At 36.6% G+C, this 72,089-nt stretch overlaps 2 protein-coding genes across 2 annotated transcripts; both read left to right on the top strand.

Moving 5' to 3' along the window:
• The first annotated feature begins 18,956 nt into the window (after positions 1-18,956).
• On the top strand, positions 18,957-21,446 carry LOC143555899 (uncharacterized). The gene is made up of 2 exons (XM_077045369.1): positions 18,957-19,063; positions 19,360-21,446. The coding sequence occupies exon 2, from the start codon at positions 19,362-19,364 to the stop codon at positions 21,294-21,296; it is 1,935 nt and encodes a 644-aa protein (XP_076901484.1). The 5' UTR covers positions 18,957-19,063; positions 19,360-19,361; the 3' UTR covers positions 21,297-21,446.
• A 19,056-nt stretch (positions 21,447-40,502) lies between these two features.
• LOC143555897 (uncharacterized) lies at positions 40,503-40,955 on the top strand. Its single transcript, XM_077045367.1, has one exon. It carries the CDS (start codon positions 40,503-40,505, stop codon positions 40,953-40,955), a length of 453 nt encoding a protein of 150 aa, XP_076901482.1.
• The last annotated feature ends 31,134 nt before the right edge of the window (positions 40,956-72,089 follow it).

Genomic DNA, 72,089 nt, shown 5'->3' on the forward strand with positions numbered 1-72,089 from the left:
ATTTTTGAAGGTGAGACATAGTCTCAGAATAGTGTGTGCATCGTGTACAATAATATAATAATAAATAAATAAAGCAGTTCTAAGCTAGAGAAATCAAAACAAATAGAGCATACGTATAAGAAGCAAGCATAGGGACCCTAATCATGTGGCTAGGTCATTTTTCCTAGAACCTTCGGCTCTGATACCAATCTGTCACACCCCGACCGACGGAACGTCAGGGCGCGATCTAGATTTCTCATAGCTCAGAAAGTACTATTGGTGACAACAAACAATTATTCATTTAATAATCAAATTCTGTACACATAACAAATACTCATAAAATAACCCTAACATGATATCACAAAATATTGCAATTAGATATTTTTCACTAATATCTTAAGGGTCTTGATAACGTTTACTTCACAATGCTAAATCAACCAAGATGCAAACCTATAACATTTCATAAAATAAAGTTTGTCAATACAAAAGTTGGTGAGCAATTCATAAGTTTGAGCATATAAGTATATAGTAAGAAATGCCACAAAACTTGTATACGAAACGATAAATAAAAGCAATAACTTGGATAAATAGATATCGCTAATAGAATTACGTTAGCGACACCTAGCTATAAGGGGATGCCAGATAGTCTAGGATTTTATAGTTATCGTTAATTGCATTACGTAACGACACCTTGCTACAAAGGGATGCCAAGTAGTCTAGGATTTATAGATCAACCAGCCAAAAGTGATAAACACATAGGCATAGAATCATAGAACATCAAATCGAGCAACTATTCAAGTAAAGTATACAATAGTGTTTGTGGTTTAAGACTCAAGTATAAAGCATTTAGTTTGAATAAGTATGAAATGTCACCCCCAAAATAAAAAGATAGAAAACGGGGTATGAAAATACTTGTCACACCCAAACCTAAGGCGGAAATGTTGGGGTGAACTGATTGCTCACAGCTTTTCAAAGGTTACTATCATGCAATAATAAATGTGACAATATCTATTAAGTTAATTAAATAATCAAAAACATCAAATACAAAATCCATATTAAAAATAAATAAGACAATACAAATATATCAAAGTCTATAATCTTGTTTATTCTCTCTAGCATGCAATCCTAAGTTTTTATTCCAAACCAGCTTGAATATCAAACGATAACCTGCATATGCGTTGAAAATAGAATGGTTTTGTCAACAAAAGGTTGAGTGAGCAACTCACCAGTTTAAATGTTCATTTAGAAAATAAGTATTTGCAACAAGTCATATGAGTATAATAAATTAACCAAATAAGCAAGTATAACTGAGATGTTGAGAAGCACAAAGCTATAACGACTAGCGTATGATCATACGAGACTGAGATTATGTTGGACCTCTCCAAATGCGGAAGCATAGAAAGCAAGTAAGCAAGTAAAGTATAAGTTGTTAACACATAAGACAAAGTTGCAGTTTTGCGTATAAGTATATATGAAAAAAGTACAATTTACGCATATGTCCCCAAAATGTGAGAAACAAGTAAAATAAGGGAATGTGGTACTCACCTTAACAGACGAGCAAAAACGAATAGGATAATAATAAGAATGCGGGTGATTGATCAAGCTCTTCGATAAACACTGGCAAGATGTCCTAGTTACGGATAATGGAGGAACATAAGAATAATTTAAATAACAAAACTAAGATTAGAAAAAGTTTCGGGATTAGATGATAGAGTGCATTCTAACATAAGTTTAATATTAATAGATTATATTTTATTATCACTTTTATTTATCAAAGGTTTATAGAAAATAACATATTTTAATTTTTATAAAATTATAAATAAAATACATAACTTAAATAATTATAAATTTTGGAAACATTATATAACTTAATAAAGATTTATAACAACATAACTTAATAAATATTATTTGTAGTTTTATAAATATATAAAAGTCAGTTTACTTGATTTATATATCTATTAAAACATTAGTTATAATATAATTTATATATATATATACATACGTATATACCTTTAAGCATAATACGAGAACGAAAACGAGAGTTAAACGATATTTACAAAGTCGGTTTTCTTAAAAATAATCTTTATTACTTATTATTATTGTTATTATAAAAGTTAAATAGTTTAAAAAAAACAAAGAAAAATAATCGAACCCGCGACCCCTGCCCCCAAACCTAAAGGAGTTACCCAACTGACCAATCCGTAATATGCAACAAAGGATCAGCCCGTTTAAAAATAAACATACACACGTTTTTAACCCAAATTGATCAAGAACCTAGGAAATCAAATTGATAAAACTGTTTACAATTAATTAAAACTAGTTTAGGGCTTTTGATCCTTGCATAAACGTGATCTAAACCATGTATTTGTTTACCTTGATTGATGACGAGAAGAAGGTTAATCGGACTAGACATGGCTGGCGCAAACAGGTTACGAATGAGCAGTTTGATGACCAAGATAATCTAATTATTTATAAGGTTAGGGTCGGTCAATATGTTAGGGTTGTAAACGCATAATTAATTGGAATATTAACAATGATTTCATGATCAATGGGCTATCAAGAGCGTCGGTTAGGTTAAAGATAGAAAAACGAGTCAACAAGGTGTAATTAACTTAATTAATTCGTCGGTGAGGTCGCAAATCATGTAAGAAATTGATTTCCTAAATCAAAAGTTGATTATAATTGAATTTGGACTTCTAATTGATTGATTGTTTGATTCGGGTGCAAGGAAACATGAATATGGGTCGGGTTTGGTAAGCGGGTATCCAGGTTGATGATCAGGGTTATAATAATATTTACAGATTGGACCCTGGGGTTTAAGTATGGACACAAATGAGGATAAACTATATAGTATGGGCTAAAAGTGTAAAAGCGTTAAAGATATATTTATAAATAATTGAATATTAATAAAATAGTCAATCTAATTCGATAAACGCAAATACTTTAAAAAAAATAACCCGAACATTGAATCGAGTCGGGTATTTAATAAAAATATAAATTTAAAAAAAAACGAGTTGTTACAGCACTCACCTCGATTGACGAATCGAGAAATAATAAATGATCAAAATGTAGAAAGCTTGCGAACGAACGAACGAATCCGACTTGAAAGCTAATTGAAAGCAGAAATAATATATTAATGAACTTGAAGTTTAGTTGTAAGTACATTTGAAACATTGAACGAGAAGGTTCGGTTGTTAATCAGGTTACCGGTTAATTTATTAACGATTAGGAACTCATACTTAATTGATAATTAAAATAAAATAATATTATTTTATTGGGCTTTTAAATAACTAAACCAATATTAAATAAAAACAAGACGGGTTTAAATCAAGAGTTCGGTTTTATGAAAAAATGAATTCATAATAAAGGTTATAATAATATTTTTAGTGATAATGATAGTAATGATAATAATAATTTTAAAAATATGTTATATATATATAAGATAATGATGATAATAATATACAAATATACTACCAATTGAGAATTGTTGTTAAAACTAAAATAGTAATAATAATAATAAATATAATAATATTACTTTTGTTGTTGAATAAAAAAAATTATTAATATATTTATGAATTTTAATAATAATAATTATTATTATTTGTTAGTGCACAGAAATTTGACACTGTGGATATGTTATCCTGGCATATGTCTGGATCAGTTATCCTTAGCATGTATTCCAGATCGTATCAGGATCAAGGATCCTCAATACTTATTACTAATTAACGGTTGTTCTCATGTGTAGTCTTATATTTAGCAGGTATAACGGTTAGAAGACTCAGTCTATCCACTAACTTACAGTCAAGAAGATATTGACGTGTCTGGATCAGATATCCTTCTGAAGAGTTCCAAAGCTATGTCAGGATCATGGATCCTCGGTATTCGGTGTTGTTAACGGTTTTTTCTTATATGAAGGCTGATATTTATCAAGTGTAACGGCTCCAAGACCTGGTCTTCCCCCTATTTCGCAGCCTGAGTGACGGAGCACGTGATCAAAGTGGCTGTTACAAGTATATTCAAGATAAAGGCGGATTTTTAGGAAAAATAGTTAATGGTATTTATTATTAATAACTCAATTGAGTTATAATCTTTGGTATATAATGAGATTATGATCAGCTATGGTTACACACTTATCACCTCTCACACACTTTAGCAGCTCTAATAATTCTCTCCAGCAACATACACACACACATAGCAACTATTGTATTCTGATCATAATCTCCAACACTTGTAATCACCTTTTACTTATCAATATAATCGACGGTGATAGTTTTCACCGTCCGGGGGTTTTTTGTGCCGGAGACCACAATAATCATATACTCGTCGACCAAAGGTTACCTTGTTGATCATTGACTAAAGTGCTTCGACCAAAAGTTATCCTATTAATCCTTGACCAGAGTTATTTTACCAACGATTACCTCGATAAGTATTGACCGAAGTAAGACTATCGTGATTAAGGGTTTTTTCCCTCGTGATCAAACCATTATGTTCACTGATATTACGCTCATACACTTGTCATTATCGCATTAGCACCTTACCTCACATAACAGATTTGGATACTTGATCCTTAGCTGATTTTTGTCCAAAACAATTTGGCGCCCACCGTGGGGCAATTGGTGCTATAATCCAGATTATTCCTATCATTTTCAACCTTTTCATACCCATATCACTATCAATGGCCTCTCATTCAACCTCTGCTTCATCAACCATGCCATCTTCGGTTCCTCTCTCAACAAGGACTTTGCCGCCGATGCCTCTGCCAATCACGGGAGCTCCAAAGACCACCGTGGCTGGAAACAAGACACAAATTCCAGTCCTCCAGAGCTCAAAAACCATTGCTGCCACTTCGATGGTCAAATCTAACAATGATGTTTCAGCTATGTTTTCACAAGTTAAGGCATACATGGAGCAGCAAAACAAAACCAACCAGAGGATCCTACGTGAAATTGAAGATCTCAAGAAAAGAAAGAGGCCAGCAGAGGATCAGACTCCCTTGATGCCTAGGGTGCTGGAATTTTCTACTCCAGGATCCGTGGTTCAACATACTCAAGGATCCTTGATCTTCCAGCAAGGATCATCCATCCTTCAACCAGGGTCTGTGGGTCAGCATACTCAAGGATCCTCGATCTTCCAGCAAGGATCATCCATCCTTCAATCAGGGTCCGTGGGTCAGCATACTCAAGGATCCTCGATCTTCCAGCCAGGATCATCTATCCTCCAACAAGAGTCCATGGTTCAACCAGCTCAAGGATCCTCAATCTTTCAGCAAGGACCATCGATCCTTCAACCAGGATCCTCCGGATTGTATCTTCATGGATCCTTCAACTCCCAACCACTAGGATCCTTCATCCACAATCAAGGATCCTTCTTCAAGGATCAAGGATTCTAAGGGGTTCAACATCAAAGGTCTTCGGAGGTCCATGAAGGAGACATTATCCCCATGCAGACCATAGCTTCTGTAGGACTAACTCCTATCGCAGATTCTTCTTATCCCAACTACACTTCTGGGATGCCAACGTTCAACCAACCAAGAGGTAACGCCTATAATCACATATCCTCAGACACTAACCTTGGCTCTATGCAGGATACAGGTATCAATCAGGCTATGGCTAGGGAACTTCAGAAGCTTAAGGATATGATATCCAGCGTGCCAGGAGTGGTCCGTCCAATTCCTGAAATACCAGAAGGGAGCCACAAGCTGTCCAGATTTGCTCGACCGATATGCGATGCGGAGATCCCGAAACGCTTTCAAACCCCCAACATGAAGGTGTATGATGGGACCACTGATCTGGAAGAACACGTGGCTCAGTATAGGGAAAGTATGGAGATCAACCCAATTCCTGAAAGACTCAAGGAAGCTTGTCTATGCATTGGTTTCGGATCCACACTAACAGGATCTGCACTTAAATGGCTGCTAAGTCTTCCTCCTTATTCTGTCATCTTTTTCACATTTTGTTAACTTGTTCAACAGCCAGTTTTCTTGTAGTAGGAAATTTGAGAAGTTAACTAGTGATTTATATAGAGTTGTCCAACCTTATGATGAATCCTTAAGGGATTTTGTTACAAGGTTTGGCAGGGAAGCTCTAGAAATCCCTAAACTTTACATGGCTACCGCTGTTGAAGCATTCAAGATGGGACTTCAGAAGGGCTCCCCCTTTTATAATGATCTTGTGATGACTCCGTGCAGGAACCTAGATGAAGTAAGAAACAGGGCACTCAGATTCATACGATTGGAAGACGACAAGAGGATCCAGGATTGTCTGGGGGCTCAAACAAAACAGGAATCCCCTGAAAAGAATAAAGGATCCTCATACAGGAACAACAACTCAAAGCCGTACACCAAGTTCAACAATCAAAACGTACGAGCAGTCGAAGAAGGAGATGGTGATGAAGACTATCCCTGCATCTCCGAGTATTGTTTCTCCGTAGATACCCATGGCTTAATTTGTGCCATGAAGGATCTAGGGGAAAAAGCAAGGTGGCCCCGAAAGAACGAGAAGGCTACCGCCTTCAAAGACAAGTCTAAGTGGTGTGCTTTCCACGAAGATTTTGGTCACATGACAGACGAGTGCATTGGCTTAAGGAGGGAAATTGGATACCTCCTGAGCAAGGGTCACTTTAAAGAACTCTTGGGAAAGAAGAAATCCAAGATCCAGGATCCTGAAGATCTTCCACAAAAAGCAACACCACCACCACCAGACGCTCACGTGAAACTTCCTGTCCCATAGAAGAATTCGAGTTGTATGATGAAAGAATACCGCTCATCCCCACTACTCGAATAACTGATGAAAGGATATTCTTCGATTCGAGCATCCAGGATCCTCACCAGGATGAACTGGATGTACGAATGGTCAATTTCATCTCTGGAGGATCCGACATATGTGGAACTTCCTTCTCAGCAGCAAAAAGGCTCGCCAAAGAGATCAAGTTGGACAACGGAGACCGACCAATAGTATCCACCACTTTAACGACAGACAAAAGTATCTTCTTCGATGAGGAAGACAAACTAAACATCCAGGATCCTCACCATGATGGTTTAATTATTACTTTATTTATTGCTAATCACTATGTACGCAGGATCTTAGTGGACGGTGGAAGCTCGATCAACATCATCCAGCATGATGTCCTTAAGAAGATGAACATTCCAGATTCCGAGATCGTCCCTAGAACATCAGTGCTAGTCGGTTTCAGTGGAGAAACCAAGAAGACATTGGGGGACATCAACCTTCCAATTTATATTGAAGAGTTAAATTCATATCAAAAATTCTATGTAATTGATAACCTTTCTTATTGCAATGTCATTTTAGGTAGGCCCTGGATCCATGGGATGAAGGCGGTGGCCTCAACCTACCACCAATGCATCAAACTACCAACTCCTTGGGGAGTAGTAAGGATAGATGGTGACCAAGTGGAGGCCAAGAAATATTACTCTTCATCCATGAAGCCGACAGCTAAACAGACGATAGCATAGCAATTACAGCAAAATCCTAGGAATGTACTGGAAGCTCGAGAGCAGGACCTAAAAAAAGTATCTTTAGATCCTGAAGATCCAGACATGAAGGTGTTCCTAGGATTCTGTATCCCTGACGAGATCGAGGAGGATATAATATCCTTCCTAAACCAACGAAAATCCACGTTTGCCTTCAGACATTCAGACATGACAGGTATTTCTAAGGAGGTAATTACTCATAAATTGGGCCTTGATCATTCTATTAAACCCGTCCATCAGAAGCGAAGGAAATTCGCTCCTGAGAGGAACGCGATCATACAAGAAGAATTTGAAAAACTTCTTAAGGCCGGTATGATCAGAGAGGTTAAGTATCCTCGATGGTTAGCTAATGTGGTTGTAGTTTCAAAAAAGAATGGAAAGTGGAGGGTATGCATTGATTTTACAGATTTAAACAAGGCATGTCCCAAGGATCCTTTCCCGTTACCACATATAGACTCCATGGTGGATGCAACGGCAGGACATGAAATGCTTACCTTTATAGATGCTTCCTCTGGATTTCAACAAATTCAGATGGAACCATCTAATCAAAAGGATACCACATTCATGACTCCTACCGGCATATATTGTTATATTGCTATGCCATTTGGACTAAGAAATGCAGGGGCAACATATCAAAGACTGGTCAACATGATGTTCAAGGATCAGTTAGGCAAAACCATGGAAGTCTATATAGATGACATGGTGGTGAAATCAAAGAAGGCCGAGGATCACCTCAGGGATCTCGAAGAAGCTTTCAATATCCTTGACCGGTACAATATGAAACTGAATCCGTCAAAATGCCACTTTGGTGTTAAGGCTGGAAAGTTTCTGGGATATATGGTGACTAAAAGAGGAATTGAAGCAAGCCCTGAGCATATTGAAGCCATCATCAACCTAAGGTCGCCTGCAAATGCCAAGGATGTCCAAAGGCTCACGGGAAGAATAGCCGCTTTCAACAGATTCATCTCAAGATCCTCCGAGAAATGCAAAGACTTCTACGACATTCTTAGAACGAATAAGAAGTTTGAATGGACAGAAAAGCATGAGGCTGCGCTCAAAGCCTTGAAGGATTACTTATCCTCAGCTCCAGCTCTAATGAAGCCTGTGGATGGAGAATCCTTATATCTGTATCTAGCAGTTTCAGGTAATGCAATAAGTGCCGTCCTCGTCAAGGATCATGAAGGTGAACAACACCCGGTATATTATGTAAGTAAAAGGCTATTAGATGCAGAATCCAGGTATTCTCACCTTGAAAAATTAATCCTTGCTTTGATTATGGCTTCCACTAAATTAAGACATTATTTTGAGACTCATGCTATTATTTTGAGAACTAATTATCCTGTTAAGAATGTGCTTAGAAAACCGGAATTGTCAGGAAGGATGGCCAAGTGGGCTGTGAAGCTGAGTGCATATGACATTCAGTATGAGCCTAGAACAGCTATCAAATCGCAGGCACTAGCAGACTTTGTGGCTGATTTCAGCAGTGACATGCAAAAGGAGGCTGATTTAGAAGTCCAACAACTAGAAGAAGCCAAGGATCCTTGGATCCTCTTCACAGATGGAGCATCCAACGTAAGAGGAACGGGATTGGGCATACTACTGAAATCGCCACAAGGGGACATAATACCCCAGTCCATTGCATGCGCATTTCAAGCCACCAACAATGAGGCAGAGTACGAAGCACTCGTCGCAGGTTTACTTTTAGCAAAAAGCATGAGGATCAGGTATCTTCAAGTTTATATGGATTATTTACTTATAACTAACCACTTTAACGGTTCTTATGCCGTGAAAGGTGAGAAAATGATCAAATATTTAGAAGTTGTGAAGGAATTAGCAAAATCCTTCGAGTTGTTTAGTATTATTCAGGTACCAAGAGAGGAAAATGCTGGGGCGGATGCCTTAGCAAATTTAGCCTCGTCATTGAAAATTCCAGAAGATACAAAGATCCCAATTATCCACGTACTCTCGCCAGCAATAGGAGAGCAAGAAGTTGGGGAGATAACAAGTGACAAACAGATTGTACTTTTGGATCCATTATCCTCAGCCAGCCAAGGATCTTGGATACTCCCAATCAAGAACTACATTCAGACTGGAGAAATTCCAGCCACAGAGAATCCCAAGTCCTTCAAACTCAAGGTATCCCAATATATTTTATTAGATGATATGCTCTACAGAAAATCTCTTGCAGGTCCATACTTGAGGTGCATCGAGGATCCTGAAATCCAAGAAGTACTTAAAGACTTTCACGAAGGAGATTGCGGCAACCACACCGGAGGAAGGGCATTATTCTCCAGGATACTTAGAACTGGGTACTTCTGGCCGACAATGAAGAAGGATGCAGTAGAGTATTCAAAGAAGTGTGATGTCTGCCAAAGGCATGCAAATATCCTTCATCAACCAGCAGAACCAATGTATCCTATATCCTCTTCATGGCCTTTCATGAAATGGGGAATGGACATTGTTGGGAAGCTACCAAAGGCTTCAGGTGGAAAGGTCTTTATGCTTGCCATGACAGACTACTTCTCCAAATGGATTGAAGAAGAAGCATTCGTTCAAGTCCGAGAAAAAGAAGTTATATCCTTTATTAAACGAAATATTATAACTAGATTTGGTATCCCTTCTGAAATTATTTGTGACAATGGTTCCTTGTTTATCGGGAAAAGAACCACTAACTTTTGTGACAGCTGGGGCATCAAGATGATTACCTCTACTCCAGTACATCCTCAAGCTAATGGTCAAGCGGAGTCTAGCAATAAGATAATCATCAACAACTTAAAGAAGAAGCTAGGATCCAAGAAAGGAAAGTGGGCCGAAGAGCTACCGTATGTACATTGGGCCGACAGGACGACACCAAAAAATGCAACAGGCCAAACACCCTTCTCATTAGTGTTTGGGTCAGAAGCAGTTATCCCTACAAAAATGGTGGTTCCAACAGCTAGGACAAGCATCCGTGATCCTGAGGCCAATAGAAATATCCTTCTCGAAGACTTGGATACTGTGAAAGAACTCAGAGACTTAGCCAAAATCAGAATGGCAGCTTATCAACAAAGGGTAGCTGGGGCATACAACAAGAATATCAGGATCAGAATATTTCAAGAAGAAGATTTAGTTTTAAGGAAAGCCTTCCAAAACACAACCAATCCGGTTGCTGGGAAGTTAGCACCCAAATGGGAAGGTCCTTATCTGATCCAGTCGGAGGAAGGAAATGGGGCATATCATTTGCTCACTATGGAAGGCAACAGGTTACCAAGAGCATGGAATGCTATCCACCTCAAGAAGTTTTTTTACTGACCAGGATTAAGTATCCTCTTTGGATCAAGTATCCTTAAAGGATCAATGATCCCAAAATTGGTAATATCTATCTGATTACTTATTCTTTTCAATTTCTTATTATTTTAAGGATAATGTATTCTTAACGATTTGTCTCTTCCAAGTTTTAAGTAACAAATGCAGGTTTCAATAAGAGGTTCAATGTCTAAGAGGTTGGCCACCTCTCCCTCACGCTTAAGGTACATTGCTATTTTCTTTGGCCTAGCCCACGTTTGGGTATGACCCCTGATGGTCATATCCTCTAAGGTTTAAAGGTTTTCACCTTTCTTATAAATAGAGTTTCTACACTCTCGCCTGGGGCGCACGCTATCCAACGTATAGTCCGGGGCAGCGGGACCAGTACACGCTTAGTGGCTGACAATTTCGTTGCTTTCGGCTATATGAAGGATCTACGATTTATGGTAGATGTACCATACCACCGGTTTATAACGTTTTCACGTTATCTCAAGACAAAGGTTTCTAACATTTTCATGTTAGCTAACGTTTTGGCGTTTTCACGTCACTCACGTTTGGGCTAAATCCCGGTTTGGGCGAGTCCCCAGTTAACATCCGTATCCTTGGTCCAGTCCCCAGTTCGGGCTTGTCCCCAGTTTTTAGGCTTGTCCCCAGTTTAACACCAGATTACACGGGCTTGTCCCCAGTTGCACGGGCTTGTCCCCAGTTTATTTTATGGGCTTGTCCCTAGCTTAATGGGTTTAACCCCAGTTAACATTATAAGTTATTTGCAACAGATTTTCTAAGTTCATCATGAAGACAAGGTTTTATGGATTCAAAATCCTTAAATTACTTCTCCAAGGATCATCAAAGGTTCTGTACTTATGGTAACTTAGGTCTAACCAGACCTTACGGTATGATTTCTGTTTATCGGTTTACACTTATTTGATTTCAGTTTATTTCTTTATAGATATAAGGATTCATTATTCCCAATCTATTTTTATAAGGATTTAAGATTCTAGTTTATTTTTGCAAGGATATTTTATCCTAAACTTTTTACTAAAGAATATTTCTCAAAACTTTCAACAAGTATAAATCTATATTAAACAAACTTTCAAAATAACAGACAATCAACAGATAGTTAAAAGATACTATTTATTAAACTTACTTGCAATTACCAAAAATCTTAACCCGGATTTCACCATTCAAAAAATGGACCATCCACCCATGTTAAACAGGTGTTACTAGTTATTCATGATTTGCATGGTGAAGGATATACAGCCGGAAGGAAAGTTCCCATGGAAACTCCATTGATAAGTGACAATTATATCCAACTTGTCAAATATAATATGTTTTTGCAGGAAGTTTGAATTCAAAGGCAAAATGACAGCTGTGATCTTATCACAACCGCCATTTTGGGGGCAATTGTTAGTGCACAGAAATTTGACACTGTGGATATGTTATCCTGGCATATGTCTGGATCAGTTATCCTTAGCATGTATTCCAGATTGTATCAGGATCAAGGATCCTCAATACTTATTACTAATTAACGGTTGTTCTCATGTGTAGTCTTATATTTAGCAGGTATAACGGTTAGAAGACTCAGTCTATCCACTAACTTACAGTCAATAAGATATTGACGTGTCTGAATCAGTTATCCTTCTGAAGAGTTCAAAAGCTATGTCAGTATCATGGATCCTCGGTATTCGGTGCTGTTAACAGTTGTTTCTTATATGAAGGCTGATATTTATCAAGTGTAACGGCTCCAAGACCTGGTCTTCCCCCTATTTCGCAGCCTGAGTGATGGAGCACGTGATCAAAGTGGCTGTTACAAGTATATTCAAGATAAAGGCGGATTTTTAGGAAAAATAGTTAATGGTATTTATTATTAATAACTCAATTGAGTTATATCTTTGTATATAATGAGATTATGATCAGCTAGGGTTACACACTTATCACCTCACACACACTTTAGCAGCTCTCATAATTCTCTCCAGCAACATACACACACACATAGCAACTATTGTATTTCTGATCATAATCTCCAACACTTGTAATCACCTTTTACTTATCAATATAATCGACGTTGATAGTTTTCACCGTCCGGGGGTTTTTTGTGCCGGAGACCACGATAATCATATACTCGTCGATCAAAGATTACCTTGTTGATCATTGACTAAAGTGCTTCGACCAAAGATTATCCTATTAATCCTTGACCGAAGTTATTTTACCAACGATTACCTCGATAAGTTTTGACCGAAGTAAGACTATCGTGATTAAGGGCTTTTTCCCTCGTGATCAAACCATTGTGTTCACTGATATTACGCTCATACACTTGTCATTATCGCATTAGCACCTTACCTCACATAATAGATTTGGATACTTGATCCTTAGCTGATTTTTGTCCAAAACATTATTATAATTATATGTGCCATATTAATGATAATAACTAATACTTATAACATTTTTATAATAATAGTATTAGTGATAAAAATATAACTCGAGTAACGATGACGAACTGTCAACAAGGCCCGACATGGGTTTCGGTTCAACAAAACAAGTGGGTAGTATTAACAATAATAGAATTTAATAATATTACTTAATAATCATAATAATAATGATAATAATAATCATAAAAATAATAATCTACTAATTGTGAAAATAATGATAATAATAATAATAATAATAATAGTTTTGTTAATGATAATAATAAAAATAATAATAATAATAATAATAATAATAATAAACTATCTTAATAATAATAATAATAATAATAATAATAAGTTATAATATTAATAATGATCCCAAAAATACTCTCCAAAATCGGTTCAAAGGGGAATTGAATTTGTGACCTCCCAAACCCGAGTCACAACCACAACCAACTTCACTAGCCATCTATTTGTTAGGAAACCCAAAAGGGAGATTTAAAACAATTAACCCCAAAACTATCATCTTCCCCAAAACATATATCCAAACCTTATACCCAGATCCATTTTCATTACAAAGGTTATGATTATCAAGTTCGATTACAGATTATGAGTTAGATAAAAAGACGATTAAAACTCTAAATCTCATTACCTACAATATGATGTTTGGCCGAGAATATTTGTCGGAGCCGAGCAGGGGTCGTCGGAGACTCTGTTGTCTCCAGAGAGAGAGAGAGACATAGCACGGCCAGAATGGGTACGGGAAAAAAAGGTTTCCGGAAACATGCGAATGACAAGGAAAGGGGATCGGTTGTGGGTGAGGGGGTTACCGGCCCATCGCTCCGGCCGCCGGAGACGACTCCCGGAAAGCCGATGGAGGGAAGGAAAGGGTGGTGGCGTCGGAGTTACGGACCAGGGGAGAGGGTGATACGGCCGGAGATCGAGAACGGGGAGGAGGGGTGGCCGGTGTCGCCGGTCGCTGGAAAAACGGCACCGGAAGTCGAACCAGAGAAAGAGATGGGGGTGGGTGGGTTTAAATGGGTTAGGGTTAGGGTTTGGGTTGTGTGTATATATATATATATATATATATATATATATATATATATATATATATATATATATATATTACATATTTTCAAAACAACCCCTTAAGTTTCAATCAAAGTTTAATATGAGTTTAAAGGTTTTTAAAACTTATAACGACTTTACAAAAATCAGTTTGGACCCCTTATGTTTTTCTTAACGACACTATAATATGACAAACATCGATTTATTGATGATTGAGGTATATAATAATATTATATAATAATTAAATAGGGTTCTAAAAATGTTGAGTCGGGTTTACAAACTCCAATATGAACACGAACTCAAATATAAATATAATACGGTTAAATTGTAAGTTTTAAAATAATAGACAAAATTTCGAAATGTTACACCCGAAAACATAACAAAGAATGGGGCTAGAAACTCACCTGAACTCGGTTACGTTCACCGTTAACAGTTACTTATTTCTTTAGTTGTGCGCGACTAACTGTGTAATAATTACATGTATCAATTAACTATCACTACCCATGTCATATTTCTAGTTTAATTATAAACCTCAATGAACGGGGGTCCGGGGGCAGCGCCCCTGGAAACGAGGTTCTAGGGGCGGCAGCCCCTAGCGGGGTCCAAGGGGCAGAGCCCCTAGTTGGGGTTTATTTTCATTAACTGTCTTAACACATTTTCCATTAGGATTTCATGATAATATTTTATTGTTAATCTCTCAATCCTTTAAGGTATCTTCTATAAATTAATAAAGTTCAAGGGATATTTTGTAATTAAATCATTTTTATCTAAGTCTAGGGACCATTCTACCATTTTATTAAACTTCTAGTTCGTTACCCAGTTCTTAACGAACTGGTTCATAACGAATGAACCCATTCGTTACTTTATAACGAATTGACTATTATAACGAACTGGTCCTTATAACGAATTGGAGCTCATTCGTTTGGCCTAGTTAACGAATTGAACTTCATAGTGAATTGAACCCTTATAACGAACTGGTCAGCATAACGAATGACCCCTCTGTAACGAGTTGGACTTTCTAATTCGTTATCTCCTTCTAACGAATGGCCATAACGAATTGGGGCTAATTCGTCATCTTTTCCTAGCGAATTGGCATAACGAACTAAGGCTAGTTCGTCACTCTTTCTTTAACGAATTAGCACACGAATTAGGCTAGTTCGTTAAGTTTCCGTTAACGAATCACTCTGACGAATTACCTCTAGTTCGTTAACTCTCCGTTAACGAATTAGGGTTAGGTCAGAGAATGTCAGAAACATTCCCTGAACCTCGTACCCACTTTCCGGCGCCGCCTTTGCCGGAAAACCGGGATCTCGCCAGAAAAGCGAGATCTCGCGTATTTCAGCACCATTTTCACCGTTTTTCGTTCCGTTCGATCCAGATCTAAGCTAGGGTGATCCCTAAGCTCATCTTTCGATCGATTTATACCCGATTCCATCCGGATCTCGTGAATTTAACGGTTTAAGGTGTCGGCTCGTCATTTCGCGACTAGATGTAACGGGTTTGGATCTCTACAATATCATACTATCATTACCTCGGGTCGGGATCGGCTCTTCTTCTATTTCGGCTAGAGAGGGAAAGTAGGATGAGAGAGAGCCAAGTGTGTGTTTTGGGTGGTGTATGGAATGGGTGGTAAATGAATGGATTAAGGCATTTAAAGTATTTATATTATGGGTAATGGGCTTAAGCCCATGGTCTTTCCTTTAATAACCCAAATCCATCACCCATATTACTTAACCCAACACAAGCGCAACTCATAACATCAAATATTATTATATTAACCGAACGAAAAATTGGGATGTTACAAAACCCTAGACTTTGGGTTTAGATAACAACAAATTGCCAAAAATCCGGACTAAACCAACCCTTGACGTATCATACACTAGGTTGCAGTATGGTACACCACTCTTCATCCTTGCACGCCTCTAAAAATTTATTTACAAAGCCATTTTACGAGCAACCTTATAGCTGTACCGTACCTCTTAAACACTTTTTCTCCCAATTTGTTCACAATATTGCATCTCTGGACCTCCAGTTTAGCCTAACATAATTCAAAACACGTACTTAGCATCCAAAGACCTGAAGACCAAAACAAAACTGAGTGTACAAATGACTACAAAATGCACAAGTCATCAAAACCGTGCCTTGCAAGTTTTAATACCCGCCACAACACCCAATTAATATGTCAGTAGTTAATATCAACACAAAATAAAAGAAATAAAAACATGTTATTTGGAAACATCACATGTTATTTTCTTAAACTTTGCACCAAGTGTCAGAGTTGGTGCTGGAGTGGTAAAAAAACACTTGATGTTTTAATTGACCAAGGTTTGATTTCAACCCCCGTCATTTCGTTTTAGCGGTACTAGGTGATGATGTGAGACTATGCGAGTATGTGAGGTTCATTAGTTAGATCCTTGAACCAGTGGCGGACCTTCTATGGTTCTACGGGGTCGACCGACCCATGTGAGAAAACTTTTTTTAACGTTGTATATATGTTAAAAATCCTACCGACTTCTGTAAAATTTTGACACCGATCTCTGTGAGACTGGTGAGAACGTAAGACTGGTGACCTGTAGATGTTGCCGAAAGTGTAGTGAAGGTGTAGGTAAAGAGATTGAAGAAGATATGACAATTAAATGGAGAATTAATTTTTTTGATGTATAGTCTTAAATTAATTATGTGATACAGAGTAAAAGATATATTTTTAAACTTTATAGTTATTTATTTTTCTATTCCAATTAATATTAGATTGATATACAAACTTTTAGTTTTTTGCATACTGAATTTAATTTATTCTTATTTATTCTTTTTTGTAACAGATGATAATTTATTTTAGATAAAATGGCAAAACAGGTCCTTTATGTTTTCATGGTTTTTCAATAGTCGTCCTTTAGCAAACTTAACGACAAAAGACGTATTTCATGTTTCAAATTCTATTCACGTTACGTCCTTTAGTACTAACCCAGTTAAATTTTTTCGTTAAATATGGTCATGTACAAAGCATATGAGGGTAAATTCGTCTTTTACTCCTTCAAGGACTATTAGTGTAGATAACTTAAACTATGAGTCAAAATGAAAATATTTAATAACAAATTCTCTCTCTCTCTCTAACCTGCAAATATTTCTCTCTCTGTACACATCACCATCACCAACCACCGTCACCATTTCCGGCCTCCATTCTTTAAAACTGGGAGTACTTGAAGAAAATAGGCATCCAAGAACAAAAACTCCTGTCAATCATCACAAAATGTTTAACAACCTTATCCACAAAACATGAAGTTGCATATGCCATAACTAAGTTTCCACACATATTGACCGGCGGTGGTTAAAAAGGGAGGCGGCCGGCGGTGGTTACATAGGGAGCCGGAGCCGGATGTGATTACATATGGTCACCTTCCATATATGTAACGACAAAACAGAGATGGATGGATTAGGGCTAAAGTTAGGGTTTTTGATTTTGTAAATATGATGAGTATTGTGGATTTGGGGTTTCTAATTTGTGGGTTTTGCAGATGGAGGCGGCCGGCAGTGGGTTGTGGGTGGAGGCGACTGGCGGTGGGTTGTGGGTGGAGGCGACGACAGATGGAGGCGGCCGGCGGTGGGTTGTGGGTGGAGGCGACATCGGATGGAGGCGGCCGGCGGTGGGTTGTGGGTGGAGGCGGCGGCAGATGTTGGGCGACTGTTTTGGATAGATAGGGGGAAGGAGGGAGAGAGATAAGAGAGAGAAAGAGTGTATATATATATATATATATATATATATATATATATATATATATATATATATATATATATATATATATAAAGAGAGAGAGAGAGAGAGAGAAAGAAGATGGATGAAATATCATTAGTTTTTTTAATAAAGGTAAAATTACTAAACTACCCTCATGTGCCTTGCACATGACTGGATTTAACGAGAAAATTTAACTGGGTTATGGTCAAAGGACGCAACGTGAAAGAGTATTTAAGCATAAAGGATGTTTTGTGCCTTTAAGTTTGCTAAAGGACAACTACTGAAAAACCATAAAAACATAAAGGACATGTTTTACCATTTTGTCCTTATTTTAATATTTTTTTATAGAATAAAAGGCTACATGAACATATTATATGACCCGTCCCTGAAAAATTTATTGTATTTATGATGTTTCACGTTTTTTTTTGTTATATAATATTTTGTTTGATTATCATTTTCTTTTATATGATCTCACCCGATTTGATCTGACCAGAACAACCGAATTAGACTGGAAAAAACTTAATATATCGATTTAACTCGACCCGAATAACTGGATCAGAGAGAAAAAAAATTTCAGTAATTGATAGTCAACTAAGTACGACCCAAAAAATTTCCGACCCCTGTAAGAAAATTTTCTGGATCCGCCACTGCCTTAAACTAAACTTTATTTCACCACACTGTCGTGCATTCGGGCGATTGTTCATGGACGTTGGTCTTAAGTGAGAGTTTTTCTTAAATCAAAAGACGAGGGATGTATATCCCCTTATAATAAATTTAACCATTAGCCTATTTAAAATACTAATAAATTTAACCATTAAAACCTATTTAAAGTATTTGTTTAAAACAAAATGAAATTTAATGTAACATATCACCGCCTAGTGACTTTTAACATTACCCGTGTCATTTTCACTGTCTAGGTTCTCTATCAACACTTGGCAATTAACTCGATTATTATTATCTTCTTGGATAAAATTTGTTTTTCCCAATTTTGTCACACCCAATATCATTTTTCCATTATTTGTCGAAGTCTCAAAAGATTTAATAAAACCCACCTACCTTGATAGCGATTAATTCACTCCTGCCTCTAAAGATTCCGCCATCAAACAGGTATTATTTCTTCACTCGCGTTTGTAGGTTTAGGGTTTCGTGTAAAACCCATATGATTATTGCTTCGATTCTGTTGATTTTAAGTGGGTGTGTCAGTGGGTTTCACCTAATAGCAAGCCCTCATCTGTCAATGGCGGTTTCAAAACCCTAAATATCGGTGTTTGATTGATGGGTATTGACTATTGAGAGAGAATCTTTTAAGTTTATTTTATAATTTTATGTTAATTTGGGGTTTTACTGTTTCTTGTTTAAAGATTTTGGGTGAATCTTGATTTGTGTTGTTTAATTATTACCAGAAATGGAAGTATTTGATGCGAACAAGATTGCAGATGAAACCCTAACTGGGGGTTCTTTAATTTCTCAATTAGATGAAGATTCGAATACGATCTTGAAACCGACTATGGAGGAAACAGTTGGTGGTGATGCATTGGGGGTGGGGGTTGTAACAACTACTGTTGTCAAAAAGACGGAGGTTTCGGTTGTTGAGACGGTTCAAAACGATAAAGAAGACGAGGTTATGAAGAGTGTTGAAGAAGGGGTTTTTGGTAAGTTGGATGGTAATGAGGATGTTGATGAGGGTATTGATGTAAATCGCGATCAGAATGGAGCAGCTGTAGATATGGATGTGGATGGTTCTTTGGAAATCGGTTTATCCGTAGAGAAACAGAATAATAATGAAAATGGAAGCAAGATTTCGGATGAGGAAATGGTTGAAAACCGGGAAGATACTGGCGAAAAGTTAGCAGAAAACGAGCAGGAAGAACACGAAGATCACGGTTTCGTTCTTGGGGATTTTGTGTGGGGGAAAATCAAGAGTCACCCATGGTGGCCGGGTCAGATATACGACCCGTCTGATGCATCGGATCACGCAGCAAGATTGAAACACAAAGGTCAAATCTTGGTTGCGCATTTTGGAGACGGGTCGTTTTCTTGGTGCAACCCGTCACAGTTAAAGCCCTTTATCGACCACTTTCAAGAAATGTCAAAACAGAGTGAATCGAAGAAGTTCGTGTATGCGGTTCAAGCGGCTGTTGAGGAAGTTAGTAGGCTTGTGGAGGAGGGTTTGATGTGTAAATGTCAAACGGTCAACCGAGTTGACCATGTTGGTGTGTTAAACAGAGGGGTTAAGGAAGGAGTGCCTGTGCCAAAAGGGAACACGGTTAAGGTCTTGTTGGACCAAATCGAGCCGGCTCATCTTCTTACAACCTTGAAAGATTCGGCTACCATGGACCCCGGTGCAGGACGAGCGGAGCTTGAACTAACTTTGTTGAAAAGCTTCTTGAGTGCGTTTTATAGCCAAAAAGGCGGTCACTTGCTGGTGAAATATCATGATCCGATGTGTATTGAGGGTCTTGAAGACAAGTCAAAAAGTGGGGTTGTTGCTGATTCTGATATTAAAGGCCCTTCGGAAAGCATAGGCAATGGCGGCAATAAGTTGCATCAAAATCGGAAACAAAAGAGTGTGGCCGAGTTGTTGAAAGAAGACGAGCCGGCTAAAACCAAGAAATCGACAACCACCAAAAATGGTGGTTCTGGTAAGAGAAAACTGAAGGAGTTAGTGGTGTCGGTTACCCCCGAAAGCGACCATGAAAGTGGCGATGGCGGCGGCGGTGTTGAAGACGAAACGATGTCGCCTCGCCAAAGGAAGAAAAGCAAGTATCTTTCACCACCTTATTATAGTCCGGTCGGGAGTGGGAGGCTTTCAGCGTTCGGTTCAGGTCCGGGTTCAGGTTTGTTTAAAGAATCCAAACTCGAGCCCAAGCCCGAGCTTGAACCCGAGAAGGTTTCGGAAAAGGCTGCAAAACGTCTTAAAGATTCTTCGTCAAAGAAGAGTAGCGGGAAGAAAACCCGTCAAAACGGAGGGGTAAACAAAGGGTCGGAATCTCAAGAAGAACCAAGTGCAGGTGTGAATGTGAACAAGGTGTTGCACGGGCTGCTGCGTTTGGCTCTTGATCCGACATCTTCTAATGACAAAAACGCCCCTGCGGTTACTGACTTCATTTCATCCTACCGGAGCTCTGTCTTTAAAGAAGGGCCGGGCCACCAAACTGATGGGAAGAAAGATGCTGGAGTCAATGATGGGGGCCTAGAGTTTATAAAGCGGAAGCTCGAGTCAATGATCGGGATCGTGCAGGGGTGTGAAGAGACTGAAATGAGGGCGAATTTGAAGGCAACTCTGGAAGATGGGATAAAAGAGGTTCTTGAGAAGGTTGGTAACATGAAGGGAGAGTGAGTTTAGTTTAATGTTTGTTTTGGTAGTAGTAATCTAGATACAAAGTTTGTTTCGCGTATCGGTAGATCTTGGTTTTTATGTTGTATTGGCATATCAGTTTGTAGGTTGTAGACGAGTTTGGCCTAGTAGTTCTAATACATCATTGATCGTTGAAAATAAAGACCATAAAAGGCATAGGAAGATATAGGACGTGAAACGTGCACCTTATGATGATAGATAATTGCACTCATCTAACTACGTAAAGATACAGGATGTGACATAGATGTGTACAAAAAAACCCGGTTCCGAACCGGAAACTGAACTGGTTCACATCTAAAACCGGTTTCATTCAAACCGAACCGAACAGCCGGTTTGTAAAGTATAGCGGTTTGGCCATTTCACAAATCAAAACGGTTTTTAAACTTTTTTTTCTCTTAAAACCGTTTTAGACATGTTCTAAACTGAATCGGTTTGGATTGGTTCGACAGTGACTTGTTCTATGTTGAAAGAGGTTTCTAAACCGAACCTGTTTGGGACAAACTGGTTTTAACCATGCAAAACCAAACCGGTTTTGTACGTATTGGGCTCGGCGTGAGCCCAAAACACGCCACACCGGGCCACCCCCTTGTTTTTTTTGGTTCGGCTCGCCCTCTTGTTTTCTGGTTTGTTTTGACAATGTTGTGTACATAAAGTTTGTTGGGCACGGTGGTGGGGCCAGACGCCTGTTTTGGCCGTGTTTCCCTACAACCACTACGCACGGTCTAAGTAAATACGCTCATCTACCTACATAATTCAGAACCTACTGGTCTAGTAATATGTGTTGTTTGCTCTTTGAAAATGAGATTGTGGGTTTAAAATCCTTGCATGTGCAAGATTAACGAGATTTTAGGTGGGAAAATGAGATGTTTTAAAGGAACATAAGCTAAGTGACTGTTATAATGGATTAGACGGTTAGTGTATTGAGGGAGGGGGTGCTTTGTGTAGTAGGACATACGTGATACATGTAAGAACACAATTACACATACAACCAATTAGACTATTCAAATCCCAAAACTTACATGCATCCAAATGGTATTTAGCACCTCAAAATACATGTTAAAAAGTGTAACTAAGATATCTTTTGAAAACCAATTAGACTATTCAATTCACAATTTAGCCATTTAATGACTAAACGATCCTAGTTATATTACAGAAAAAAATTAAGCCGGATGTTACAATTCCCCAAGTAAACTAAGGTTTAAGGTTTCGTCTAGCTACATAGAAGATAAATGTAGGAATTTAAGATTTCACTCTTTTGACTTTCACTTGATGCAAATGAAAACGCAAACAATAACAAAGACACGGTTTAGGTTTATCACAAACGGTTCTTCATCAAAAGCTTCGATTTTTGATTGAAATTCATGACAAATAATTAAAAGTTTCAACCAACAAGAAAGAAACCCTAAATCCCATCTTATCATCTTATAGATAGATAGATAGATAGATAGATAGGACCGAATTCAAACAAGAAAAAAGATAATAATAAAAGATGGAAAGCAAAGTGTTTTTTAACACTCAAAGCAAAACCAAATGGTAATGGAATCCTCCACTCTCTATAGACATGTCGGCCTTTAACCCGGCTCACTGTCTCTGCCTAATACCGTGGAACCCAATATCCCCACGGCTCATAGGATGCTAGTCATGCGCACCGCTCCATCAACTCCCCCGCGTCTTCCCATTTCACACACACACACACCCCTCTAAGCACATAAAGGGGCGCATAAAGTCACCCATAGATACTCCTACATCTCCCTGTTCCCCTTAAAAATCCTTCTGCATACAAGATACCTCCACCTTTAAGAATAAAAGACACAACCCAAAGTTTCCGAATGACCCAAATAATAAGCTCATTTCCCTTGACATATTTACCTAATTTTAAGTCGCAAGATTAAGGCCCAATCCCTCAATGATTTCCTATAATCAGCGTATTACCGTATTAGTCCGTCCCAAGTCCACACACCCCAACCATATGAAACTAGAGATGAAAATGAGTCTAATGATAAAAAAAAATATAAGTTAATATAAATATTTACATTCGGTAAACCAAAAAATAAGAAAAAAGCAATAAAAAACATAAATAAAAAGGTAAAAAACATATTAAAAATATAAAACTTTTAGTTTTAAATCTATATTTGTGTTAGATAAATAACAAAATTATCTAGAAAACACTCAATTTAAAAATAAAATTATGAGTTAGATATAAACAAAAATCTTTTGTTTTTTAAAGTTGTATTATAAAAACAATCAAGATATAAAATTCTTTTTTTATATCGCTTACATGAAAAAAAAATGGCGTTTACATATATCCCCTTATTAAGATCATTTATTACATATTTATCCAACATGTAATATTTAATTACATATTTCCCCTCAAACTATATATATACTACATATTTACCTATTTTATTAAAATAAACATTATAAATGACTGTTTTACCCTCAATTCTTATTTGATTTTTTTACAACACAAAACAGTTACATCTAATGTGATAAACATTATAAACCTCAATATGCTCTTATCAATTACTGCAAATATCTATTGAGTAGTTTTTTTCTAAAATTTAAAAGGTCAGAGCTTGAATTTTCTAGAGTCTTTCAACTTTTGCCTCAATTCAAGATATTCTATCTCCTGTGTAGGCATTCGTTCCTCTTCCTCATCTTTCATATTCACCACCTACCTCTCATCATCTTCATAATATTCATATTCATCTAAATCATATTCTGCTATCGTATTATTATATCTTCAAAATTCAAAGGTCTACAAGCCCACAATTAAGGTACAAACAGATCGGATAAAAGAGCACAAAGAACGAACAACATAATTCAATCGAAAAAGGAACTGACGAAAACCCTAATAAAAAAACGAACGAATTACAATCGAAAGAAGAAGTCAAACTTTTACTGTTCCACTCAGATTCGGGATTTAGGGTTTCGATTGGGAGCCGAAAGAAGAGGGTTGTCATTCTCGTTTGGACGTTGGTTGCGATAACGTTTGCGTGGATCGATGAAGAATCGAACACCAAGGAAGTTGTAAAAAAAAAGATGATGATTTAGAAAAACACAATTATCAGTCAATTAATCATCATCATCATCATCATCATCGTACTCAGTATATCCCACCAATAGCAAAGCTATGGTAGGGTCTGAGGAGGGTAAGATGTAGACAGCCTTACCTCTACCCCATAAGGATAGAGAGGCTGCTTCCGGTGAGACCCCCGGCTCGATAGTAGTTTTGCATCAAGCCTTGGACATAAGGCACATAGCACTCAATCAATCATCGGGACACCGGCTGATCGGTGCATGTACCCTTGTCTTTCGGCTATCAACGCCACTACATGATGCCTGATTAACCGTCCGTCACTTTTAACGTTATTTTCACGAGATTAGTAAAATAACGTCAAAATTAGTGCAATTTCACTTTTGCCCACCCGAGGGTTCACACATATATACATCATATGTGCGCACCGCAAGCAGGGCTTTATCAGTCAATTAATCAATATCTATAAAAATCTTGTTAAACAACAACACTATTAGTATGGTCTGGAGATGGCAGAATGTAATCTTTCACAGAGGATGCTTCCAGATGGTCACTTAGCTCCAAAACAATATGTATGAAATTGTATAAACTAAAGAAGGTCCAACACTAAGAAAAAAAATATTATAGGAAATAATAATAACAAAAACTAGTATAAGAAATAAAAAAGTAAAAACAATAATAAATTATGCAATAACAAATAAAAATAAGATATTATTACAATATAGCATATCTAAATCTATACTATATATATAAAGCATGAGTTAGTGACCTTTTAAATTTTAAAAGTTATCAAACTCATTGCTTTATATACAACATATAATACACAAGATATTAAGAGTAATTAAGTCTTAACTGTTACATAACTTTCATTTTTTTCAAAATATACTTACAACTTTTGTCCCTCAACTTCATGTAAAGTTTAATAATAGTTACACATATTCCCCCCAATTCAAAAACTAACTACCCCACGACAATTTAACGTTCATAGCTTTTTCACACGTTAATATTTTTTCAAACAAACTACGACATAAAAACGAGCATTTTTTCACTTTAATTTGAGATTTTCAAAAAATTACGACATAAAAACGAGCATATTTTTCTTTAATTTGAGTATGATATTGCTATAGTTTTTTAGTTTTAAATCATTAGCATATTACGCGTTTACCATTTAGACCCGGGTAACATGTCGAGTCGGGTGAGCTCGGGTCATTTGTAAATGTACATTAAGGTTAGAATGAGTCAATAAAAAAAATGGTTAATTTGGTTCAGGTTCGAGTAGAAAGGGGCTAGGTCAGAATGCTGTCGAGTCGGAACGGGGTTGGGCCAAAACAAGTTGGTTTAAAAAATGATTGTTTATTTCGAATTACTGTATATTTCAGATTTTCCTTTTAATTTTCGTAACATGTCACATAGATACCGTTGTTTTCATGTACCGGGGGCTAATAAACATGTGTCCAACACCACGTAACGCACATAACCTAATCTTGGGAAGCGCTCAACCTAGCGCCCTACTCCATTAAGCCACATGAATTACATGTGTGGTGTTGATTAAGCATGTTTTAATGTCGGTAACGTACATTCTCGTCCGGTTACGCGTGTTCAATCTTCGATTACACGCAACTCGCTTGGCACGAGTTAGGCGCCCAATTTTAGGCTATGTGCGCACTGTCATATGACGTATGTACCAACATGAACTATGTATTCAATGTAGAGTTGCGTGCGCGCCTCGTTGTACTGTGCGGGCACATAGCTAGTAGAACTCAATGTGACATTAGTCAAATTTGAGTCTTGAGTTGTATTAGTTTTTTTTTAAACATTTATTTTGTAAAACCGACACAACATTTATAGAACCTTATTTAATTATTATATAATATTATTATATAATATTATTATATATCTTGATCACCATTAAAATCGATGTTTGCCATATTATAGAGTCGTTAAAAGAAACATCAGGAGTTCAAATGATTACCGTAAAGTCCGTTATGAGTTTCTTTTTACAAACCTTTAGACTTATATTCAACATTGATTAAAACTTGGAGGGCCTTTATGAAAATATGTGATATATATATATATAAATAAACCCTAAACCTAACATGATAAACTACCAGCCGCTCCCTCTCTTCTCTGCCGTTTTCCGGCGACCGGTGGCTCCGGCGAACACTAACCGCACCTCTCCTCTCCTCTCCTCTCCTCCTGGTCTGTCACTCCGACACCGGTCACCCCGATTCCCCTTGTCCGTTCATTTTATTTTTCCGATATAGAGATCCGGCAGCAACAACGAAGTCTGGCCACTTCACCTTTTCCCTCCTCGTTTCCCCGGTAACCCCATCATAGTCGGCTACCCCTTGTTCAGAAAACTTTCTACCGCCGCCATCACCCGTGCGCTGTCGCCGCCGCTGACGTCGGAGCACCGCCGTGGCTTCCGGTGTTCCGTCACCTTTCTCTTTCTCTTCGTCGCTCTCTCTCTCCACGTCTCTCTCTCTCTCACTCTCTCTCCGTCTCTCCCCCTCTCTCTCTCTCTCCCTTCGGTTTCTGTTTTGTGTCCGTCTCCGGCAGGTTCGGTTCGTTTCCCTCCCGGTATAGAGCCACGACTCGGGAACATTTAATAGGTAACATTAATTTGAGGGTTTTGGTATTATTAGTTTTCATATATTTATTTCCAGATTTAAATTGATAATAATTGGTTTGTGTATCGGTTATATTCTTTTATACGAGTTGGAAGGGTATGAAGTTGGTTTGAATTGGGGAAATGATAAACACCCGGGTAACGGATATATATAAATTTCTTATGGGTTTAATTAGCAATTATTGTCTTCTTTCGGTTGGTTTGTTCATAAATTGTTGAACTAGAGGTGTCGGGTTCGAGTCTCCTCCTAAACCGATTTTGTGTTATCGTTGTTAAAAGTCGTATAATTAGTATAAACCTATTTAAATATATAAAACTCATTATTTATAACGATGATTATTATTATTATTATCATTATTATTATAAATATTTAAGTTGCTAATATTATTAATAAAGATCATATTAATATTTATTAAAATCATATTTCTATCACTTATTTATTAACAATAATATTATTATATGTATTTTGTGAATTCGTTTAGAAATTGAACCAACATCGAGTATGATATCATTTTTACTATTATTATTACTATTTTTTTTACCAACAACACTTTAAATTTATACCAAGATTTTTATTCTTTAACTGTTATTATTAATATTATTAATAATAATTTTTGTTATTATTATTATACTATATTAGTATTGTTAGTAATAGTTATTGTTATTATCATTATATATATATATATATATATATATATATATATAAAACATATTTTAAATCATTATTACCATTTCTTCTTTAACATTAATAATATCATGATAAGCTTTATTACCAATTCATTTTTATAAAAACTTAACCCTTGATTTAAAACCCGTCTTGTTTCTATTTAATGTTGGTTTAGTTATTTAAAAGCCCAATAAAATAATATTATTTTACTTTAAATTACCAATTAAGTACGAGTCCCTAATCGTTAACAAACTAACCGGTAACCCGATTAACAACCGAATCTTCTCGTCCAATGTTTCAAATGTAGTTTCAACTAAAGTTCAAGTTCATTAATATATTTTATTTATTCGTTTTCAATTAGCTTTCAAGTCCGATTCGTTCGTTCCGTTTACAAGCTTTCTATATGTCGATCACTTATTAGTTTCTCAATTCTTCAATCGAGATGAGTACATTAATACCCCGTTTTCCATCTTTCGTTTTGGGGTAACATTTCATACTTATCAAACTAAATGCTTTATTTACTTGAATCTTTAAACCCACAAGCGTGATTGTATACTTTACTTAAATACTTGCTCGATTTGGTGTTCTATGCTTACATGCTTATGTGTTTGTCGCTTTTGGATGGTGGACCTATAAATCCTAGACCATTTGGCAACCCCTCATGGCAAGGTGTCGTTAACGTAATGCAATTAACGATAACTATAAAAATCCTAGACTACTTGGCAACCCCTTGTAGCTAGGTGGTGCTAATGTGTTTAGCAATTGTCAATAAAACCCTAGACTATTTGGCATCCCCTTATAGCTAGGTGTCGCGAACTTGTTTAGCAATAACTATTTTATCCAAGTTTATAGCTTTTATTTATTGTTTTGTATACAAGTATTGTGGCTTTTTATTACTATATACTTATATGCTCAAACTTATGAATTGCTCACCAACCTTTGTGTTGACAAACTTTATTTTATGAAATGTTACAGGTTTGACTTTTGTTGACTCAAGGACTTGACGAATAACGTTACCAAGACTATTAGGATATTAGTAAAACGAATAATATATTTGCTTACTTGGGTTCAATTTGTTTCTATGACTAGGATGTGTTGTTTATTAATTTGTGAATTAAAATGAGTTGAATAAATATTGTCACTTTAAATAGTGTCTTGTGTATTTGGGCAATCGGTTGCACCCCGGCATGTTCCGCCGCCTTTGGTCGGGGTGTGACAGATTGGTATCAGAGCCACAAGACTATAGGATAGGTGGTTAGACGTAACGACCTAGTATAGTCTTTACTTTAGGGTCCTTATACGTGTTGCCCATACGTGTTTACCCTACTTGATTGTTCAATACACTTGTTTATTTATATACTTATTTATTTCATTAAATCGTAAACATTCACAAACACTCGAAACATCCTAAGGTACCCTTACCTTACTCTTGTTTAAGTTTTCTATATACACATACACACACTTTCATAGTACTCCAAGGTATCCTTACCTTAAAACACAAAAACATTAGTTTTATTGTGTTTTATGGATCATGAGCTTAACTTGGGTCCCGTTGTTTCAAATCTCCTTAAAGATTGTCTCATATGAGATGACTACTTTAAGTAGTCGAATGCGAGCGTTCCGCTCGACATCCTAATTTCCAGTGTCAAAACAATAGAACTGCGGTGGTACGTGGACTAGCGTTTTGACATGACGTTGTATTTTGATTTATTATTTTGTTACAATCGTTATTTGAGTCGAAGACATGAAAAAGACGCGGTGGTACGTGCACACGTTTAGACTCCAACATGGTATTTTTGTAATAAAGGTTTTTAGTGTAGGAATATCAAGTCATGGTGATTCATGCACGATTTTTCCGCCTTTAAATCTTAAAACATTATTATTACGTTTCAAGAATTTAAACAATTTTTCCTTCATTTTGTTATAAATTCTTATCACAAGTCTTCATTTATAAATGTTATATTTTTCTTATTGTTAATAATTCTTTTATATCTCAATTTTATATGGTAAAGTTTTACATCAATTTTCTCATTTTGATTTCACAAGGATTTTTATTGCAAATTTCGTTCATTAAAATCTCTTCGTTACAATATATATATATAAATATAAATAAATATATGTATATATAGAGTTTGATGTATTCATAATGATTTTAATATGCCATTTATTTTCATTAAGACTATTTACAAACAAAAACCTTATTATATGAATTTCTTCATATTAAGATGGTTTTATGATAAATCTCACCTCAACTTTTCAAGTAAAATTTTCTATTGTATAAACTTTAAATTGTCTTTAAAGTCCTTTCACAAAAATTTTATTTTTATAATTATTCCGTTTATTTTGGACGATCACCTCAAAATTTTAATTATTTGAACTTCTTACGACATTTTTAATTGTACTACAATATATAATACACATGGTAAAAATTTTCGCTACCCAAATTTATTTTTCACAATAACTTTCATCATGCAATGTTTGGTTCATTATAAATTTTCGCAAATAAAAAAAATTTACATCATACGATTTTCCGCGTTTTAAAATTTTTATGATAGTTTTGCCATGATTTCTCAAGAAAGTCACAAACTGATAGCTTGTAATTTTCTTGAAAGTCTCATGCAAAACTTCATAGAAATTTTACTTTAAAGACCAAAAATCGTTTACTCGTGATTTCTCGATTTACAATGCTGGTCATTCTAACTTACCATGATATTTTCATTACACGATATTAAATAATGAACTTGGTAAAAAAAATTTCATTACGCAATTTTGTTTTCCCAATTCATCATTTAATATTGAAACCTCATAACAAATTTTAACATTCAATTTACGTATTTTAAATTTCCTCATAAGCAAAAAAAAAATTTATTTTAATCTTTATAAAGAAAAAGAAGTGTGTGATTCACACGCTCGAATCTCAAAAATTCTATTTATATAATATATATATATATATATATATATATATATATATTAACATGTAATTTTAATTATCAAAATTTTCATGGACATTTCAAACATTATTTATAAATTATGATAATTTCAAATTAATACTTGTTATTAGTCAAAAATCTCCCTAAACACAAACCCATGTTTCCAAACACCCGTATCCCCTCTCAAACTACCGCCTCAAATCAAACCATCCTCCCACTACAAAAGCTTTCCCACGTACTCAAGTCTTTCCTCAGTATGAACGAACCCTAAACATCCAATAGTATACCCTCAACTACCAAACCCCATGCAAGTCCAAGATATATAAAAAAAAATCAACCCAACAAAAGAGCCTTAAATACCGACACCTTTACGCCACGAAAACCTATCAAACTCACTATCCTAATACTACAAAAACACCGACAAACACACTCACGAATGCCTTGGGCCTATACAAACCAAAGTTTACCCAACTATGACTCGATCGTTCGATCCTTGCTATGTCAAATCACAAACCATATCACCACACCGTTCCCATCCAACATAAAATTTGATATTAAAATAGCAACCAAAACACTCCTTACAAAATACATGTATAAACCAAATCTCAACCCAAACTAGCCAAGATCAAAGTTATCCAACCCATCAACTTAACCCGAGCTCAAATAAGCCAAACCTCACCTATTAGCCCAACCACTACTCACACAATTCATCCAAGCCTAACCCACTCAAAAGATCTAAACTCAACAAACCCCATCGATTCAACTCAAGAAAACTCAACTACCCAAGCCGACCTAAACACTCTCTAAATTTCCAAACCATTCACCGAACAAAGCCTGAAACCCCTCCCTACGCATGCAAGCTTCGTTTTTCCCTAATTATTTTATTTATATATACAACTAGTATATTTATAACAACTTCATGTGTTCAAATAATTACTTTTAAATTATAAACTCTTTCTAGATTAACGATTCACATATGATGTCCAAATCTTATAGATCATCTTTGAAAAATCTAAGATTTGTCATGACAACAAAATTTTATTATGAGGAATTGTTTTCAAAAACTATTGAACAAATATATACGTGTTTTTAAGAGTATAAATATTGTTATCTAAGGTGATAATTCCATAACAACTTTATAAATATGAGGTTTCATTTTGAACGCAGGAATGCGGGATTTATTTAGTAATAAATTACAACTTTCACCATATTGCATAAACTTAATGACCATGGCTTTGCAAATCTTTTGACACGCATTTATAAATACTTTATGCTTCATATTGTGACTTAAATTTTATTTAATAACGATTTACGCAACTATTACCTCTTATTATCGCAAGCATCATCACTTTATATAATTTATTTTCATCACAATAACTTTATGTATACAAACTCCTTTAACAATTTGGGTCACAAGATTTACATTTAATAATGATTTAAATGTTTTCCCTGGCAACGCTTTACCGCGATGCTTTGTTATTATGTACATTTCTTAGAAACAATAGAATGGCTTTACTTAAGACCTCATTTTTAGTTTTAGTCTATTATACGCTACGTAATTTACATATTTAGACATTAAATTCGAGTCCCACAATTATTGCGAATTTCTTTTCATTTGATGAGATGTTTCGATGACAATATTATGCACATGAGATTTCATTTTTGTGTTTTGATTTCGTGACCGAATGCAAACTATTCAATAACAATTTGCGTAATACTTTTAAAACCTTGACTTCGCCAAAAAAAAAATCTCGTTTTCCTTTTTAAACGATATTTCATGACTATGTTATTTATATTTGAGCATTTATGTAAACACGATTCTATACATTATTCTATATCATTTCATCTAATCTATTAATGGCCTATGTGTGGCTGTCTACAAGTTTTGGCGCTATTAGAAACCGTTATTATAATGACGATTATATAAATGGTTTCACAATAGTGGCCGTATTCACGTTTTATCACATTTCATCGATTGTTTTGGTTGTTAACTAAATGCTATTTTATTTATGTTGATACACGTATGCGTCACCCCAAAGAAACTCACCTCATCCTCGTGATTTCACGCAGTCGTATTCTCAATTACTTATAACCTCAAGTTTGTACACGTATGAAACTCGTTGCACGACATTATTGAAATTTGTAGCGTAGCTTACCCCTACTTCATGTACTCACTTATTGGGTTTCTCATTTACACCTATTGGATTTTTCATTTTTCACTCTTTGGATTCTCGTTTCCTTTATTGGATTTCTCACTTCCTTCTATCAGAGTTCTCATTATTAAAATTCAACAGATTTATGCACGTTTCTAATGTTTGAGGTTTCAAAATAAATATGTCCTTTAAACCACATAATGGGATGAACCATGTGGACAATACGACGATCTAAATAATTATGGGTGCACACTTAATTATCGAAATCCCCGTATGGAAGCCATAGTAAATACACATGTGTGGGATAACTCAAGTCCGAGGATTATAGCGGAAAGACGGTAGAAATGCGAGTTATGATAAGGGCATGGTGGATACGCCGCTGGTACTTCCTATATATAAGTGCCTTTATTATGTTCTCATTTATGGCGTTTTTCGAGCCATTCAAGGTTTTGACGTTATTCTTTTTGTCAAAAGTTTTTCTTGCAAATTATCTTACTAAAGAAAATATTTAGTTAAAGGAAACTATGAATCCGAATCCAGAAAATAAAAATGTTTTAAAGTCATAAGCCTTAACTTATTAGAACCATTTTTTTATAATTTATCTACATTGCTTATCAGAAATCAAAATTAACCTTAAAGAGATTATAGATGTGAGCACATTTCCTAATCCAACTATTATGCCTCCTATTAACATTTATTGTCAACCATGTGAGCATATCAATTACTAAAACCACATAAAAACAATCATAAATTGCATTTAAAAAATATGTGTGGTAAAAACCGGTAAAGTAAAGGTCAAAATTATATTAGGGACACTCATCCCCATCTATTTTTATCTATTAGAGTACACAATGATAACAAATTACCAGTATGGATTAATGTTGGTGAACAAAAGAACTTTTGTTATGTAAAATGAACCATTGCAAGCTACACAACTAACTACATAGTTTTAAACAAAGGTCAAATGATCATTTAAGATAAATAAACAGTACACAACATTACCTGAAGTATTGAACGGTGGCCACTCGAAAAGAGTGGGGCCAATGATGACAACCTCAACTAACCAAAGTTAGATCAAGACATGCAACAATTCATAAAGAATATACATGGCTAATTAGATGTTCAAAATCCAAATCTTAACTGTATCTCAAAATATCTTAACTATGACGCAAATTGTTAGTGTGAAGTGAAGATGGAAGCAATATTGAAGGATAAACAGTGCGAATCAAGTGTTTAATTGAAGAAAAATGTGTTTTTATGGTGAATAATAAGACATGCAAATACCTTTATAGGAAGGGTTCAATTAAGATGATTGAAACCGGCAATTGTAATTGAAAGGGATTTGTTGAGTGGATCATTTGAAGGACAAAATTTAAGGTGTCGAAGATGCATTGAATGCGCCGAATTGAAGGCTGGTAACGTACATGCCGATGATTGGAGAGATGCCAAAATTTTATCGGAGAGCTAAGAGTTATTTAATATTATGGCTTCGGATGGAGAGAGAGAGAGTACAGGAAGATAAAAGGTTGTCTATTAATGTATTATAATGAAATATAGATAAACGAACAACTGACTTTACTATACATTAATTACAATAGTGATTAGTTAATTGTATCATGTATTGTTCTCTGCTTCATTGTGACATCACAAAAATCATTTAAGCATTAGGTAAAACAAGTAATGATAATAAAATTTTTTTCCCGAACAGTAAACTTCTATAAAGAAAGGCCGAAGTAAAGCGGACCCCTTCATGACCGGAGGGGAGCCAAACACCAAATGAAAGTTACATCAAACTGAAATTAATCCAGCTAAACCAATTTAACGAGTTGCATTTCGATCTATTTTTGAGCAAAAGAAAACCCCAAGATTTAAAGTAGTTAATAACAACTCTTCCGTCAACCTACTTACTTTCGAAAAGTTTGTCATTTATGGCCTTTCAAATACTCCAAACAGTAATAATCACAATAGCATGCGAAACTTCATTTTCCCAATCCTCTAACCTTGCATAAGATCGAAATTCTAGTTATTCTCTAACCGAGAAAGCGCAGAGCGGTTGGACTTTACACCACGAGCTAATCGCTAACCATACCCCTGTGGAAACCGAGCTGCATGTAAAAAGATGGCCGATGACCTGAAGTTTCAAGATCAGTGTTGCAAAACACACAAGCTAGGTTCGAAACTGGAATATTACACCATATTCGTTGAGATTCTATCCATTTCCGCTCTCCAAACATGAATATTATACTTAGCCCGGGTACACTCGCACCATTTCATCACATAGCTAGTTCGAAATATTATCCCGACTGTTGATTAAATCATTTTAACTGACCTCACAGAAAAGGAGCCAGACGAGTCTCCGAGCCACTTCCATGAGTCTGGGCCTAAACCCCAACTAGCAGTGATAATAGTTTGATTTCCCAAATTTGAAACTTTTATCAAGTTATATTTAGGATTATATCTCCGTAACCAACCAACTACAAAAACCTAATAAAATTAGTATATTTTGTAATAATATTAATGCATCTAATAACTAATTAGCAAGTAAATACTAACACCTAAAATAAACCTATCATGTTTGCCACATTTTCTCTCCCTAGTTTTCCTTCTCTCTTTAGTCTTTAGTCGAGCACCACCACCGCCAATGGCAACCTCCGCTTGGGCTTCGGTTACCTAAGAACAACACAAAACGATCGATTGTCATTCGTTAAAGAATGATTTACATGCAACAACCTCGTAAGGTCATGATCTTGATCATCTATCACTACCCAGGTGCAGCCCTTCAACCTCACCACACCACTGTTATGATGGAACAAGAGACAAGAATTTGCTTATTGAATTTAAGATATAAGGTTACAATGAATGTTTGCATCGGGTATTTATAGTTTACGAAGGGGCGCAATGCCCAATGCCCTTTACCTGATCGGCGTGATGGTTGGGCATAATCACCCTTAATTAGGCTAAAATTAATAATACAAATTAAATATTAATTACATGGAACTTAGCTTAAGTCTAAATTAATTATTTTAACCCTCTCTCCTCTAATTTTGATTTATATTTCCAGGTTCTTTAATTATATGCTTGCTCCTTATTTTAATGAACTTTACTCTTGCCAATAATGCTTTTATTAGAATGTTGGTTTTCTGAAGTTCTTCACTTACATTCACCAATAAAGTGGTATCTTGTATTGATGTGCTTGGATATCGATCTACCTACCATGAAATACATGATTCTCCATCAGTAAAATCGCTGAGTTGTTATCCACACGTATTGTTACTTTGTTTGCCTTCAATCCTATTAGCTTATTTGGTAGTCCTTGTAACCATTGCTTGACATGTTGCAGATGCAACGACCGTGAATTCTGATTCACATGGCTTACACAAGTTACGAGTGTGCCATTGTAATAGAATATTATTCTAGTAGTTCCTTGACCGTCATCAGGGTCCATTCCATAGCTGCTATCGCTATAGCCTATAAGGACTTTATTATTACTTCAGTTAGGGTCTTCAATACCAGAATTTGTACGTGGTTCCTTTGATGTATCTAATGAGGTGTTTCACAGCTTGCACGTGTGTGGTTTGTGGTTTTTCAATGTAAGGACTCACAAAACTAACAACATATAAATGAAATATGTGCCTGTATGAGTGGGGTAATGCAAACTTCCTACTAATTTTTTTTTTATATTATTTTTTTTCTATATTTCTTTTTCACTTACTAATTCATTCACTTTCCTCCTTTTCCGATGATTTTAATCTAGCTTCCGGTGGCAATTTTGTTAATCATCTGCTTCCAGAAGAAATCGAAGAATTTATTAGGAATTTTACAAGATCTGTTTGTTCTTTTTTCCATAGACAGTGTTCAGAACTTCAACTGGGTTCGAATCCTACTGAGAGGTCCACTAGAGGTCAGAAGTTGTTGAAGAAATAACAAGATCTTTCTTTTCTCAGGCGATCGGAAAATAAAGAAATAGTTAATCTATTCATGATAATTACGTATTTACAGAATTCAATCTCAATTCATCCTATCTCTTTAGATTCGGGATGTGATATGGTTCCGAAGGATGAACCAGATATGGACAGTTCCAACAAAATTTCATCCTTGAACAAAAATTCATTTTTTTTTATTTATTTCTTCTATTCCATGACTGGAATAGGGGAGACTACACGTTACACCACGATTTTGAATTAGAAGATTGATTTCAAGAAATTGCAGATATATACACTCTATCAATAACCGAGCCGGATCTGGTGTATCATAAGAGATTTTCCTTTTCTATTGATTCCTGTGGATTGGATCTAAAACAATTATTGAATGGGGTATTCAACTCCAGATAAATTTTATTTACTTTAGACCTTTCGAGCATAACTGGCTTGTTTAAACAAAGTTTCCCATACTTAAATTATGATAAAAACTATATTCACCAATAAGTATTAATTGCTTTGGAGAGGCTCATGTCGAATTTTCTCATGTCAACGGTTCTAAATCACTCACGTCTAATTTTCTCTCCATTTCTTTCTTGAATTTAAGAACATCTTGAATTAAGCTTCCAGTTACAATGGTGTTGTCAACGTATACTACAATAAGTATTATTAACTTTGGAGAGGGTCGTTTGTATTATTGTATGCAGCTTGTTCGTGAGGGCATCTTACAAATCCTATTCTCTTGTTAAGAGAAAATTTTCTTTTCCTTGTTTTTCTTTTCATAAATGAACTCGGGAACACAGCGCCAAGTGCTTGGAATATTCTGATAACTCGGTTATGAGAAATAAAAGAACGCTCGGTTATGAGCAAGAATAGGCGACTGGTTATGAGCAAGAATATGAGGCTTTGTTATGAGCAAGAATAGACGGCTCAGTTATGTGCAAGAATATGAGGCTCGGTTATGAAAAAGAATAGACGGCTCGTTATGAGCAAGAATAGGATGCTCCATATTAAGCAAGGAAAGATGACTCGGCTATGAGCTAGTTAGAAAATGAGGCTCGGTTATGAGCAAACATGTATGAACCTAGTTATTGAATGATTGATAGACCAACATAGTACAAGTAAATAATGAATGAGAAATGTTATGTTATGTATGAATGTTTGAAAGATGTGACTTTATTATAAATCGTATTTTATGAAAAGAAAGAAATGTTAGAACTCACTCAGTGTGACGTAGCTGACTTTTAGTATGCATACAGGGTTTGTGATGACGTGGTAGGCTTAAGGTGCGTACGAGACTATCAATATTGAAGATTAGTTAGTTAAAGAGGAGTTTGTGTAAAATTTTTAGTTTTCGCTGCAAATTGTATGTGGTTCTGTTGTGGTGAACTGAATTTATGAATAAATCCAACGTCAAAGTAGGGTTTCCGGGTCATGGCGCCTTACATGACTTATAACTTATCCCAATAATAAGTTATAAAGAGGTATGAATAATGAATCCCAAACACCCCCTTAGTTTGTACACTTATTTTATTTTCCTTTATAAATCCTTCTAGTTGACTTAGAAAAATATCGACCTACAAAGGGAACATAACCAGAATAGCCCTTTTTACCAACAAGATTCTTTGACCAACCACTAAAAACTAAAAATAACCAGATTGATCACCTTGAATCTAATAAATTAAAACTGAAATTCGACCGACCTATCTAACACCCTTCCATTACCAATCAAATCCAGAATAACCACGTAAACGGCCATTGGCAGTCATTTTCTAAAAAAGTTGACATTTAGTCCTGGGTCGGCCGTTTATTAAACAGTCGGTCGGTCCGACTGTGTAGCAACCTTTAAACGACTTGTCTGACTTTTTAATTATCAATGAGCCCTATAACTAAATGGTCAAGCCTTCATATCTATTCCGCTTGGCATTCATATCTCTTCTGTTAAGCCGTCATGCATATTCCCTCGCACCATCATATCTATTATGTACTTAAACCAAGACACCTGCACAAATTCATGCGCTTTACTTTCACTTGATAAGCCACCCGAAAAAATTGCAAGATGATAATTGAAACCGAAGTGCCAGTAGTAGTGTTGCCGAGCCACCTGACTAACTGATGCACTTTGTCGAATCAAATGCTAAAAATGTGCTGAAGTGGTGCTCTCGATAATTTGTATGAGTTTGACCTTTTTTGTTGATTGAACATCTTGATTAGTTGATTTTTTTTAATTCGTATGTATTTTTTTGTTATCTGTGAAAATTATGCAGGTTTATTAGGTTTAATGAAGGGTCTAGTTGTTGCTTTGATTCTTGTTATGGGAATTATGAAATGTCGCATCAATTATAGCTTTTGTTTCTTACACATGCTTCATCAATCAGACACTAAAATGAGCGGTTTGATGTCCGATTTAGCTAAGAAAACATTGAGTATAATTATTAATCATATGTATTTAGTTTTATTAATTATTAAATATGTTTTAACAAATTTTTAGGTACAAGTAGTTCGAGCCCAAATGAACGAACAATTGAAAATAACGGATTGCAAGAGAAGACTGTAGGTTCCCATTTTGTGTAATAGTCTTTTATTTACTCATGCTTTAACGTGTATATTATTTGGCTAGTAGGTTTGTTATTTTACATGTTTGGGCTCGATGCCTTGTAAGCAAAAGCCCATTGGGCCATGGTGATGAAAGTATGGTGCATGAGAACATACACTATAAATAGTGTATGTTTCTCATGCAAACATTAAACTTTTACAAATAATCAAAACCTTATCTATCTACCAACTCTCTCCCTCTTATTTCTCTCTTATACTCTTCGGCAATAACAAACCAAACAAGATCCGAGATCTCGGTTCCTCACTAGTGATTTTCGCTAGCTAGTGTTGATATTGATTCAAGTAAACTAGTTGTTGTGTTGTTTGATCCGTCCATAGGATTTACAATTGGTATCAGAGCTTTTGGGCTCTAATAGTTGTGGATCTTGGGTCACAACCTTGGACTTTGGTCTTGTTTACGTTAAAGATGGGTTTACAAGTGTTCTTGTGGGTTACGGGTTCCTAAAGTTGAAGAATAGGTGTTTACAAAGCTCAAAAGTACAAGTGTTCATGCTACGGGTTTTGATTTGTGTGATTTTGGTGTTATTCAAGATTTTGGTGTGAAAATTGTGCAAAATGAATGTCTCTTATATCCAAAAGTGTGAAGTGATTGATGTAAGTTTCCTAGAAAGGAAAATGGTGAAAAAGGTGACTGGAAAGTACAATCTGTACTTTCTAGAAAAAGCTAATCAAATCGAATCAAAGGAAGTCTAATCTAATCGAATAGAAGGTTATCTAATCGATTCATAAGTATTCGAATCGATTTTCTCATACAAATCTAATCGAATCGTCGAGTAATCGAATCGAATCAGAATTTGTTCTAATCAAATCACAATCCAGTCTAAACGAATCACCAATTGATTAGATTAGCCCATTCGATTAGAATAGAATATTTTTCGATTAGATTGATCCATTCAATTAGATCACACTGCCATTTGATTACTTTACACTTAAGCAATTTTTCTCAGAAACTGATTGGTCATTCGATTACTTGGGACTTGTGGTTTTTCCACAGACTCTGTTTGAACTTGTTTGATCTTGGAAGTTGTTTAAGCCATGGCAAACTCAAATGAGGAAGTTAAAAATGAGGCAGTAAGGAGCTACATGATCTTTGAGAATGAGGCTTGAACAAAAAATAAGCCACCCAAGCTACTAAGATGGGACAATGATTTTGAAGAATTCAAATGGCGTTTCAAGAACTACTTTAGAATCCTTGGTTATAGACTTCTTAGACCCATTGAGAATGGTCCACATGTTCCCATGACTACCACAGTTTATGGCGAAGTTCCTAAGCTCGTGAATGCTTATGATGATAATGATAAGAAGATGTTTAGTGATGATCACAAAGCTTATGGTGTTCTTAGTGTTTGCCTCTCACGTGAAATTGCTCAAACTTTGAGAGATCACACCACTACTAAAGGCCTTTGGGATGCCTTGGTCAGTAAGTTTGAGGGAAAAACTGAGATGAAAAACATTAGAAAGGGCATGTTAAAGGGTGAGTTCAACATGTTTAACCATGTGCATGGAGAATCGGTCACAAACCTCATTCATAGATATGAAACATTGATTACCAAGATCAAGAGTGCTGGAATTGAGTATGACCAGATTGAAATTAATGACAAGTTGTTAAACTCCCAGTCGTACACCTGGAATAGGAGCGTGATCGCAATCAAGAGGACTACTAATATCCATATCACTACCCTGCAGACTTGACATCAATCATCAAGTCATTTAAGATGTATGACAAACTCAGGATGGCTAATCATATCAGTTCTCTCAATCATGCAGGGATATCAACCGGGTCTGGAGTAAGCACAGCTTTTCTTAGCCATGCACACCCCACTGTTTATGTTGTTAATGTAACATCCTACTTCTGGTTATAATAATAAAGTAATCTTCGTCTATTTAATAGTGGGTCGTTATCGGTTTAGATAAATAGAATGTGAGTTGGGCTAGTGTTGGGTTAATGGGTATGGCTATGGACTTGGGTTATGAAAGAAAGAAGGAAAGACCATGGGCTTAAGCCCATGATCCCTAAATATATAAACCATAATCCCCACTTAATCCCTCATTTACACATATCCCTTACACCACCCAAAACACACACTTAAGCTTTCTCTGTAGTTCTCTCCTTTCCTAAGCCGAAAGCAAGAAGGAAACCGAGCACTGACCCGAGGTAATGATAGTATGAGGTTGTATGAGCTTAAACCCGTTAGTTATGGTCACGAAACGACAAGCCGACACCGTTAAACTATTTAAGTCATGTGATCCGGATGGAATCGGGTATAAACCGGGCCTAAGATGAGCTTAGGGATCACCTTATCTCAGATCTGGATCGAACAGGGCGAAAAACGGTGAAAAAGGTGTAAATTGGGGTAAACCGTGTTTTTCCAGCCACCGCCCAGTTTTCCAGCACGGCGGCGCCGGAAAGGCGGTGCGGGTATTTAAGGATGTCAGAGAATGTTTTCGACATTCTCTGAAAAAACCTAACCCTGATTCGTTACGGGAGGATAACGAATGAGCTTCAATTCGTTATGTGGTTCGATAAGGAAGAACCCTTGTTCGTTAGGCCAGTTCGTTAAGGAAGAATAGCGAACTGGTTGAGCAATTCGCTGTGATTTCCAGTTCGCTATGAAAGACCACTTCGCTAAAGTTCAATTCGTTAAGATGGTCCATAAGTGGTGATTCGTTATGATATAACGAATCAGAACTCCATTCGTTATATAACTCTAATTCGTTAAAGAACTAGTAACGAATCAGATAACTGGGTAACGAACTAAGCAGAAATGGTCCCTGGACTTAGAAAAGAAATGATTTAATTACCAAGAAGCCCTTGAACATTTGAGTTAGTAGATTAACTAATGATTCAAAATTCTAATGGAAAATGTGTTAAGACAGTGCTAGGGGCTCCCTCCCCTAGACCACGCTGCCAGGGGCGCTGCCCCCGGACCCCCGTTCGTTGAGGGTTATAAATAGTCTAGAAACGCGATATGGGTAGTAATTGTTAATTGATACGTGTAATTGTTATAAAGTTAGTCGTGCACAGCTAAGTAAAGGAATAACAATTAACGGTGAACGCAACCGACTTCAGGTGAGTTTCTAGCCCCACTTCCTTGTTATGTTTTCGGGGCTGTGTGCATACTCGATGTGATAGTTAATACACTTACCTTAAGTGGTAAGTGTATGCCTTGTATGAATTATGTATTATGATTGCTTGACGATGCGTGAACGATCTTCGGATATTGCATGTACCGTTAGGTGGTAGCTAAAGATGTGATTGATATGTATGAAGTAAGATAAGATGTATGTATGACTATATATGATGTATGCATAATGTATGTATGATATGTTGATGGTACGTGAACTCTCTTCGGAGATTGCACGTATTGTCAAGAAAAGTATGTAAGAATAGGTATGGTACGAAGGTATGGAAGAATGAAGGGAGACTGGACCCTAATAATATCCGAGGATGAAGGGAGACCGGACTCTAATAATATCTGAGGATGAAGGGAGACCGGACCCTAATAATATCCGAGGATGCAGGGAGACCGGACCCTAATAATATACGAGGATGAAGGGAGACCAGACCCTAATAATATCTGAGGATGGAGGGTACTGGACCCTAATAATATCCGAGGTATGTAGGGTGAAATGCCCTTTAAACGTAAGGCTAGCTATAAATGTGTATGGATGAATAAAGTACAGTTTATGTATGTAATGCGTACCTTCGGGAATGTATATGTGTATGTAAAGTAAGTTATACGATTAATTAGAACTCACTCAGCGTAGCTGACTTTTAGTATGCACGCAGGCAAATAGGCTGAGGCAGCTCGCATGATTGAAGACACATGGCATGGAATCGAAGATACTGGCATCTCGGAGAAATGTTGTGATGTTTCAAAGACTATGTTTTGCTTTAAATGACTATGAATGTTTTATAAGATAAGATTTGATGGTTATGTAAAATGTTATGGTTGAAGTTTTATATTCCGCGTAAAGTTTTAATTAACTATGATATTTAGAACTGCGATTATGAGTAAATCCAACACTAAAGTAGGGTTACCGGTAACGGGGCCTTACAGTTAATGGGGTCAACAAGTTTACAAGTCAGCCGGCTCTTAACTATGCCTTTAATGTGGTCTGAATTATATATAAAATTAATAAATATTTCCTACATTTTTTTAGATGTTTTGAGTTGATTTTATTAAATTATTACTCCTAAGTGGCTCATATTTACATTGTAAAAGTTTCTATAGAAAACGAGCAAATATGGAGCATTTATCTTAAACTTGAGACTACGAGTAAAATGTTAAAATACTTTCGTAACTAATGATTTTATTTACTTTATATGTTAAAGGTAAAATTAATATTAATATAAGAAAAAAAAGAAATGTAAACAAGTAACCAACGAAATAACTCTTTGATTTTTATTAATGGTTTACATAATGATAAAATTATTTATGAAGTAATTTATTCTTTAATCCATGTAGAAATGTACACCGGCCACTATGAAGATTGGAAAAAATGGCTTTGGGCTTTGAGTTTCACTAGGTTGTCCAGTAAACGCAAGCAGACCCCTGATTGAGTCTTCAACAACATGAGGAATTAGATGGGCAACATTACTTTTTATATGGGCCATAACCTGTAGGGTTTTAGGCGTTTGTCGGTGGAATTATTAAAATAAATAAAAAGAATCTTTTGGGGTGAGATGGGAGAAAGCAAGAAGAATTATTAATTTTTTTTGGGAGCCACCAACAGCAAGCAAAAAGTGGGATATCTTGGAGTTCTAGAGAGTGGAGTTTGCCGGATGTGGTGTTTTTGAACAACAGTAATATTTAATATTATTTTTCTTTCTTTTACGAACATTTTTATTTATTTAGATTATTTCATGAACATGATTATTGGCTAAATATTTTTAGTTATCTAGGTTTTGAATGAATATTTGTTGAGTGTTGGTTTGCTTATTGGTTTATTGGTGACTTGTGTTGGACTAATATTATTGTAACCAACATATTGATGTTTTAAAAGATGAATATGCATGCTTATTTTTTAATTTATTTTTATTCAACTGTTTCATATGTGTCTTTGCGAATGTCTTTCATGTGTAGATATATATTAGGTTACTTACTGTGTGTTCGTAACTAGTTTATGGTCTATAATCGACATTATCCATAGGGACTTTTGTTTGAGGGTTTAGGGAAATTAAGTGTTCTACCTATCTTGAGACTGAGAGGTAATAGATAGTTGGGGTTGTCTTATTAATTAGGTGGTTTGGTATAGATTACACGAGAGTGAATTTCCCCTTATTGTCTTTTGATTTTTTCTATCCTGAGTCTTTTTGAGCATCTTTAGGTTACCACTTACGTTCCTTAAACTCCCGGATGTATAGTAATTAGTGATACTGAGAGGTGATCTAGTCATTAGAGTACTTTAATATTGTTGGAGAGGCTGAGAGGTAATCCAACCAACCAGTTTGCATCTTACGTCCCTTAGCCTTTCCTTTTAGGTCACACCCAGAGAATGATCAGGGATCCACTATGTTGCCTATAGGTGTCATATCTTTAGATCCCGGTTCCATCACAGTTCCCATAGCCGATAAGTGTCCAAGATTCATAAATAGGATTTCAAGCCTACTTGTGTAATGGTTGTCATGTGTCATTTAACTCTAATTAAATGCAATGAGATATGCGTTAACTGGAATGACATAGTTCGTGTGATCTTGCGTTTGAATTAGCGGAGCTCGGATTAACGGAGTTAACCTGAAATTGACGAGTGTCACATCATTCCCATGTTGAAAGAATTTTTGTCCCGAAATTTGTGTCACGTCGCGATGGCTGTCTGAAAAAGGCTAAAATTTTCAGTTTTTCACATCATCCCTTTGTAGAAAGAAATTTCGTCCCGAAATTTAAGTCATACCTCCGGTGTCGTCTGACGGTTAGTCGGCTTTCGCAGTTTTCGGTGCTTGGCCAACCGTTCAAAAAGGTGAGGATACTTTTTCACCATTTGATCCTCGCGTTCCCACGTGAACTCTGGTCCACGTCTTGAGTTCCAACGAACTTTAACAATATGAATCTTGCTGTGCTTGAGTGTTTTGGTTTCCCAATCCAAAACATCGACTAGTTCCTCGATGAAACATAATTGTTCATCAACTTGCAACTCGCCCAAAGGGACTGCTAGTGTTTTGTCAGAAAGGCATTTCTTCAAGTTGGATAAATGAAAGGCATTATGTACGCCACTGAGTTCTGTTGGTAGATCCAATTGGTACGTTACCAGGCCGATAAGTTCAGTTGTTTCGTTTCCCAAAATGAACTACACCTTTCCAATGTGAGACCTTTAGTAAAACCTTGTCATCCAATTGGAATTCCAGAGGTCTTTAGTGCTTGTCGGCATAACTCTTTTGGCGATCCCGTGCTGCCGCCATGCGATTCCGGATTTGGACAATCTTTTCTGAGGTTTCAAGCACTAATTCGAGACCAGTGATTTGGCTGTCACCCACTTTTGCCCAACAAAGAGGCGATTGACACTTTCGTCCGTACAACGCTTCAAACGGCGCTGCTTTAATACTGGTGTGGTAGTTGTTATTATATGAAAACTCTACCAGGGGCAAGTGGGGTTCCCAACTCTTTCAAAAATCCAATACGCATGCACACAACATATCTTCCAAAGTTTGAATGGAGCGTTCACTTTGTCCATCCGTTTGAGAATGGTATGCTGTGCTCATGTCGAGGCGGATGCCTAGTGCGTTCTGTAGTAACTTCCAAAAGTTTGAAGTGAAACAGGAAACTCGATCAGATACGATTGAGACAGACACTCCATAACACTACTTCTTTCATGTAACGCGAGTCTGTCTTTCCATTTTGTCCGATTCCTTGATCGCTAGGAAATGCGCAGACTTAGTCAACCGGTCAACGATCACCCAAATGGTATCGCATCCCGTTGGTGTTTTGGGTAAGCGTGTGATGAAGTTCATGGAAATGTGTTCCCATTTCCATGTTGGGATTTCCGGTTGCTGTAACAGACTAGATGGTTTATGATATTCCACCTTGACTCTTGCACAGGTTAAAAATTTGCTCACGTAAGTGGCAATGTCGGCTTTCATGTTCGGCCACCAGTAAAGTACTTTCAGGTCATGGTACATTTTGTCTGAGCCAGGGTGAATGGAATATCGGGACTTGTGTGCCTCGTCCATCACCAGATTTCTCAAGTCTCCATATCGAGAGACTCAAATCCGGTTTTCGAAATATCGAACCCCGTAAGATTTGGTTTCAAGTTGCTTATCCATGCCTCGCATGATTTCTGATGGGAGGTTATCTTCTTTCAAAGCTTCGAGTTGAGCATCACGAATATGATCAGGCAAGTTGGCATGAATCATGAGTTGTAATGCTCGCACCCATCTAGGCTTAACGGTTTCCTTTCTGCTGAGAGCATTGGCCACTACATTGGCCTTTCCAGGGTGGTACTTGATGGCATAATCATAATCCTTAAGTAGCTCGACCCAACGACGTTGTCGCATGTTCAACTCCTTTTGATCATAGATATGTTGAAGACCCTTGTGGTAGGTGTAAATGGTGAATTTGGTACCATACAAGTAATGTCTCCATATCTTAAGGGCAAACACCACAGCTCCTAGTTCCAAGTCATGTGTCGTATAGTTCTTCTCGTGTACCCGTAGTTGTCGAGAGGCATAGGCTATAACCTTCTCAAGTTACGTCAAAATTTTATGTTCCCTCGGGGAGGGCTAGGATAGGCGCGCTACAGAGTGTTTTTTTTTCAAAAGTTGGAAGGTAGACTCCTACGCGTCACCCCAGTTGAACTTAGTACCCTTGTGTGTCAGTGCGGTGAGGGGTTGAGCAATATTTGAAAATCCCTAGATGAAACGTCGGTAGTAGCCAGCCAGTCCTTGGAATTGTCGCACCTCAGTCGGAGTCTTAGGTGCTTCCCAGTTTTTGATGGCCTCTACCCTGCATGGATCGACATGGATACCATTCTCATTGATTACATGTCCCAAGAAGTGAATATCGCGAAGCCAAAATTCGCATTTCGAGAGCTTAGGGTACAGTTGTTCCTTCTTTAGCAATTCCAAGATTAACCTCAGATATTCTTCATGGTCAGTCTTATTCTTGGAGTAGACAAGGATATCGTCAACGAAAACAATAACAAAATTGTCGAGGAACGCCTTGCATACTCTGTTCATGAGGTCCATAAATACGGCTGGTGTATTGGTTAAGCCAAAAGGCATAACCGAAAACTCATAGTGACCATACTGAGTTCTGAATGCCGTCTTTGAAATGTCTTCTTCGCGCACTCTTAATTGATGGTAACCAGATATCAGATCGATCTTCGAGTAGTAACTCGATCCCTGAAGCTGGTCGAAAAAATCATCAATTCTGTGTAGTGGATAATGGTTCTTGAACGTCACCTTGTTCAGCTCCCGGTAGTCGATGCACGGGGCTCGTGCTATGGGTGCCGCACCGGGGGCTAAGTCGATTTGGAGCTCGACTTGTCGAATGGGTGGGAGTCCAGGAAAGTCTTCCGGGAAGACTTCGGGAAACTCTCGAACAATCGGTATGTCTTCGATCCGCTTCTCCTTCTCGGGTTTCTCGATAATATGAGATAAAAATCGCCAGATGACCCTTTCGCAAATATTTCTGCGACTTCAATAGGGTGATAATGCTAGTAGTCATGCCACTCTTCTCGCCCTGTATCGAGATGATTTCGCCAGTAGGAGTAATGATATGAATTATCTTATCATGGCATATAATCTCAGCTTTATTCTCGGATAGCTAGTCCATGCCGACAACAACGTCGAACCTACAAAGTGTACAGGGTATGAGGTAGATATCGAAAGTATGACCCGACAGTTTCAACTTACATCCCGCTAGTACGTGTGTTGTTTCAATAGACTTACCGTCAGCTAATTAAACAGGAAACTTAGCATCTAACGGGGTTGGAGTTAAGTCTAAGAGTTCACTAAAGGCTTTCGACACAAAACTCCTATCATATCCAGTGTCAAACAATATAGAAGCAAAACAATTGTTTACAGGAAACTTACCGGTAACCACGTTCGGATTGTTGCGAGCCTGGCCCGATCCAATGACAAAGGCTCTACCCTTAATACCGCCTTCATTATTGTTGTTGCCTCCGTTACCCTCATTTTGTTTCAGCTTAGGACAGTCTTTCCTGAAATGACCCTCCTGACCACACTCAAAGCACCCTTTCGTTGTTGTAGGCTGTTTAGGAGCACCCTTTCACGTGAGTTCTCCTATACAGTCCTTAGCCTGATAACCCAATTTACTAAATCGCAGACACTTGATACGGTCGCATGGGCCAGCATGGTGATAGTTACACTTGTTACACTTCGGGTACTTTCCAGCATAGTTACTCGAACCCTGTCCGCCACCGTTGCTGTTGTTGGAACTCTGATTGTTGAAGTTCCGAGCGAGTTCGGGTTTACGGTGGTGTTGTTGCTGTGGGGGTTCGATGATGAGGGCCTTGTGTTCTCAAACTTCCTCTTTCCATTCCCGGAGTTGTTGTCATTGCTCGAGTTGTTAAGGGTTTTAGAGGTGGAACCTCTCAGTGGTCATGCACCTTGGGCCACTTCTTGATCCGTCAGCTTGTGGACTATTTGGATCGCTTGCTGAATAGTGGTCGGTTTGGAAGACGTCACCATACCCTAAATCTGGGGTACCAAACCATCGATATACATCTCAATCCTCTTACTTGGCGAATCTACCATCCGCGGGCACATCACCGCCAGTTCGTGAGAACGAGTGGTGTAGGCTTCAATTTCAGAGCCCACCATCTTCAAAGCCCAAAATTCTGACTCTAGCTTGGAGATCTTCACTCTAGGACAATACTCCTCTCGCATCATATTCTTGAATTCTTCCCAATTTATAGCATTCGCCAACTCTAATCCGAGTATTTGTACATTTGAATTCCACCAGGTGAGGGCTGAATCTTACTGTGTTGCAGCAGCAAACTTGACTCTGCTGGCTGGTGGATAGTTGCACATCTCAAAGGCTGACTCTGCGTTCTCGACCCAACGCAGGAAACCTATGGCTCCCTCAGTGCCCTTAAACGAATTGGGTTTACAGTCCAGGTAATTCTTGAAAGTACAGACTCCGGCATGGCCTCCGGCTTGGTTCTGAACATGAGCATCCTGAACTTCCTTATTAGCTTCGTTCAGGTCGGAAATTCTCCTCCTAGCCTCAGCTCCATACTCTATCATTCCATTAACGTTTGCCCTCGTCAAGTGCATAATGTCAACTTCCCACTTTAAACAGGAGGTGAGAGCCGCGAAGGCACACTCCAATGGTTGGGTTAGAGGTGGTAATGTTTTGAAGGACAGAGGACAGCCCGGGAGAGGAAGTGGGGAACTTGCTCACGGTAAACCATCCGTTCGATCAAACTTGGGTACCAATCCCAGTTACCGTTGCACTCGTAAACGTCTCCAGATGGGCGGTGCCTATTCAGTGCAGGGGCTGCTAGTGCTGGGACTACTCGAGGTGGTGATGGGTTAGGAAGATGCGGTTCCTTTCCTGGGGCGTGGGACACTGGTTCAGATGATGATGATGGCGTTGACATCCCTACAGGATAAGTCGGGTATGGGTTACGCGTGTATGAGTGAGTGAGGAAAAAGAAATAAAGAAAGTGAACAGTCAAATATATCATATTTATATATACTTATATGCAATGCGTAGATCATAATTAATGGGTCGTTGCGGTTATAGTCTAGTATGAAGGCAATTCTAGTTCGCTATAACCAATGGCTCTGATACCAATCTGTCACACCCTCAAAATCCAGTAACAGAGCTTTACCTTCAGAGGATGTGAACTAATAGGATCGGAATCATTAATTTATATCAAACACCAAAATTTAAGTTTAAAAATACAACCAAGACATAAAAGTCTTAAGTAAAAATGCGGAAGCGTAAATTGAAAAGCAAGTAGCTGCGCTACACATGACGACTTAAAACACAGTTATCGAGATAAAGTTTAAAGAAAGGTTAAAACAATAGAGTTCAGAGTATGCATGTCCTATACCGCTTGCCCGCCTAGGCTACCTGAGATAAACTTACCAAAAGTGTCAACACAGGGTTGGTGAGTTTAGAGGTTTACATAAATTAAGAGTTGCATTTTAGCGTTACCAGATAGTGTAACGTCAATTATATATCAATAGGTAGCTAACCTATCAAGCATGTATTACTAAGTGTTCAACACCGAAGCTGACTGTATATACGATTGCCTTGCCACCATGTCAACCACGACCATGGTAATGTGTTAGCCAAAATTACACCAACTCGACCTACAGTCGAGTTTAGAGTTGGGTGGGGTTTGTCAAACCCAGTAGTACTACTCAAAGGTGACTCGCTATTATCCAATATTAACCAGTTCGATATTCAGAAGGACTTAGTTTGTTTTTTTGCCACTTAGCCTTACAAGAGATATATATAGACTAACAAAATCTAAAACATTGGAGTATGTTATCTCCCCCTAATAAAAGCGTTAAAGAGTAAAAAGGGGCCGTGAAACTCACTGTTTGCGAAGTATCAAAAATACGAGAAAAGAGTGTGTCAAAGAAATCCTCACTAGTTCTCTAAAAACAAAAATGATATCTCTAAGTGTTTGAACTTCGAGTGAGTCTCTAGATTCGACACATGAAAATTATGCATGAGATGTGTTCGTGTTACGAAAGTGGAACAAGTGAGACTCGACAAACACGTTAGTGATATGTTACATGTTCGAACAAGTATATTATTAAGTGTTACTATGGTACATTACCAATAAATTATCTCCCACAAGGGCAAATATGTCAAACACATAGCAAACATCGATCAATTAATCACTTTTTATGTTAACTCAAGAAATACAGCAGCTAAGTTACCGAGACAGATTTTAACACGTCAAGATTTCTCTATTTCATAAATCATATTATGTAATTAAAATCACCAAAAATCATCACAGAAGCACATGTGAGTTAGGTTTCTAAAAATATTTTATTATATTTTTACTACATACAGTTTTCTAACAATGATCAAAACAACAAAGTAAGCACACAGCAGTCATTATCATGCTCAACAAAACTTTATTTACTATTCCTGTTACATGGTTAATCCAATTAATGCAAAACCAATTGGGTCAGATTCCTCAATCAAATTATTAACTTCCAGAAGTGGAATGAACTCAATTGGTCTTGCCGTTTGTTAGATATACTAATTACAAAACAACCTATAAGCAGGCTTCCCGAAACAGACTCGAACAACAGATTTATAAATTAATAAAAACTAACTTTCACACGTCCAAAAATTATATGCTAAGACACTTTAGAAACTAGACTCGACCTACTACATCATAGAATCAATAATCACTTCAAAACACATAATTAACATCGAGTTACTGTCGTTTTAACATGCAATTATGAATCTGTCCGGCATCAGTTTTCATCAAAAACTCAACAAACTATTAACCTATGAACTAACAATCATGCATACAGCCTTAAGAAATCAATAATCAACATATTTAGCATTTAGGGTTTATGATCATCATGTTTAATTATGCAAATAATTGATAAAATAGATTAGATATGGTGTTTAATCTACCTAGCTAGCAACCTTGGATCTTTAAACAACTCGTAAACACCTTGTATGTATTTGTGTGTGTGTGTTCGGTTGATCAGGAGAGGGGGGGGGGGTGTCACACCCTAACCTACGGCGGAAATAACGGGGCGTGAACAGATTGTCACAGCTCACAAGGTTACTATCATGAAATTATAAAGCGACAATATCTAATTTATTTATTTATTATCAAACAGCATTCATATACAACAAGAATAAAGAAAATTACAAATACAAAACCAACTATTCTTGTATATGTTTTATCCTAAAGTCATCTCTATGTAAGCTTCAGTTCGATAAGCAATCCAAATCTATGACCTGCAAATGCGTATAAAATATATGTTTGTCAACAACACATGTTGAGTGAGTAGATCACCAGTTTTAACACAAACAAAAAATGGTAATAACATATAATGATATAAGTGAATAAAAATAGGCAAAATTGTTATATGTGAGTATAACCAATTAAACCATAGCACATACATAAACAATCAACCATAAATAAATGTCTAAACCGTTGCCATGCGAATGAGCATTGGTTACCAAAAATGAGGTGTCGGTGAAACCATTGCCAATGCGATCGGGGTCCGGCCACTACGACGGTCGTATGATCATCCTATAATGAGATTATGTTGGACCTCTCCGAATGCGATTCAAGTAAGCAAGTAAGCAAATAGCAAGTAACAGACTATCATTCAATTGATACACAGCACAAAGATCACAGTTTGCGTTTGAGAAATAATAAGATAAATAATCTGATAAATGGTATGCAAGTATCCCCAAAACATTTGAAAACAAGTAAAATAGAGGAGTGATTACTCACCTGATCGGTTGAACGAAATACAAATGAAGGTGATGAGAGGTATGAACCCTTCGGGATATACCGTTAAGGATTCCTAGTTAAATAATATGGGTTAATTATAATGATATAACATACTTTAATGAATTAAGATGTCGATGTGATATGAGTAATGATTGGGATTAGGATGTTTGTTAATTGATCGATGGGTTTCTATTGCTATTATTAAATCAATATTAGTTATCATGAATTCGAAAGATTATTAACTTAAATATTTATAAATACTCGTAACATAACATTTATAATTAAAGCGTAAGATATATTATACTTACATAATTACTAAATAAATAAATATTGCAATTATATTAATAATTATAACTCGTAGTATATTAAATACTTTAATAGCAACGTAAAATATACATTTATCATACAATATGTATCTTAAAATATTTAACGAAAATCAAAATTTATTTTACACATATAAATATAATTAATACGTTTAAGATAGTTACATTCTTTAAAGAATGGTACATATATATATATATATATGTATATATTTGATATTTTTATATGTAATATAAACAAATTTATAAAGGTGTTCAACGACTAGAAAGCACCAGTAATGGTGTCGGGTTTTAATTAAATAACGATGATTTGTTATTATTAAACGAAAAGTTTTGATGAGGTTTGCCAAGAGCCGTAAATTCTAAGGTGACAGTTTTAATAAAAAAAACATTTATTTTTATATCTAATATTTGTTATAAATTAATTTAACCATAAAATGATTAAGAAAACAAAAATATATAAAAGACGCGTCCAGGGGGGCTCGAACCCGCGCCCTTGGCCGGCTTAAACGCTGCACACACTCATCAGACCAACTGAACCAAGCTCATGACTGGTTAAAGGTTGAAAACTGATTTATATATACAAGACGGTTTTATCCCCAAATTAGTTATAAACCCTAGGGGTATGTTTGGTTGGAGGTAATGGAATGAAGGGGGAATGGAATGGGAGAAGGAATGGAATGAACAAGGGAAAGTAAATAGATCATTACCATTCATTTGTCTTGTTTGGTTAACCTATGAGAATGAAATGAATCATTAGTTAATGTTATTTGGTATCCAAAAAAATTATAGGAATGAAATTTAAATAATAAAAACACTTTTTTCTCAGAGTAAGTTAGTTTACAAAAAAAAAACTGGTGGTGGCGACGGTGATGGTAGTGGCGGTTAGGCATCAAGGGCGGTGGTTATGGTGGTGGTGGTGGTGGTCAAGCGATGGTAGCATTGGTAGTGATGGCGATGGTAGGGCGGTGGTGACAGTGGTTGAGGTCAGGTGGTGGTGGCGGTGGTCAAGCGATGGTAGCATTGGTAGTGATGGCGGTGGCAACGGTGGTTGAGGTCAGGTGGTGGTGGCGGTGGTCAAGTGATGGTATCATTGGTAGTGATGGCGATGGTAGGGTGGTGGCGACGGTGGTTGAGGTTAGGTGGTGGTGGCGGTGATAGTCAGGCGACGGCGGTGACAATGGTTACGGTGGTTACAGTGGAAATGGTAGTGGTGGTTACTGTGACAATGGTGGCGGCGGCGTGGTGGCGGTGGTAGCGCTAGTGGTAAGGTGGTGGTGGTGGCGACGATGGTAGTGGTGACGACGGTGGTGGTGGTGGTGGCGTCGGAGGTGGTGGCGGAGGTGGTGGTGGATACGGCGAAGCTGGCGGCAGGTGGTGATTGCTATGGTAGTGGTGGTGGCTGATGTTGTTAAGAAAGTATGGTGAATGAGGATGGAATGAAAAAAAAGATATGGGGGTGGGAAGGAATGGTTTTGATGGAATGGGATTCCATGTGTAATGGATGATTCCATTCCATTAAGCAACCAAACACCATATTTTTCATTCCCAAGCAATGAATCATTCCATTCCCTCTATGATTACTGCATACCAAACGCTACCTAGATTCCTTAATCGATCAATATGTTATGTTTTGGTTTAATTAACATTAGGGCTATCGTTCTACAGATTACAACGAACATGATAGATGTATTATTTATCTCGTACAGATGTAAATCGCGGGTTAATTAAACTTGGTAGACGGCGCAACAACGAACCAATTTGATAATCAACAAGTTGTTAAACTTAAATCACGTCTAGGGTTTTGATCGCCGCTTGATAGAGAAGAAGAGGACGCGCTTAATTTGATTATTATCAAACCTAGATGGTATTACCCTAATGGGTATTGGCGGCTCATTAAAAAATAACAATACGTATTCAATTAAACTAGTTTCCAAATTCGTTATGTCGGCAGGTTTGATTATGGCAAGAGAATAAAAATTCATGATCTAATTTCCTAATTTACGACGATAATTGTGGTGCAACCAAGCTAAATGGGTCGCGGGTTAGGGTTTGGATATGGGTTGGATGATGGGTAAATACACATAAATTGCAGATCAGTCCCTGAGGTTATTGAGTGGATACATAATGAGGTTAAAACTTAGTTTAGAGTGGAAAATGCACAAAGTTTCAAAGTTAAAGAAATATAAATAATATATTTATTTAAATAATATAATATTTTAAATGATTAATTTATCGAAAATGACAATGGTTCGAGTATTAGACAATAATAATTTAAATGAAAATATCCGAGTTGTTACAGTCTCCCCTACTTTAGGGAATTTCGTCTCGAAATTAAAAGGATACTATAACAAAACTAGTAAATTTTGAAGAAAGAAAAATTTAAAATAAAAGTTAAAAACTTTATAATAACACATAATCTTGAATACTTAGAACAACGCTCCAAATGAAAATCCAATAAGGGCACTTATATATAGGATGTACCAGCGGCGTATCCACCATGTCTTTATCATCTCTACATTTGTACCATCACTCAAACTACTTTCGATTCCATATTATGACACACAATAGAACGTTTCGTGATTTCCATGCGAGGACTTCGATAATTATGTAGGCCTCCATAATTACTTAGGTCGTCGGATGGTCCACATAACTCGTCCCATCGTGTGGGTTACAAAAGATTTGAAAAACATGATTTTGTGAGAAAACTTATTAATTTATTATAAATATGAGGAAAGTGTTAACATATTATAAGACCATTGGGAGTTGATTTATTATAAGTGTAATATCAGAAGATTTTATAAATTATTCCTAATAACGCAATTTAGGTTAACTGTCAAGTTTGATTAATGAAATTAGTGAAAATTTTAAAGTAACTTAAAAGTTATGAGTAACGGAAACATTGAAGTTGGGATATATGATGCGTCGACAAAATCGATTGTGAAGAAAGAGAGTGGGGATACGAGCCAACTATCAAATTTACGTGAACTTACTAAACATTCTATGATTGCAAGGATAACATCAACAAATGTTTATGAAGGAATTAATTGATAATTGTAGACGAATAATAACCTGTGAAATTTTTAAATATTGCAACATTCGAGGATGAATTCATAATCAAGAGTACAAATTTGAACAAGATTAAACGAAGACTTTGAGGGATTTAGTTTAGTTAAATGAGAAACTCGAGAGATTTAAAAAGAACTTTATATAACATTGAAATATCGCCATTGTGTATTTAAGATGAGGTAAATTAAAATTTTAAAGTACCTGTGGTAGTAATTGAGAATGCAAAAAAAAAATATATATGTATTAATGCAAAAACTTATGTATACAAACAAACTGTAAATAGATGAGATTGGGAAGCGGATATTCACGAATCACCGAGATAGTCCTATTTCAATTAAATCTCTAAAATTAGACTTAGTATAAAGTGGGTTATTGGAATATCCCCAAATTACAAGGGATTTTCCTATCACCATAACATCGTTAAAATTAAAATAAACGAGTTGCAATATTTATAGTTCATCATGAAAGATTGAATAAATAATGAATATTAAAATAATAATAAAAAATAGAGATGAGTTGACACATAATATAATTAATTAGAAGAAAACGTGAAGCTAGAAATGCATAAACCACCATAATTATTCCAACAACTGAAGGAAATCATCAAAACGTTTTAAAATCCCAAAATGTATTAAAAATTGAAGTAAGGCGCTGAAATATCTATGAGCCACCGTACGATTACAACTAAATAATGAAATCTAACAATAATTAAAAATGGATTGTTGAGGTACCCACGAACCACCGCATGTTTTCGAGAACAATCGTGCAAATGTCATTAGATAATAGTGAAAATTAATAATAAAATTCCAATTAAATCACCATGGGAATTCAATAAAATTCATTTCTTTTTATAGTGAAAATTAACTTAAATAATGGAAAATAAAATTCCATAGCGGAAATAATTTTGTTTTTAAAAAAATGACAAGTTCAATTAATAATAGAACTATAACAATTCAATTTCAACGATATAAATTTATCAGATAAAAGGTAAATTGTAATGCATGAGATCAATAAATACACGACGTACACAAATGTTAAAAATCATAGTTGAGAGTAGAAATTGACACATTATCAATAATTTAATAAGCAAATAAGGTAGATGAGAGAAGACAAATTGAAAAAATATGGTCAACTAATAACTGACTATCGAAATTGTGTCTTTTAAAATTGAGAAAATAAAAAAAAATTGTTTTCGATTTATGAGAATCTAATTATTTTGATTAAGTAAAACCAAGCGTATAGATAAGTGCGGAAACCAACGATATTGATCTTTGGAAAGATAAGAAAAATTTTATTTTATGCGAAAAAGATACTTAAAATGATGGATTTTCCAAGTTGGGTTTGTTCCAAACTAACTAATTTAGACAAATAATCGTTTAAGGTATAATTGAATACAAAATATGTTTAGACGAAAATGATGAAGACGATCAAAATCTTCATTGTGAAAACATCACTACGATTGGTTTAATTCAAAACACCTTTGTTAATTGAGCATATGAAAACTTAAATAATTGAGATCGAATGATTTGGGGCACCTCGAATAGATTTGTGAAAACGAGGTTTGACTAAGGTAAGCTTGATGAAATTAAGTCTTGCGGGTCTAGAATCGAGTAAGCGAGAACGACCTTGTTACCTGTAGAAAGCCTGAAAAGCATAGAGTTGGTTGGTTTAAGCTAAATGAGCATGGGTAGTATGGTAAGGTGCCGGTATAATTTGAACTCAGCGTGAATGAGTAAAGAACAATGTGTTGCGTAGGTGATTAGGCTCTCCATAATTGTAGAAGGCTTGTGTAGGAGGTGTATAAAGCTAAGTCGACGACATAGACCGTTGTGGGATGTCTTGTGTCGTAGGCAGTGTACGACAAGTGTTAACGGGATAACCATACAGGTTATAGCTAGTGTAAGAATGACACAAGGATTGAGTCGGATGACAAAAGTCGCGAATACGACGTAACGAGCGTATTCCGGTGTAAGGTTTCTTGTTGGGACACTATGATTTCGTTGTGATTGATAATTGGTTTACTTAGTAACCTAAACTCGATTATTAAGCTTGCGCTTGTTATTATCGTTGTTATGAGGGTGTAGGGTTAAATGAATCGAAATTTATCTGAAAGAAATTAGTGGACAAGATTAAATGGATTGTATTAGTGTTTTGAGTTAGAATTTATGCCCTAAAGATTGCAGGAGCTATCTCTTTGACTGTACTTACGGTCATAAAGCGAGTGTAGGGAATATATAATCTATATTGTGATGTAGAAATCATTCTATAATTATGTAAATTGAGATTAAATGAGTATAAATAATAAGTTGTGTAAATCTCTTTAAGGAAAAAAAATGAAATTCGACATAAGTTGTGCTAGCGTTAATCATGACTTAAGGATAAGTCATAATTTAAATGAGATAATCTATACGACAATTTGTTAAGTAGATGATATAATCAATGAGGTGATTTGATATGAGATTTTATCGAAGCATAACAAATTAAAATGTTAATACTTAAAATTTGAGGGTGATAACGGAGATGTAATTGATTGTTATTGGGGGTATTGAGTTACTTGTGATAAGTTCGTTAATTGATAACGTGATAATCGTGAACATGAGGGATATTGTTTAAATATTATGGTATTTAATAATACTTTTATTATATTTGATAGTTTAATGATGTTATAATATGCGTATGAGAAAATAGTTATTAATTGTTCTTGATAATTTGTGAATGTGATAATATGAGTGCGAGATGACCGATTAGAAAATGATGTTATAATATGCATCATGAGGATAAAAATATTTGTGAATGTGAATGAATTGAATCAATAAGTCTTGATCCAATGTAATTGAATAATCAAGTAATTGAGTAACTAAATCATATAATAGGTTGTTTCGAATGAAATCAAACGTACAAACAACTAAACAAGTAACGGAAGTTTCAATTAAGTAATTAAGTCAATTGATAACTTGTTTCAAATAAAATCAAATACATAAACAAATAATAATAAATAACGTAAGTTTATCGATGTATCACCACGCGTGATAATGCTCCAACCAAATATCGTAAATATAATAATTGTGAAAATGAATAGTTGGCGTGTTCATGGCGTCCCATGGATTTTTCATTCGACTAGACATTTAAAAGGAATAAAATAATAACAATAAAACACAATGGAAAAATGTAATCGTTAACTGATTACGTTAAACGCTTAAAAGGTATAAACAAAAGTTAGGAATCCTAAAAGAAATTCCCGTCAACGAAGGCAATCAACAAAATTTAAATGTAAATATATATCTTGGGAATGAAATACTTTGATAATGAGACACAGTCTCGGAGTAATAAAATAATATGAGAGTGAAGCGTGGCTTCGGAGCTGTGTGTGTGCATGACAAGTAAAATAAACAATTAAATAAGTACTTAATCTAGCAAGTAATTACGTAAGCTGTAAACAATCAAATAGAACACATCAGGTAAACAAATAAGCACGTATGGGGTTCCTAAACATGTTACTAAGACACCACTAACGGCCTATCTTAAACCTTCGGCTCTGATACCAATCTGTCACATCCCAACCTACGGCGAAAATGACGGGGCGTGAACTGATTGTCACAGCTCACAAGGTTACTATCATGAAATTATAAAGCGACAATATCTAATTAATTTATTTATTATCAAACAACATTCATATACAACAAGAATAAAGAAAATTACAAATACAAAACCAACTATTCTTGTATATGTTTTATCCTAAAGTCATCTCTATATAAGCTTCAGTTCGATAAGCAATCCAAATATATGACCTGCAAATGCATACAATATATATGTTTGTCAACAACACATGTTGAGTGAGTAGATCACCAGTTTTGACACAAACAAAAAATGGTAATAATATATAATGATATAAGTGAATAAAAATAGGCAAAACTGTTATCTGTGAGTATAACCAATTAAACCATAGCACATACATAAACAATCAACCATAAAGAAATGGCTAAACCGTTGCCATGCGAATGGGCATTGGTTACCAAAAATGAGGTGTCAGTGAAACCATTGCCAATGCAATCGGGCTCCGGCCACTACGACGGTCGTATGATCACACTATAATAAGATTATGTTGGACCTCTCCGAATGCGATTCAAGCAAGCAAGTAAGCAAATAGCAAGTAACAGACTATCATTCAATTGATACACAAAACAAAGATCACAGTTTGCATTTGAGAAATAATAAGATAAATAATCTGATAAATGGTACGCAAGCAGGGCTGGCAATTGGGTAATTGTTAACGACACGATAAGACCTGTTAAGCAAAAAAATGCGGTATGTGAATTTTTTGTTTTCTTAAATAATTGAAATTACTAGACTAGACTCCCTCATTATCCCTTATTGGTACACAAAACTTAAAACTGTCTTATAGTCATGACATATAAAGTAGCTAAACGAGTCGTATTCAAGTTTGACATTTGTGTTACGCGCGTCGCCTCTTACCTGTTAAACCTGTTAAGACACGAATTGCTAACGCAAGTGTTGCCAAAACATTTGAAAACAAGGAAAATAGGGGAGTGATTACTCACCTGATCGATTGAATGAAATACAAATGAAGGTGATGAGAGGGATGAACCCTTCGGGATATACCGTCAAGGATTCCTAGTTAAATAATATGGGTTAATTATAATGATATAACATACTTTAATGAATTAAGATGTCGATGTGATATGAGTTATGATTGGGATTAGGATGTTTGTTAATTGATCGATGGGTTTATATTGCTATTTTTAAATCAATATTAGTTATCATGAATTTGAAAGATTATTAACTTAAATATTTATAAATACTAGTAACATAACATTTATAATTAAAGCGTGAGATATAATATACTTACATAATTACTAAATAAATAAATACTGCAATTATATTAATAATTATAACTCATAGTATATTAAATACTTTAATACCAACGTTAAAATATACATTTATCATACAATATGTATCTTAAAATATTTAACGAAAATCAAAATTTATTTTACACATATAAATATAATTAATACGTTTAAGATAGTTACATTTTTTAAAGAATGGTATATATATATGTATATATATGATATTTTTATATGTAATATAAACAAATTTATAAAGGTGTTCAGCGACTAGAAAGCACTAGTAATGGTGTCGGGTTTTAATTAAATAACGATGATTTGTTATTATTAAAATGTACTTATAATACATACTTGCATATATACATATATATATGTATTTATATATATACGTAAACGAAAAGTTTTGATTAGGTTTGCCAAGAGCCGTAAATTCTAAGGTGACGGTTTTAATAAAAAAAATACATTTATTTTTATATCTAATATTTGAATAAATTAATTTAACCATAAAATGATTAAAACAAAAATATATAAAAGCCGCGTCCAGGGGGGCTCGAACCCGCGCCCCTGGCCGGCTCATACGCTGCACACACTCATCAGACCAACTGAACCAAGCTCATGACTGGTTAAAGGTTGAAAACTGATTTATATATACAAGACGACTTTTATCCCCAAATTAGTTATAAACCCTAGATTCCTTAATCGATCAATATGTTATGTTTTGGTTTATTAACATTAGGGCTATCGTACTACAAATTACAACGAACATGATAGATGTATTATTTACCTCGTACAGATGTGAATCGCGGGTTAATTGAACATGGATAGACGGCGCAACAACGAACCAATTTGATAATCAACAAGCTGTTAAGCTTAAATCACGTCCTGGGTTTTTATCGCCGCTTGACGGAGAAGAAAAGGACGCGTTTATTTTGATTATTATCAAATATAGACGGTATTACCCTAATGGGTATTGGCGGCTCGTTAAAAAATAACAATACGTATTCAATTAAACGAGTTTCCGAATTCGTTATGTCGGTAGGTTTGATTAAGGCAAGAGAATAAAAATTCATGATCTAATTCCTAATTTACGACGATAATTGTGGTGCAACCAAGCTAAACGGGTCGCGGGTTAGGGTTTGGATATGGGTTGGATGATAGGTAAATACACATAAATTACAGATCAGTCCATGAGGTTATTGAGTGGATACATAATGAGGTTAAAGCTTAGTTTAGAGTGGAAAATGTACAAAGTTTCAAAGTTAAAGAAATATAAATAATATATTTATTTAAATAATATAATATTTTAAATGATTAATTTACTGAAATGACAATGGTTCGAGTATTAGACAATAATAATTTAAATGAAAATATCCGAGTTGTTACAGGGGGGCTACTGCTGTCGCAAGTGGGAGGGAGAGAGGGGAGAGAGTTAGGGTTTTAGTTAAGGTTGTTTATATATTAATTACTATAATATAAGTTACACATCACACCCTAGACTTCTAGTTTAGTTTAATTCTAGCATAAGCTATTTCTTTTTCGTTCATGATATGAGGTTATACATGTAAGCACTAAATTACACATAAACGTAACACATAATTATATCAAGTAATTGTTTATAATATTTATTGTTTGTTCACCAACGGTTTGAGTCGACTCGTGTGTGTTTTGGTGAAACTCCGAAAGACTACTTGTGTAATGATTGTCATGTGTCAAATAACTCTAATTAAATGAAATGAGATATGCGTTAACTGGAATGACATATTTCGTGTGGTCTTGCGTTTGAATTAACAGAGTTCGGATTAATGGAGTTAACCTGAAATTGACGAGTGTCACAGTAGCGGTATGGATCTGGATCTTAAGGAGCTTCTAACTAAGCAATCTACCATGCTTTCTCACCTTATTGACAGAGATAATAACACATAGTAGAGACTGGATGAGAACGACACCCTATTGAAGAACCAACAGTCGTTTTTTTTGGAGATGTCTCAAAAGGTGGATGAGATGATGAAGCAGATGCTACCTTATAAGCAGGTCGGGGCGTTTCAGGGTAGCACAGAGCTTAACCCTGAGGCACATTTGAAGGCGGTGACCACCCGTAGTGGCAGAGGAGGTGATCGAGAGTAGTCGACGGAAATGATGATGAGTCGGTGGACGAGGTGATAGAGATGGAGACTCTTGTGAGGACGCACGAGAGGATAGTTCCAGCAAGTACCGCGTCAAACGCTGAGTCTCATGCAGAGAAAGTTGTTGAGAAGAAGATTGAAGATAAGAAGAGTCCCGAAATTAATCTTACTCGAGTTCCGTATCCTGCTTGTTTTCTGCGGCTGAAATATGCGCAGGAATACGGACATTTCTTAGACATGCTTAAACAGCTAAAAATCAATCTTTCATTTGCGAGGCACTCCAGCATATGCCTAAATATGCCAAATTCTTAAAATACTTCTTTCGAATAAGAAGAAGCTGGAGGGGCTTTCGACAGTATGTCTAAATGAAGGATGCTTCACGATTCCATGTTTGTTTGGCAGCTCGATTGAGAGCTACGCGTTGGCCGATTTAGGTGCTAGCATAAATTTGATGCCATATTATCTCTATAAAAAGCTAGACCTTGGCGAGCCGGTCCCGACTTGCATGAGTTTATCCTTGGCCGACCGTTCGGTCAAATATCCGCGGGGAATCATGGAAAACGTATGCATTAAAGTCGATAAATTCGTTTTCCCCGTGGATTTTGATATTTTTGACATGGAGGCTGACGATCAGGTCCAACTCATTTTAGGACGTCCTTTCCAGCGTACTGCTAAAACGCTTATTGTCGTCTTCGACAACAAAATTACACTTAGTGTAGGGGAGGAGAAAGTCACATTCGATGTCGTCAAATCGATGAGGAACTCTAGTAGTCAGGACGATTCCGTTTACTTTTTTGACACGTTCATATCTCAGTTCGAGTGATATCTTGACTACATATCTGCAGCAGATTTGCTCAATCAGGAGGACGACATTGATGTTCCTCCATAGCACGACCTGTGCATTCTTGTTAGCTCACCTCCTGAATACCCCGAGGTGTTCACGGTTGCCGATAGGACCGACGCCTTGAAGGAGAGACCATCGATTGAGGCACCACCGTCCCTCGAGCTTAAAGAGCTACATCCTCATTTGGAGTACGCTTTCTTGTACGGTGACGCCGATTTACCCGTCATCATTTCTTCTCAGTTGTCGGATGAAGAGAAATCGAGGTTGGTTGATGTGCTCAAGGCACACAAATAGGCTATTGCGTGGAAACTCATGGATATTCAGGGCATCAGCCCGAACTTTTACACCCACAGGATACTCATGGAGGATCAGTACAAGCCTGTAATCCAACCTCAGAGAAGGCTCAACCCTATCATGTCAGAGTTGGTCAAAAAGGAGGTTATCAAACTTCTTGATGCAGGCCTGATCTATCCCATCTCCGATTCTTCATGGGTGAGTCCCGTTCAGGTCGTTCCTAAGAAGGGAGGGATGACAGTTGTCACTAACGAACGTAACGAGCTTATTCTGACTAGGACAGTCACAGGTTGGCGGGTGTGTATCGACTATAGGAGACTTATCGACGCTGCTAGAAAAGACCACTCTCCTCTTCCGTTCATCGATCAGATGTTGGAGCGTCTGTTGGGACGACAGTTTTACTGTTTTCTTGATGGATTTTCAGGTTATTTCCATATCCCGGTCGCACATGATGATCAGGAAAAGACCACATTTACATTCCCATAATGTACCTTCGCGTACAAACGTATGCCTTTCGGTTTATGTAATGCTCCGGCTAATTTCCAGCGTTGCATGGTAGCGACATTCTAGGACATGATCGAGAGTTCCATGGAGGTTCTCATGGACAATTTTTCGGTATATGGGGACTCATTCGATCAATGTTTTTCTAATCTTGAGAGGATGATGAAGCAGTGCATAGAGACTAAGTTATTGCTAAACTGGGAGAAGTGCCACTTCACGGTGACTGAAGGCATTGTGCTCGGGTACAAGATTTCGCGAGATGGTATTGAGGTAGACAGGGCTAAAATCGAAACTATCAGTAGACTTCCTCCACCGATTAGCGTGAAACCCACTCGTAGTTTTCTCGGGCATGCGGGTTTTTATCGTAGGTTCATTAGAGATTTTTCTAAGATCACCTGGCCCATGACTCGCTATCTAGAGAAGGACGTCACATTCGACTTCAATGCTGATTGTCTGAAGGCGTTTGAGTTTCTCAAGGGGCAGTTGGTTAACGCCCCTATCTTAGTAGCACCCGACTGGAGCTTACCCTTCGAGCTCGTGTGCGACGCTAGTGATTTTGCAGTCGGGGCTGTTCTAGTTCAGCGGAAGGACAAACACTTTCATCCTATATATTACGCGAGTAAGACCCTCAATGATGCTCAAGAGAATTACATGACTACTGAGAAAGAGCTTTTAGCAGTGGTATTCGCGTTCAACAAATTCCGTTCTTATCTCGTGCTGTCCAAAACCATCGTTTATACTACTCATGCGGCATTCCGATACCATTTTGCCAAGAAAGATGCCAAGCCTCTCCTGATACGATGGATTCTCTTGCTTTCCGAGTTTGATATTGAGATTAGAGATAAAAAGGGAGCGGAGAATGTAGTTGCGGATCACTTGTCACGTCTGGAGGATCCGAAGAGAGATGAGTTTAGGGAGGGTGCCATCGGGGATAAGTTTCCCCACGAGTCATTGATGATGGTGAGAGTGATATTTGAGAGAGAGAGCCAGTTTTGTACCTGAGTGCTGAAGAGGAGGGTCTGCCATGGTTCTCCGATATTGCGAATTATCTGGCCGATGGAGTGGTGGTCAAGGGCATGAGTTATCAGTAGAGGAGGAAGTTTTTCGCAGATGCCAACCACTACATATAGGATGGGCCGTATTTGTTTAGTGTAGGCGCTGATCAAGTGTTGAGAAGGTGTGTGAGTAGGGAAGAAGGTTGTGAGATTCTTAGGCATTGTTATTAGGTTTTAACTTAAGGCCACCATGGTTCGTCTTCCACCGCTAGGAAAGTTCTAGATTCCTGCTTTTTTTTGGCCATCGATTTTCAAAGACTCACGAGTTTGTCAAACAGTGTGACGCATGTCAGCGCACTGGTAACATCTCATCCCGTAATGGGATGCCCAAAATCCTATTCAGGTTTGTGAGGTTTTCGACGTTTGGGGCATTGATTTCATGGGTCCATTCCCTTCTTCTCGAGAGAACCGATACATTCTCTTGGCTATCGACTACGTTTCCAAGTGGGTTGAGGATCAAGCCTATCCCACTAACGATGCCCGAGTTGTAGTGGGGTTCTTGAAGAGGTTGTTTTGTCGGTTTGGTACTCCCAAGGCCTTGATCAGTGATAGTGGCACGCACTTTGCAATTCCCAGATATAGAAGGCGTTGGCACGGTATGGGGTCACCCACCAATTGTCCACCGCCTATCACCCACAGATGAGCAGGCAAGTGGAGAATGCAAACCGAGGAGTGATACGAATTATGTAGAAAACTGTCGGCAAGAACCGAAAGGACTGGTCTGACAAGTTGGATGACGCACTTTGGGCTTTCCGTACGGCGTTTAAAATGCCTATTGGGACCACACCCTTTAGGATGGTTTACGGAAAAGCGTGTCATCTACCGGTTGAGTTAGAGCATAGAGCATATTGGGCGTTGAGACCCGTTAATCTTGACCTAATCCAAGATGCAAAAAACCGGTATCTCCAAATTCATGAGGTAGAGGAGTTAAGAGATGAGGCGTACGTGAGATCATGGAGTTAAAAGGAACGTACGAATGCGTTGCACGATCGGAAGTTGAAGAGAGTGAAAGAGTTCAAGTGTGGGGATCGAGTGTTGGTTTATAATTCTCGTCTGAAGTTATTTCCATGTAAACTTAGATCGAAATGGAGTGGACCGTATACGGTCAAGGATGTGTTCCACATGGTGCGGTTGAACTTCAAGATGTTGATGGGAGCACATGGATGGTGACCGGTCATAGGTTAAATCACTATATCGGTGGGCCGGTTGATTCGGTCGAGGAAGATGTACTTCTCCTCGACATCCCTACTTTGATTGCTTGATAGGGATAGGCCAAAATGTATTGTAAAATTAAAACTATTTTGAATGTGAAAAGTTATGTATTGTAAATTTCCAAAGAAGCATTCTCAAAAGTTAGTAAAAGAGGCCAAAGATGCACATACTAGACGTGGCTGATAGTTTACGTGTTACCAAGGGGATAATGACTCTGAGGATACACTATTGGGGCTCGAGGTTCTTAGTCAATAAATATCAAACTAGTGATTTATAGGACAAAGTCCAATAATATTTAGGAATTGCTCGTAAGGCCTTCATATGACCATTCATCCATAAAATTCCACCGAGTGCATCTAAGTATTTTAATCAACGAGTCCTTGGCTTATGGTGATTTGTCGAACCAGTCTGCTTCGACTCTATTTCTTATAGCTCTCTTTGTCTGAGATGGGGTAGGTGTAGACGTAGCTTTTGAAATTTAAAACGCTTAATGCAATTGGGGGCTTGATAGGCTGGTGGCTGGGTTTAGGTGGACAACAATATCGGCAATCGCGGGTTTTGTGTTTATCAATGCTTAAAAATTAACCTATATGTTTTGAAGATCGATCTTGAATTATGATTCCATTGCAATACATAGTTTTCGGGGATGAAAAAGGTTTAAGTGTGGGGATATTTGTTGTGGTCTGAATTATATATATAATTAATGAATATTTCCTAGATTTTATTTAGATGTTTTGAGTTGGTTTTATTAAATTTACTCCTAAGTGGCTCATATTTACATTGTAAAAATTTCAATAGAAAACGAGCAAATATGGAGCATTTATCTTAAACTTGAGACTACGAGTAAAACATTGAAACACTTTCATAACTAATGATTTTATTCACTTTATATGTTAAAGGTTAAAATTAATATTAATAAAAGAAAAAAAAGAAGAAATATAAACAAGTAACCAATGAAATAACTCTTTGATTTTATTAATGGTTTACATAATGATAAAATTATTTATGAAGTGATTTATTCTTTAATCCATGTAGAAATGTACATCGGCCACTATGAAGATTGGAAAAAATGGGTTTGGGCTTTGAGTTTCACTAGGTTGTCCAGTAAATGCAAGAAGACCCTGATTGACTCTTCAGCAACACGAGGAATTAGGTGGGAAACATTATTTTTATATGGGCCATAACCTGTAGGGTTTTAGGTGTTTGTTGGTGGAATTATTAAAAGAAATAAAAAGAATCTTTTGGGGTGACATGGGAGAAAGCAAGAAGAATTATTAATTTTTTTTGGGAGCCGCCAACAGCAAGCAAAAAGTGGGATATCTTGGAGTTCGAGAGAGTGGAGTTTGCCATCTATGGTGTTTTTGAACAACAGTAATATTTAATATTATGTTTCTTTCTTTTATGAACAGTTTTATTTATTTAGATGATTTCATGAACATGATTATTGGCTAAATCGTTTTAGTTACCAAGGTTTTGAATGAATGTTTGTTGAGTGTTGGTTTGCTTATTGGTTTATTGGTGACTTGTGTTGGACTAATATTATTGTAACCAACTTATTGATGTTTTAAGATGAACATGCATGCTTATTTTTAATTTATTTGAATTCAATTGTTTTATATGTGTCTTTGTGAATGTCTTTCATGTGTAGATACATATTAGGTAACTTACCGTGTGTTCGTAACTAGTTTATGGTTTATTGTCGATATAATCCATAGGAACTTTTGTTTGAGGGTTTATAGAAATTAAGTGTTCTACCTATCTTGAGACTAAGAGGTAATAGATTGTTGGGGTTGTCTTATTCCTTAGGTGGTTTGGGTATTGATTACACGGGAGTGAATTTCCCCTTATTGTGTTTTGATTTTTTCTATCACGAGTCTTTTTGAGCATCTTTAGGTTACTCTTTACGTTCCTTACACTCCTGATGTATTGTGATTAGTGATACTGAGAAGTGATCTAGTCATTAGAGTACTTTAATATTGTTGGAGAGGCTGAGAGGTAATCTAACCAACCAGTTTGTGTCATACGTCCCTTAGCGTTTCCTTTTAGGCCACACCTAGAGAATGATTAGGGATCCACTATGTTGCCTATAGGTGTCGTATCTTTAGATCCCGGTTCCATCACAGTTCCCATAGCCGATAAGCGTCCAAGTTTCACAAATAGGATTTCAAGCCTAGGTAACGTCTTTCTAATTATTGTTTTCATCTATGTTTGCAGAGTTTTAATTTGTTTTTTCCTAGTTTAATTAAATTTTGTTTATTAGTCTAATTAATTATTAGCTTTAAAAGTAAATAAATAAATAAATCCAAAAGTTACCTTTTCTTAATTATTAATTTAATTTGCTTTTAGAACAAGTCTCATTAATTAAATAGTGTCTCTAGGGTTTGATATTCCCTGTCTTCCCATAGCTATACTACACCGGATAGGTTCACTTGCCAGTTTCTAGTGGTTTGGCTTAGGGTATTCTAGGTTTTTATTATTCGTTGTGCTTGGTCATTATTTGCAAAATTTTTATATACCACTTCGTGCACATCAACCTTCAAAACCACGGCAACTCCTCAAGCACCATCAGGTTCAAGCTCTTTTCAAGATGCTGTTGATAAAGCCATTGAACAAGCTTTGAAAGCCCATGGGATCAAGAAACCCACAAGAAGCTCATCCTACTCTGCTTCTCAAGCTCATCAATTTTATGACTCCAACATGGCACTTTTTTATGCGTTTATGGCAAGCCATGAGGAGTTGTTGCAAGGAAAACTGCTTCCTCCTTCATTTTAACAAGTAGACATTCCCGAAATCTACAAGAAGGGTCTCAAGAAAATGGATATCAAGTATCAGATGGCTATGGCTGTTCATAGGGCCTCAAACTTCATGAAGAAATATGACAAGAACAGCTACAGAGATTCAGATGGGAATAGTATTGGGTTTGATAAGGACAAGATCTGTTGTTACAACTGCAATGAGTTGGGAGCACTTTGTTAGGGAATGCACTAATCCACCCTCGGCTGCAAATGACATCAAAATCACTGAGTTATCTGAAAATGAAGGTAAAAGGAGAAATGATAAAAGAGTTGTTCAGAGCTACGCCTCAAAGCCAAGAGTTCCAAGAATCGGTCAAGGAAACACACCAAAAGTGAACTCCGAAAGTCAAGCTCAAAAGCCATGATCACTAAGACAGCTAAAGGAACAAGACCAGGTTGGGAAGACAACCAATTTGAAGAGCTGATCAACCCTCTAACCTTTGCATGGATGACACTTGAAAATGAAGCCAACACCTCATCAATCTCTACTGCTTAGACCCCTCAATGAGTCTCAGACATTCTCGAGGTACACAAACTTTTCACTCAAGCTTGTATTGATTGGGTTAAGAAATTTAGAACTCATAATGCTGCCCTGATAGATGAAAATCTTAGCCTTAGATGCCAGAACGATGATTTTAAGAAAGCTAAAAAGATATTTGCCACTAGGATTAAAAACTCACAATAATGATATGGCTAAACTTAATGAAAAAATTTTTCCACCTGATAAACTTGCAAAACATCATGAAAGACGTGTTGTTGAATTAAAGGCTAAACTTGAGTAGCTATAATTAGACTCGGCTCAAAGAAAAATAATCGTTGAAAGATTTGAGTTTGCATCTGATAAGCTTAATAAAATCATTGGGGCACAAATTGGGGTGGGACAAAAGACAAGTATAGGCTATGATAATACGTCTGTTCCACCACCTGATGTGTGTCTAATGAGTGCTAATTCTATGGAACTTACAATTAAGCTTTAAATTTATAAACCGAAACTCCTAATAAATCCACACACAACCGGTAAGTGTACCGATCACAAGTAGTATAGACCTAAGAAGTCCGAGCATCGAACACTAAGGATACATGAGAACACGTATGATCACTAAACCCTAGACAAGACCTTCCTAAGAATAATATTTTTTTATTGATTTTAAATAATTAAACTAATTGACCTAAATTACTTTGACTAAATTAATTAACTTAACTTACTAAAACCTTACGAAACTCAACGACTGTATCTGACAATGGAGAAAACGTCTACCTAGGAAAGAATCATATTGACGGTCTAACAAGCTAATGGATTGAATGATCTCACGACACCGGAATCTAAGGATGGCACAACTAAGGTTCGCTCAAGAAAGCTAGATCACCTCTCGGTCTCACTAACAAACCCTAACTTACACTTAATTGATTTTAAGAACAAACTGGGAAACGAATGCTAAGGTGTTCTAATGTCGACTCTCCTCTCGATTTCACCGACACACGACCCTAATGGGAACGAATACTACGCAACCAAGGGTAGAGGAACAATTTGGTTTAACTCAAACTAGACCAACTAATCGCTCACAAACCCAAACCCGACAAGAACCAAACCCGCTCTCGCACAATCCTAATTCTAACAAGCAAAAGCTATGAGACGACTTTACTCCCTATCACCTCTCATTCTCTAACAAGGTGCTTAACCCGCTGAATTCAATCCATTAACATACTCAACAAAACCCTACGGTTGATCCTACCGCAATCAAACTCTAAACACAAAGTAAAGAATCAATCATGCTATAATTAATCAAAACTAATTCAACCACTCAAAGCAAGAGGTTTATGATTACAATTAGAAAAATCACAGCCACTAAACACAACCTAATTCAATGTTAAACCAAACTTTCAATAGCAATTCATGTCATGATGATCAAACAATCCAATCAACTCGCTAAAACCTAACAATAATCATCTATCCTAGGTAGAACTAACAAGTTTAGCTGCTCATGATTTTTGGACAGCAGCATATACTCAATAAAAACATCATATTAATCATCACAAACATAATTAGAATCATTCAACAATAAATGATAATCAATAACAACTCAAACCTTAACTCAATTGTCAAACAATTTAACTTTAAAGATCAAAATCACAAGAGTTATAAACACTAACAAGAACACAAAGTTTATGGATGTTATACTCTTGTTTGGGGCTGAGATTATTGATGAGAAACCACCCTAGATGCTGTCCCGAGTCGTTCTTAGCTTACTTCTTCTTTCCTTGGCTCAACAAGATGCAAAAACAACTTTCTTTGGAATCCTAGAAGTTGCCGATCAGAAGTTTTTTTGGCTGGTTG

This window comes from Bidens hawaiensis, unplaced genomic scaffold (genome assembly GCF_021521415.1).
Source record: "Bidens hawaiensis isolate Kalapana, Puna unplaced genomic scaffold, B.hawaiensis_p1.1 tig00018411_1, whole genome shotgun sequence".
Classification (NCBI taxonomy): domain Eukaryota; kingdom Viridiplantae; phylum Streptophyta; class Magnoliopsida; order Asterales; family Asteraceae; genus Bidens; species Bidens hawaiensis.

Bases quoted from the DNA above. Each gene is read 5' to 3' on its own strand.
- LOC143555897 (XM_077045367.1), top strand. From the start codon at position 40,503: ATGACTACCACAGTTTATGGCGAAGTTCCTAAGCTCGTGAATGCTTAT.
- LOC143555899 (XM_077045369.1), top strand. From the start codon at position 19,362: ATGGAAGTATTTGATGCGAACAAGATTGCAGATGAAACCCTAACTGGG.